Source organism: Micromys minutus (genome assembly GCF_963924665.1).
Source record: "Micromys minutus genome assembly, chromosome: 19".
Classification (NCBI taxonomy): domain Eukaryota; kingdom Metazoa; phylum Chordata; class Mammalia; order Rodentia; family Muridae; genus Micromys; species Micromys minutus.
In genome coordinates, this window is record NC_137954.1 from 44,123,172 (window position 1) to 44,195,260 (window position 72,089).

At 35.8% G+C, this 72,089-nt stretch overlaps 1 pseudogene across 1 annotated transcript; it reads right to left on the reverse strand.

The window, feature by feature from the left end:
- Window positions 1–42,641: 42,641 nt before the first annotated feature.
- LOC308433374 (V-type proton ATPase subunit E 1-like) lies at window positions 42,642–43,335 on the reverse strand (annotated as a pseudogene). The gene has a single exon. The product of its transcript is annotated as a V-type proton ATPase subunit E 1-like (transcript).
- Window positions 43,336–72,089: the final 28,754 nt, after the last annotated feature.

The window sequence follows — 72,089 nt, forward strand, 5'->3', positions numbered from 1 at the left end:
GCAGTACAATGACTTCTGAAGTCATATTGCTATGTCCAGGGATGAGTGCATTGCTGAATCCTCAGCAAAATGTTTTCTTGTTGTTTTTCTGCGGATGATAATTAACAGAGAGATCAAAACTAACAAACATTCAGAGTTAGGGGTTTTAGAGCAGTCAGCCCCAAATGGGATTTCTGTATCACATCCCTTCCTAAAGGCTCGGGGTTTTATGCATCTTTGTGGAAGAGAAGGTAGTAAGTAGAGAAAATTCCAGTGAAAGTACATTTTCACAGAGATTAAGACCCAATGCATGAGACATGCATCCAATCAAAACAAACAAACAAGCAAACAAACAAAAAAAAACTAATACTAGAAAGAAGACTGCATAATGATCATGCAACCCAGTACCTAGCCAAGAATCTATTTGCAATTGATAACTTCTGAGACAGAAAAAAAAATCAGTTTACTTCAATATACTAAGACTTGGTATAACAATAGGTTAATCATACCTCAGAGAAGAATGAGTGCTGAAACAGTTACCCAACATGAAACAGACTCTAAACTGTGTTTGTGTGTGTCTGGTGTGGTGTGTAGTATATGTTTGTGTGTGAGTATAGTTTATTTTTTGCTTTTGCTTGGTGTTGATTTGTCTTATTTTTTAAGAAAGATAAAGTATAGGAAGTTGAGTACATAGAGAGGGAGAAATGGGAAGAATTGGTAGAGAGAAAAGAAATAACCAAAATATATTTTATTGAGATTTGAAAAAGAATTTGTTAAAAATAGGGTAATAGAATACATGTGATAAGGAAGCACCGAGAAACCTATCTTGTAAAGAAAGAAAGGTGACTAGAGAGAGGTGGAAATTTGGGAAAGAGAAGGAGGATAGGGATTCTTTAGGGTAGCCTTATGCACATTTTTAAAATCCATACTACCTACATAAGAAAAAATAATGCAGAGTTGGATGCTACAGATATAAAATTTACTATTAACAAAAAGTTCAGATGTTGATAAGTCGAATTGTTAGAGGTAAACAACATACCCTGAGAAAAATAACAAAGATATAAAAATCCAAAACTATAAAGTACAAATAGTCAGGGTTAGTTTTTCCAAATCAATGTGTTATCCTTTTCAACCCTTACTTATGCAGTACTAGTGGTCTCAGTATGCCTGAGTCTGTCTTTTTTTTGTTTGTTTGTTTGTTTGTTTGCTTTGTTTTTATTGGTTAATTTAAAGTTGACATTTCAAGTGATGTCTATCCTCCTGGTTTCTGCTCTACAAACCCCAATCTCATCCCCATACCCTCTACCTCTAAAAGGGTGCTCCCCCAACCACACTCACTCCTACCTCACCGCTCTGACATTCCCTTACTCTGGGACATCAAGTCTCCAAAGGACCAAGCGCTTCTCCTCCCAGTGATGTCAGATAGGGCAATCCTTTATTACTTATGCAGCTGGACCTATGGGTCAATCCATGTGTAATCTTTGGTTGGTGGTTTAGTGCCTGGGAACTCTGGAGGAACCAGTTTGTTGATACTGTTGCTCTCCCTATAGGGTTGCAACCCCCTTTAGCTCCTTCAGTCCTAACTCTTCCATTGGAGTCTCAGGCTTCAGTCTAATAGTTGGCTGTGAGCATCTAGCAGAGCCTCTCAGGAGACAGCTATAGCAGTTTTCTGTCAAGCACTTTTTGGCATCAGCAATAGTGTCTGGGTTTGGTATCTGCAAATAGGATGGATCCCTAGGTGGGGCAGTCTCTGGATGATCTTTTCTTCAGTCTCTGCTCTAGTCATTGTCCCTGCATTTTCTCTAGATAAGAACAGTTCTGGGTTAAAATTTTTGAGGTTTTGTGGGTGGCCCTAGTTCTCAATTAGGAGCCCTGTCTATCCACTGGATATGATCTCTACAGGTTCTCTCTCCCCTTTGTTGGGTGTTTCAGCTAATGTCTTCCCTACTGGGACCTGGCAACCACTTACTTCCCTGACATCTGCAACTTTCTAGTGGCTATCCCCAGTTCTTCACACTCCACTGCTACACACCTCTGTTCAATTGCCTAACTAGTGTATTAATTGAAAATCATCTCAAAACCCTGGAGAAGGATCACAGATGATGCTATGGCTGGTATTGTACCCTATGAAGGCAGGCAGCTGAGCAACTTGGGTGATTGAACAATTTTTGTAAATTGGGAGAGGAAGGATAGTAGGAGCCAGAAGGGTCATAGCCACAGCAATAAAACCTACAGAACCAACTAATCTGGGCTTATAGGGATGTACAGAAACTGAACCACAAGCCAAAGCATATTTGTGCGATGGACCTTGGCCCTCTACACATAAAGAACAGATGTGCAGGTAGTTCTTGATGTGGGACCCATAACAGTTGAAAAAGAGCTATTTCTGAGTCTGATGCCTAATTTTTGATCCCTTTATTCTGACTGGACTGCCTTGTCTAGCCTTAATAGAAATCTATGTGCCTAGTCCTACTGCAATTTGATACTTCAAGGAGGTTGATAAAAATGGGAACCTTCTTTCCTATCAATAGGAAGTGAGGGAAATATGGAGGTAGAAGAAGAGACACAGGGGCATTGGGAGGAGTTGAGGAAAACGAAGCTGAGATCAGATTTGGATATAAAATAAAAAAATAGGTAATTCATTTAAAATGTAAAAGATATATATACAATTGAACAAAAATATTGATCAAATATGATAGAAAGTTCCAGAGGTGATCTAGAATTTCTACACATAAAACAGGCTACTCTTGACAGTTTGAATAATCATATTCCTCAAGAAATAAAAATTTAATAAAAAATCTGTAGCTAAAATTTTCTAGTAGTCATTATTATATGTTAAAACATATCTTTTCTTATAACAAATTAGAAGGGTAGCTGAGGGTTTTGATATTATCTAGGGGTTCAGAATCAAGTTAATTATTTCCATTACTTAAGGAATTAAAAATCAAGAGCAAATGATTACTTAGAATCCACTTTGGGAGTTCCATTGAAGGGGATCCCTTCCTGGGGTTCTAGTCTCATTAGTAAAAGACTCAAAGTAATGACTCAAAAAAGAAATGTGAGAAAAATTTATTGAAATTTAAAATAAAAATACTAGGGCGGGCAAACTTAATATCACAGGTCCACAGAGGAGAAGCATGGAAAGGACAAATAGGAAAGGGGGTCAGTGACATGGCAAGAGGGGATATGAGAGAACGAGAAGCTCACAGGATTTGGAACATTAAAAGCATCCTTAAGGTTAGGATAAGCTTTGAAAGAGAAAGAAGGAAGAGAAGAAGAGGACTTATTATGCCTCTCAGAGTCAGGCCTTAGGAAGGTTCGCGGGGACTTGGTAAGATAACAGAAACACAGGGTGGTTTATCAGGAGTTCACTGGGGAGCAAGAATTGTGGGAAGGAAAATGTCATCATCACTTATGAGTCAGCTTTCCTAAAGATTTCCTTTAGCCAAGTTTCTGACTTGTATAACTGAGTTAACCCTTACAGCAAGGAGTCAAAGTTGTGTCTACATAATTCTGAAGCATAATATATCACAACCTTTACTAACAACAGATTTATAATTTTTTGGGATATATTTGAACTTTTTTTTTGTTCTTTAAAATCTCATGTATGTATATAGTGAAAGATATTTATATTTCTCTCCATTATATGCAACCATTTTCTTTATACACTCTTAACAATTACCCCTCACACTCATGTTTTGGTTTTGATAAGTTATTATAATACAAACATATACATCTATCTATCTATCTATCTATCTATCTATATATATATAAATACATAAGTTCATAATTAAACATCATGTGTGTGTATGTGTTTGTGTGTCTGTGTATGTTTTATAAACTGCAAAGTCTCCTAAGATAGCAGTTCAAGATGCTTCATTTTGGTCCTGTTTTCTGTTGTGATAATAGCATACACATTTAACCTTTTCCTACCAGTAAAATACATGATGATTTTATTATTGCATTTACTATTACTCATGCTTTTATGATATCATGAGCTTAAGTGAACTTTTTTTTCCTTAGAGACATGCAAAAATTGTACAGATACTCAGCATGCTTCATCACATTAAAAAGAAGGAGCGCTTACTTCAGCAAATGTTATAGCAGCTACACTCCTCTTGAAAATGCAGCTAATTTTGTTCTCTATGTGATAAAATTTTATGATTATTATAATTGCTAAACTTTTTAGTTACATAAATAATATAAAGTACTTCTTTGCCTTTGATTTTTAAAAAATTCTGAACATTAGTTTACTTGGAATCATTATGTGTCATTATGAGAATATATATATATGTATATATATATATATATATATATATCCATATTAACATCTAAAATTAAAATGTCAAACTGCAAACTGCAAAGATTTCTATTTGTGAAAAGAATATAATGTAAGATATATTTATCATAATATGTGAAGTAAAATTTGAAATTAAAAGATCATAACAGCATCAAGCTATTAAATTAGACAGTTATTTTAATTATTGGTTAAGGTAATACTTAATTTTCTCTTGAAATATAAATAAAAATGTATTTAGTAGAATCAAATGGATGAGAACAATCATTTATAAAAATAGTTCAGGAAATGAATTACTAGCCACTAGCTACAAATACAAGCATGTAGGAAGCATCATACCTGCTTCTCTTAAGCTACTTTGTGAAATTTAATATTGTGAAAACTTCATTTACTACTTCATATATGGAAGCCAGTGTCACCATACATAGGGGGTAGGTTGACTTTGTTTTTTTATAGACCATATGGAATAAATTATTGATTAAATTAAAGATACTACAAAGTTATAATAGCTGATAATTTCCTGGATCTAGAGGCAAAGTTATTGCAGACAGAATTGTGCTTTCCCAAGTGGAAGATGCACAATAGTATTTCTAAAGATTTTGTAATAATTCAGAAAAAAATAAAAATCTACATATATAAAAATATATACATATATTATGTATATTATATATCAGTTGTGTTTCCTATTTGCAATAGAGATATACATGTCCTTATACTGCCATAAAAATTTGCTTCAAGAAGAACATTAAAAACTGAAAATAAAGTAAACCCAGGGGCATAGGCCTGGGGAGGTCATACCAGGACTTCTCAGAGCACAGAGAGTACAGTGATCGCTGGAAAAGGGGCCGTTTTAGCCCACATTGAGGGCCGGGTCTCTGTTATCAGAACTCATATCTGCCCAGGAAAGGCAGTGGTGGCAGATCAGCTACACAGGCTCTTTTTGAACCAGACCAACAGAGAACCTGGAGCACAGGTGAAGAAAAGGTCACACCAGTAGTTCTCAGATCACAGAGAGCATGGTGATCACTGGAAAAGGATTCTTTTTGGCCTAGAGATAGAGCAGGGTCTCTGCCAGTAGAACTCAGGTCATGTGGGCAAAAAACTGAGCTCCCAGGACAGCCTCACAAGACCTTCCACAACTGAGTCCACAAAGACAGAACTGAGTCCCTCCTTGCCCTCAAAGAGCCAAGCACACAGAAGAAATTTTCTTCCTAAGCTCATGGACCCTCAGATTCATGGAAGAGACATGTGCCAGTTAGTGACAATAAAATCACCTCTAATCACATATAACAAGAAGGCAAAGAAAAACAAAAGAACTTAAGCAATGGAAACCAAGACAACCTAGCAACATCAGAACATAGCTTTCCCACCACAGCAAGTAGTGGATCGTCAAACACACCAGAAAAACAAGACTGAGACTTGAATTCATACTTCATGATGATGATGGAGATCTTCAAGAAGCACATGAATAACTCCCTTAAACAATTACAGGAAAACTAAACTAAGAGAAATCACTGAAATAACTACAGGAAAACACAACCAAAATGGGGAAGGAAATGAGAACAAAAATAGAAACAATAAAGAAACCACAAAAAGAAACAACCCTGGAGGTAGAAAACATAATAAAGAAATCAGAAGTCACAGATGCAAGCATCAATAACAGACTACAAGAGATGGAAGAGAGGATCTCAGGGGTCAAAGACAACATAGAAAACATATACAAAGTAGTCAGAGAAGATGCAAAAACCAAAAAGCTCCTAACCTAAAATGTCCAGGAGATCAAAGACACAATGAAAAGACCAAAGCTAAGGGTAACAGGTGTATAGGAAGACAAAGAATGTCAACTAAAAGGCACAGTAAATATCTTCAACAAAAATCATAGGAGAAAACTTCTTTATCTTTAAGAACAAGATGATCACGAACATACAAGAAACCTACAGAACATGAAATAAATTGTACCTGAAAAGAAATTCTTCCCAACACATAATAGTAAAAACACTAAGTGTTCAAAACAAAGGAAAAATCCTAAAAGCTGTAAGGGAAAATGGTCATGTAACATATAAATTCAGACCAATCAGTATTACACCCAACTTCTCAACAGAGACTATGAAAGATAGAAGTTTCTGGACAGACATCATACAGACTCTAAGGGAACAAAACAGGCCAGCAAAGATAATATATTCAGCAAAACTCTCAATTACCATAAATTGAGAAACCAAGATATTCCAGGACAAAACCAAATTATATAATATCTGACCCCAAATACAGCCTACAAAGGATAATAGATGGAAAACCCAACATAAGGAGGGATACTACACCCTAGGAAAAGCAAAAAATAACTATGCAAGAAAACGGAAAGAAGAAAGGCACACAAATATAATTCTACTTCTAAAAACAAAAATAACAGGAAACATCAATCACTATTTCCTAATATCTGTTAAGATAAATGGACTTGTGTCCTTAATAAAAAGACATAACTATCAGACTGGAGATGTAAACAGGATCCAGCATTTTGCTGCATACAAAAAACTCATCTCAGAGACAAAGACAGATACTACCTCATAATAAAAGGCTGGAAAAAAAAACTTTCAAACAAATGGTCCCAAGAAACAAGTTGGAGAAGCCATTCTAATATTGAATAAAATAGATTTTTCAACCAATAGTTATCAAAAAAGGTAAGGACAAATACTTTTTCTCATAATAGGAAAAGTCTATCAAGATGAATTCTCAAACATGAGCATGTATGCTCCAAATAGAAGAGCACCTACATTCATAAAAGAAATCCTACTAATGTTCAAAGCATATATTGCACCACAAACAATAATAGTGGGAGAATTCAACACCCCACTCTCACCAATGAACAGATCATAGAAGCAAAAACTGAACAGAGACTCAGCAAAACTAGCAGAAGTTATGAAACAATTGGAATTAACAGATATCTACAGAAGATTTCATCCAGGAAAAAAAAGTATATACCTTCTTCTTAGCACCTCATTGCACATTTTCCAAAATTGATCATATAGTCAGTCACAAAACAGGTCTCAGCAGAATTAGGAAGATTGAAATACTTGTAGCCTCTCATCCTATCAGATCACAATGGACTAAGGCTGATCTTTAATAAAAACAAAGACAACAAAAAGCCCATATACACATGGAAGCTGAACAATGTTCTACTCAATGAAAACATGATCAAGGAAGAAGAAAAAAAGAATTAAGGATTGTCTAGAATTTAATGAAAATGAAAGCACAACATACCCATATTTATGGAATTCAATGAAAGCAGTACTAAGAGTAAAAACTCTGAGTGCCTCCATTAAAAAAAAAAAAAAAAAAAAAAAAAACTGGAGAGAGCATACACAAGCAGCTTGACAGACAACTGAAAGCTCTAGAACAAACAAACAAACAAAACCCAGATACACTCAAAAGGAGTAGACAGCAGGAAAAAATTCGAACTCAAAACAGAAATCAACCAATTAGAAACAAAAAAAACTGTACAAAGAATCAACAAAACCAAGAACTGCTTCTTTAAGAAAATTAGCAAGATAGATAAACACTTAGAAAAACTAACTAGAGAGCATAGAGAGAGTATCCAAATTAACAAAACCAGAAATGAAAGGGGAGACATAACAACAGAAACTGAAAATATTCAAGAAATCATCAGATCCTACACAAAAGCCTTTACTCATTAAAACTGAAAGTGGAGAAAATAGACAAATTTTTTGAAACATATCAGATACCAAAAAAAATTCAGATCAGATAAATCATCTAAACAATTCCATATCACCAAAAGAAATAGAAGAAGTCATCAAAAACCTCCCAAAAAATAAAGCACAGGATCAGATGGGCTAAGTGCGGCATTCTATCAGACATTCATAGATGACCTAATAACAATACTCTCCAAACTATTCTACAAAATAGAGACAGAGGGAACACTACCCACTTCATTTTCAAAACCAAAATTACTCTCACTCCTCAACCAAAGATACTACAAGGAAAGAGAACTTCAAACCAATCTCTCTCACAAATTTTTATGCAAAAATATTCAATAAAATTTTGCAAATCAAATCCAAAAACACTTCAAAATGATCATTCATAATTATCAAGTAGGCTTCATTCCTGTAGTGCAGGGATGGTTCAATAAACTGAAATCCATCAATGTAATTCACCGTATAAACAAACTCAAAGAAAAATACCAAATGATCACCTCACTAGTTGCTGAGAAAGCATTTGAAAAAATTCAATACCCAATCAAGTTAAAAGTTTTTGAAAGAGCAGAAAACCAATGCCCACACATAATATAGTAAAAGCAATATACAGTAAACAAGTAGCCAACATCAAACTACATAGTGAGGAATTTGAAGCAATCCCACTAAAATCAGGGACTAGATAAGGCTGCCCACTTTCTTCCTACCTATTTAATATAGTATTGGAAGTCTTGACCAGAGCAATTAGACAACAAAAGGAATTCATAAGAATACAAATCAGAAAGGAAGAAGTCAAAATATGAATATTTGCCAATGACATGATAGTATAATTAAGTGATCCCAAAAATTCCACCAGAGAACTTTAACAGCTGAAAAACAGCTTCAGCAAAGTGGCTGGATATAAAATTAATTCAAACAAATCAACTGCCTTACTCTACTCAAAGAATAAACAGGCCGAGAAAGAAGTTAGAGAATCAACTCCCTTTCACAGTAGTTACAAAGACTATAAAATACCTTGGAAGGACCCTAACCAAGCTAGTGAAGAGTCGGTATGAGAAGAACTTCAAGACTCTGAAGAAGAAAATTGATGATCTTGGAAGATGGAAAGATCTCCCATGGAAGGATCAACATTGTAAATTCGTCATCTTGTCAATAGCAATCTAAAGATTGAATGCAATCCCATCAAATTCCAACTCAAATCTTCATAGAGGTGGAAAGAGCAACTTGCAAATTCAGCTTGAATAACAAAAAACATAGGATTGCAAAATTAATACTTAAGAATAAAAGCACCTCTGGAGGAATCATCATCTCTGATCTCAAGCTATATCACAAAAAATTGTGTTAAAACTACATGGTATTGGTACAGAGATTGGCAGGTAGACCAATAAAACAGAAGGAAAGATCCAGAAATGAACTCTCACACATATGGTCACTGGATTTTTGAAAAAGTGGCTGAAAACATTCAATGGAATAATGACAGTCTCTTCAACAAATGATGTTGGTTCAACTGGCAGTTACAATGCAGAAGAATACAAATCGATCTTTTCTTATCATTTTGTACAAAGCTCAAGTACAAGTGAACCAAATATGTTCACATAAGACAAGGTACACTGAAACTATTAGAAGAGAAACTGGAGAAGAGCTTAGAACACATAGGCACAGGGGAAAAATTACTGAACAGAAAACCAATTGCTTATGTGCTAAGATCAGAATCGATAAATGGGTCTTCATGTGATTGCAAAGTTTTTGTAAAACTAGGGAAAGTGTTAAGAAAAAAATGGCAGCCAACAAACTGGGAAAGAATATTTACCTATCCCACATATGATAGAGGTCTAATATCCAATATATCCAAAAACTCAAGAAGTAAGACTCCAGAGAATCAAACAATCCTATTAAAAATGGGGTCCACAGCTAAACAAAGAATTTTAAACTGAGTAATTTTCAAGGCTGAGAAGCACCTAAGGAAATGCTCAACATCTCTAATCACTGGGAAAATTCAAATTAAAACAACCCTGATATTCCACCTCACACTAGTCAGAATGGTTAAGATCAAAAACTCATATGACAGCAGATGCTGAAGAGGATGCAGAGAAAGAGGAACACTTCTCCACTGTTGGTGGGGTTATAAGCCTGTACAACCCTCTGGAAGTCAGCCTGGCAATTCCTCAAACAATTGGACATACTACTACCTGAAGACCCAGTAATTCCACTTCTGGGCATATAATCCAAAGATACTTCAACATATGATAAGGACACATCCTCTACCATGTTCGTAGCAGCCTTACTTATGGTTTCCAGAAGCTGGTAAGAACCCAGATCTCCTTCTGTAGATGAATGGATATAGAAATTGTGGTATATTTACACAATGGAGTACCACTCAAATGGATGGAATTAGAGAATATTATTCTGAGTGAGGTAACCTAGTTACAAAAAAACAGATATAATATGCAGTCACTAATATTTAGATACTAGCCCCAGAAAGCTCTGATTATCCAAGAAACAACTAACAGACCACATGAAGCAATTAATTAATTAATTAATTAATTAATAAAGGCCAAAATGTGGAAGCCTCAGTCCTTCCTTTTAAAAAAGTGTATAGCACCCTATCAGAGTGGGGTGCACCTAGATCTTAAATCATTAATAATTCTAGAGCTAAGAATGCAGCTTTGTGGCAATCCTTACTGTTTAAAAATCATTGTGTTTAATTTTTACCCCCCATGAAAACTTTGACTATTTCCATGTTATGTTTTGTTTTATATGTATTTCATACTTATTTTAACTAGTAAATTTTCAATGCATAGTATCAAACCTTTTTTAAATATCAAGTACTGACAAAAATATATTAATATAGTTTTAATTCAAAATGCTTTTAAATCTGTACATTTTTCTTTTTTTAAATAAAGTTATTTAATTAAAAACCTGAAAATATTTTCTGTATTCATTCTTCTGTGGAAGGACATCTTGGTTCTTTTCAGCTTCTGGATATAATAAATTAGGTTACTACAGATGTAGTAAAGCATGAATTCTTGTTACATATTAGAGCAAATTTGGGTATATGTCCATGAGTTGTATAGCTCTGTCCTCAAATAGTATTATGTCCAATTTTCTGAGGAACCTTCAGACCGATTTGAAGAGTAGTTGTATCAGCTTTCAATCCCACAAAGAAAGAAAGAAAGAAAGAAAGAAAGAAAGAAAGAAAGAAAGAAAGAAAGAAAGAAAGAAAGAAAGAAGTGCTCCTCCTTCTCCACATTCTTGTCAGCATCAGATCTCACCAGAGATTTTGATCTTAGCAGTTCTGGTTGGTGGGAGATCTAATCTCAGGATTGTTTTGATTTGCATTTCCCTGATGATTAGGAATATTTAACATTTCTTTAGGTGTTTCTCAGCCATTTGATATTTCTTAGTTGATAATCCTGTTTACCTCTGTTCCCATTTTTAATAGGCTTATTTGATGCTCTAGAGTCTTACTTCTTGAATTCTTTGTATATATTAGATAATAGCCCACTATCAGATGTAGAATTGGTAAACATTTTTGCCTAATTTGCTGGTTGCCATTTTGTCCTATTGCCATGTCCTTTGTTTCACAGAAGCTTTGCAATTTTATGAGGTCCCATTTGTCTACTGTTGATCTTAGAGCATAAGCCATTGGTGTTCTATTCAGTAAAATTTCTCCCATGCCATGTGGTAAAGGTTCTTCCCCAGTTTTTTTAACATTAGTTTGAATGTGTCTGGTTTTATGTGGAAGTCTTTGATGCACGTGGACTTGAGCTTTGTATAGGGCAATAAGAATGGATCTATTTGCATTCTTCTTCAAGCTGACCACCAGTTGGACCAGCACCAATTGTTGAAAATGCTATATTTTTTCCATTGAGTGGTTTTAGCTCATTTATCAAATATCAAGTGACCATATGTTTATTTCTGAGTCTCTCATTCTATTCCATTGACCTACCTGGTTTTCTCTGTACCATTTAGATTTCTGTCATGATTGCTCTGCAATGCAGCTTGAGGTTAGGGATCATGATTCTCCTAGTAGTTCTTATATTGATGAGAGTAGGTTTTTTCTCCTGGTTTTTTTTTTTTATTATTATTATTCCAAATGAATTTGCAAATTTCTCTGTCTAACTCTATGAAGATTTGATTTGGAATTTTGATTCGTAGATTCTTTGATTCTGTAGATTACTTTAAGCAAGATGGCCAGTTTTACTTAAAAAGAAGAATGGATAGAAAAAAAATATGGTGTATTTACACAATAGAGTACTATTTAGCTATTAAAAACAATAACTTCATACATTTCTTAGGCATATGGGTGGAACTAGAAACTATCATTCTGAGTGAGGTAAACCATCACAAAAGTAGACACATGGTATACACTCACTGAGAAGTGGATTATCAACCCAAAAGCTCGGAATACCCAAGACACAATTCACAGACCATATGAGGCTTAAGAAGAAGGAAGACCAAACAGGGGAAGAATTACAAAGACAATATGGTGTCTTTCCACAGGAGTAAATTTCTATGTAAGACAATATTTTAAAAAGGCTTGAGTGAAGGGGGTTTTATACAGAATATTCAAAAATCTTGAAAAATATCCAGAACCTTAGTTTGCTCCTTGCCTTCCTTTATGTACTGTTATTTTCTTTTTCAAGTTTCTCTAGATTGTACGCATTGTTGATATTACAAGTTCACACAATACACAAAAATAAGATGATGTCCATAGACAGATGGTTACTACTCGTTTGCTACACTGGTCCCATTTGCTTGGAATACTTTAGTTGAACTATTCATTTTAAGCTGTTGCATATCTCTATAACTAAGATTAATTTCTTGTAGAAAACAGTCAGATGAATGATGTTTATTAATCTGTTCACCTAAGCTGTCTTTTTTAATTGAAAACTTTAGACTATTGATGTATAAAGTTATTACAAGGTATATGGATTCCAATATTTTTTTATATTTTTAGCTAATTTGTTTTCTTAGTTGTGGTTTATATTTCATTACATTATAGCATAACTTATTTTATTTCTAGAGTTTCTATTTTGTGCCTTATCTGTGAATTTGTTTTATATATCCTAAACTATCTCTATGGTTTTCTTCAGACATATGTTTGTTTTTTTTTCCCTTAGGTATCACTCAAATGTTCATTGTTACATACTTAGAGTTCAATAATATTTTCATTCATGTCCTTTAAAAAATTCTTAAATTATTTATAAAAGTTTGACTGTTCCTTTCAATCTTGAATTTTAAGGTTTTTCTAGGTGCTTCTCACTGGAGTAAGTTTGATGAGAGACATGATGTTTTAGCCATTCATGTTGATTTGGTTGTGGAATTTGACTTGGCATTTGACTTCTTACTTTGTATGTCTGATCTGACAATATATCATTTCTTATATTGGATCAGTTCAAGAGATTCATGACTTAAGTCAGAACAGGTAAAGCTAGAGGATAAGTTGCTTAATTGGTAGCTGAATGACTGGTTTTGAACCACTGATAAAATATTAGACCGCACAGGTAAAAGGGGTACAAAAATGATAAAGGCACAAGACTTTGGGTTTGACTAAGATTATAGGTATACAGATGGCAGTAGGTTGGAAAGGAACGTTGAAGGGAAGAAGTAGCTAACTGAGTTGAAAGAAATCTTTTCATAAATTCATGTAACTGCAGTTACTTATATCTTAGAGTCTGTTAAATACAATTTTATTTATATGAGAATTTCCTTCTAAATTTAAAGAAAAATTATCATCCATTTGGAGTCCATAAGTAAAAATCATTCTTTTTTGCTAATATATAGGTAGTAATAACAGAGGAGACATTTACAACCATTTCCCTAAAATAACATAGTTTCTAGGTGTATGTAAATAGTTATGCCCACATGAGTATAGTTTTACTCTTCATCAAAGAAACTTCTTTTTGCCAAAGTTGGAGTATGATAAAAATACATAATTCCAAAATGCAACTGATTCTGTGGACTGATGCCAGCTAATACATATATAGTACAACACCTCCACAGGGAAAATTATGGGAAGTGTAGTGGAAAAACTGAGAGAAAGCACTGAGAAAGATGCTTCCTGTAATATACTGTAACCCAGATAAAGTAGAGAAAATATAAACATGAAATTAAACAATATTCTTTGCATGATTGCTGAAGCAACCCTTTTATAATAATAATAGCAGATGACATACCAACATTGATGGGAAAACCTCACAAGACCACACTCCTAGCTACAGGCAGCTTAAACTGTGGCAACAAGAGAATCAGTGTTCTTGAGACATGCCCCTGTTAGTTTATTCAGACCCAAGTGCTCAAGTCTACACGAAAGTACACATGAGCAACAGTCAATAGTCTCTCATTAATGTTTACAGAAGAAGGACTTGGACATTAAGATATGGTAGAGGGTGATATAGGTTAAAAAAGAATATAGGTGACAGGGAGAGTCATAGAAATGATATAAGTACAGTACTTACAAGTGAAACTTTTAAAAATAAAATAAATAAAAATGAGATAATATGGTCATTTTGTAGACATAAAAAAAATGTGTTTAATGTCTACTCATGTATGACTATTGAAATTGTTTCTACTAAAACAATATCTGATATTAAGTTTCTAGCCATACAGTTGTTTTAAAAATTTTTAATATTTTGACACAATATAGCATATAAAGGTAACTTCAATAGATTATTTTGTATTTATTAGTGTTAGATAATATTCTAAATTTGATCCTTGAATTTTTATATGAATAATATCATTATATAATTCTCAAATGGTTACAAAAATGTGGAGTAATAGCCTATCCAAACTCTCAATTAAAAGAACAAATTATGATGTTCCTTTATAATTCATCAGGAATGAATTCATGGAAAAAATATAAACGAGAAAGTGTCAAGCAGAAACCTAGAGTATTGTACTTGCTAAGATATTATTGAGCAGTTCATGAGTTGAAGGCATAAAATTGGATACCTACTGTGCTTATTCTCACAGTGTTCAAATGTTCATGTGCTTTAAAATGTATGGTAAACAGTTTGAGTGTCTATAAGTTATCTTAATATAAACTACAATTATTGATTTATTTGATGGTGACCTAATCATTTTGTTATATGTTTTATGAACATGAATACACATACATTCACGTCATAAGCATATATATGTGTGTATATATATGTATATATATATATGTATACATACACTTACACATACAAAACCTTCTACACATACATTATACATACATACATATATATATATATATACAAAATTTTCTTGAAAATTTTTATAGCCAAGTTTGAGAGAAAATGCAAGGCCTAAGCATGTGGAAATCTGACAGTACAACATAATAAATCTGACAGTAAAAAGTCTTTATCCCTCAGAATTAGAGCAGCCACAAAGGGAGGGAATATTATATACATATAAGAAACCTAAAATCGCAATCACTGGAATTTTTTCACATTATTAATTAAGCATTATTTACTTTCAAATTAATAATGTATTTTAGTACTTGATTTATTATAACACATGGGTTGGCATTATATAGCAAAATCTCATTTTTGGGTTGATAAAATAAGATTAATAAAAAATACTAAGTAACAATTAGAAAGGTACTAATCTAGATATGCTAAAAAAATACCTAGAATATAAAAATGAAAGAGAAATAAAGCTTTGAAACACGTGTATATTTGATGATTTTATTTCTTTAAAACCAATATACATTAGATCATTGCATATCCACAAATTATCTTGATGATACACACAACAGCAATATGGGTCCTGCAGAACAGAATGGGGTAGTTTTTCATCAGGTCTATGAGTGATACTTTCCATCTTCCACCTTTCTCTAGTATTTCATAAGTATACACAAACATGTATTGTCTTATTAGTAGAGAAAATTGAAAATAACAAGAAAGCAAGCCCACTGGCCTCAAAGTTACTATACTCAAATAGCAGAGAAAAACTGGCTATTGTTTTTTTTTTTTTGTTTTGTTTTTTTGTTTTTTTTTTTGTTTTTTTTTTTTAAACTGGCAAGTATCTGATATAGATGCCTCCTCAGAGGCTCTGACACAGCCAGATTGACACAGAGGAAGATACTTGCAGTTAACCATCAGACTAAACATGAGGACACCGATAAAGGCGGTAGAGAAATAACTGAAGGAGCAGAAAGGATCTGCAACTCCATGGGAAGAACAAAATGATCAACTAAGCAAACCCACACTCTACAGCTCCCAGGGACAAAAACACCAACCAATCAGTTCACATGTGAGACCCATGGCACTAGGTACATATACAGCAGAGGATAGCGTTTTCTGAGATAAATAGTAGGAGGAGGCCTTTGGTCCAGCAAAGGCTCATTTTTATAGTGTTGGGGAATGCCAAGGTGCTGAGGTGGGAGAGAGTGGTTGGGAGAGAAAGTACCTTCATGGAGGAATGGGAAGGGTAGGGGAGGGGATTGTGGGAAAGAGATAACATCCGAAATGTAAATGAAGAGAATTTCAAATAAAATAGTTTTTGGGATCCAGGGACACAGGAATGGTGAGACTGCTCTGCTAATAGCCAGGACATAGAGAGGTCTGGGTGGAACGCCCAGAAAGCGCCACCCCCACCATGGGTTCAAGGGAACAGGAACCCTGCTTTAGGGACATGGTTTCCAACCGGAGGGCTCGTTCATGCAGAATAAGCAATCGTGACATCTGAAACCAGGAGGAACAGAGATCCAGGGACAGAGGCCAGATACATGGGAGAGACAGGAACCAATCACTGACAACAAGACCACTTATAATCACAGACAACAAGATGCAAGAGAAAAGCTATAGAACTTACCGCAGGGAAACCAAGACAACCTGGCAACACTAGAACCCAGCTCTCAAATCACAGCAAAGAGCAGAATGAAAAACACTCCATAAAAAATAAGACTCAGACATGAAATCATACGTCAAGATGATGATAGATTTCCTTAAGAAAAACGGGAGGAAAAGCATAAAGAAATAGAAGCTTTTAAAGAGAAAACAAAACAAAAAAAAAACAAAAAAAAAACAAAAAAAAAAAAAAAAAAAAAAAAAAACCACTCAAAGAAATCAAAGAACTAGAGGAAGACAGAACCAAACAGATGAAGGAAATGAAAAAGGAATTTAAAATGGAAATGGAAACAATAAAGAAAACACAAAAAGAGGCAACCCTAGAGGTAGAAAACCTAAAACAGAAATCAGGAGTCACAGATACAAGCATCTCCAACAGACTACAAGAGATGGAAGAGAGAATCTCAAGGGCTGAGGAAAACATTGAAAACATAGACAAAAAAGTCAGAGAAGATGCAAGTCAAAAAGCTCCTAACCAAAATGTCCAGGAGATCCAGGACACAATGAGACGACCAAACCTACAGATAATAGGAATAGAAGAGGGCAAAGAATATCAACTAAGAGGCACAGTAAATATCTTCAAAAAAAATCGTAGAAGAAAACTTCCTTACCCTTAAGAATGAGATGACGATGAGCATAAAAGAATCCTACAGAACTCTAAATAGAGTGGATTAGAAAAGAAATTCCTCCCAACACATAATAGTCAAAACGACAAATGTCCAAAGCAAAAAGAGAATACTAAAATAAGTAAGGGGGAAAGGTCATGTAACATATAAAGGCAGAGCAATCAGAATCACACCAAACTTCTCAACAGAGACTATGAAAGCTAGAAGATCCTGGACAGACATCATGCAGACCCTAAGATAGCAAAGGTGTCAGCCCAAGCTGCTATACCCAGCAAAACTCTCAATCACCATAGATGGAGAGATGAAGATATTTCAAGACAAATCTAAATTTACACAATATCTTACCACAAACCCAGCAGAACAAGGAATTATAAGTGGAAAACCCAATACAAGGAGGGAAACTACATCCTAGTAAAAACAAGAAAATACCTAAACAAGAAAATGAAAACAAGAAAGACACACAGGCACCTCTAAAAAGCAAAAAAAGCAGGAAACAGCAACCACTATTCCTTAGTATGTATTTACATAAATGGAATCAATTCCCCAATTAAAAGGTATAGGCTATCAGACTGGATATATAAAGAGAATCTAGCATTTTGCAGCACACAGGAAACTCATCTCAGAGACAAAGATAGACACTGTCTCAGAGTAAAAGGTTGGGAAACAAACTTCCAAGCCATCATTCCCAAGAAGCAAGCTGGAGTGGCAATTCTAATATTGAATAAAGTAGATTTTCAACCAATAGTTATCAAAAAAAATAAGGAAGGACACTTTTTATTCATTACAGGAAAAATCTGTAAGAAGGAACTCTCAATACTTACCATATATGATCCAAATACAAGAGCACCCATGTTCATTAAAAAAACCCTACTAAAGCTCAAAAAATACATCGCTCCCCACAAAATAATAGTGGAAGACCTCAACACCCAACTCTCACCAATAGACAGAACATGGAAAAAGAAACTGAAGAAGGACACAGTAAAACTAGCAGAGGTTATGAAACAATTGGAATTGATAGACATCTACAGAAAATATTATCCTAAAACAAAAGAATATACCTTCTTCTCAGCACCTCAGGGCACCTTCTCCAAAACTGACCATATAATTGGTTACAATACCAGCCACAATAGATATAAGAAGATTAAAATACTCCCATTAATCCTATCAGATCACCATGTTCTAATGTTGTTCTATAATAACATGAAAAACAACAAAAAGCCCATATAGACATGGAGACTAAACAATGCTCTATTAAACGATAGCATGGTTAAAAAAAAGAAATAAAGAAAGAAATTAAGGATTATTTAGAATTTAATGAAAATGAAAACACAACATACCCAAACCAATGGAATGCAATGAAAGCAGTATTGAGAGAAAACCTCATAGCTCTGAGTGCTTCCAAAAAGAAATGGAAGAGAGCATACATTAGTAACCTGACAGCACAATTGAAAGCTCTAGAGCAAAAGGAGGCAGATAAACCCAAGAAGAGTAGACAGGAAGAAATATTCAAATGGGAACAGAAATTGGCCAAATAGAAACAAAAAAACATTCAAATACTCAACAAAACCAAGAACAGGTTCTTTGAGAAAATTAACAAGATTGATAAACCCTTAGCCAGACTAACTAGAGGGCAAAGAGAGAGTATCCAAATTAACAAAATCAGGAAGGAAAGTGGAGACATAATAACTGAAACTGAGGATATTCAAAAAATCATCAGATCCTACTACAAAAGCCTGTACTCAACAAAGCTTGAAAATCTGGAGGAAATGGATGAATTTCTAGACAGATACCAGATAATAAAGTTATACAAGAACCTGGTAAACCCTCTAAATAATCACATAACATCCAAAGAAAGAGAAACACTCATATAATCCTCTCAAGCAAAAAATAAAAAATAAAAAAAAAATAAAAAATAAAAAATAAAAAAGCCAAGTTCCAGATGGGTTCAGTGCAGAATTTTATCAGACATTTATTAACGACATAATAACAACACTGTCCAAATTATTCTACAAAATAGAATCATATGGAACACTACCTAACTCATTTTTTGAGATCACAATAATTTTCGTTACTAAACCACACAAAGACCCTACAAGAAAAGAGAATTTCAGACCAATCTCACTTATGATGATTGATACAAAAATACTCAAGAAAATCTTTGCAAACCGAATTCAATAACACATCAAAGTGATCATTCACCATGATCAAGTAGGCTTCATCTCTCGGATGCAGGGATGGTTTAATATACTGAAATTCTTCAACATAATCCATCATATAATCAAACTCAAAGAATAAAACCACATTGTCATCTCACTAGATGCTGAGAATGCTTTTGACAAAATTCAACACCCTTCATGTAAAAAGTCTTAGAAAGAACAGAAATCCAAGGCCCATACCTAAACATAATAAAAGCAAAATACAGCAAACCCGTAGCCAACATCAAACATCTTTGTGAGAAACATGAAGCAATCCCACTAAAATCAGGACTAGACAAGTCTACCCAGTCTCTCCCTACCTATTGAAAATATTACTGAATGTCCTGGCCGGATCAATTAGACAGCAAAAGGAAATCAAAGGGATACAAACCAGAAAGGAAGAAGTAAAAACATCACTGTTCACAGATGACATGATAATGTACTTAAGTGACCCCAAAAATTGAACCAGAGAAATCCTACAGCTGAGAAACAAGTTCAGCAAAGTGACTGAGTACAAAATTAACTCAAAAAAATGAGTAGCCTTTTTTTACTCAAAAAACAAACATGTGGAGAAAGAGATTAGGGAAAAATTGCCCTTCACAATAGTCACAAAAAATATAAAATACCTTGGTGTGATTCAAACTAAGCAAGTGAAAGACCAGTATGACAAGAACTTCAAATCTCTAAAGAAGAAAATGGCAGAAGATATAAGAAAAGTAAAAGATATCCCATGCTTATGTATTAGAAGGACCAATATAGTAATATCGCCATTTTTCCAAAAGCAATCTACAGATTCAATGCAATCCCCATCAAAATTCCAACCCAATTTTTCATTGAGTTGGAAAGAGCAATGTGCAATTTCATCTGGAAGAACTAAGACCTAGAATAACGAAATCCATCCTCAACCACAAGACATCATCTTTTGGAATCACCATCCCTGACCTCAAGCTATATTCCAAGGCAATTGTGTTAAAAACTGCATGCTACTGATACAGAGATAGGCACATGGATCATTGGAATAGAATAGAAGTTCCAGAAATGAGCCATCACATATATGGTCACTTGTTTTTTGACAAAGGAGCTACAAACATTCAATGGGAAAAGGACAGCCTATTCAACAAATGGTGTTGGTTCAACTGGCATTCAGCATCCAGAAGAATGAAAATAAGACCCTTTCTTATCTCCTTGGACAAAGCTCAAGTGCAAGTGGATCAAATATTTCCACATTAATCCAGGTATCCTGAAATTATTAGAAGAGAAAGAAGGGAAATCCATAGAACACACAGGCACAGGAAAAAATTTCCTGAACAAGACACCAATGGGTCAGGCTCTAAGGTCAAATATCAACAAATGGAACTTAATGAGATTGAAAAGTTTATGTAAGGGTAAGGACATCGTCAAGAAAACAAAATGGCAGCCAACAGATTGGGAAAAGATCTTTACCAACACCACATCAGATAGAGGCCTAATATCCAAGGCATACAAAGGCCTCAAGAAGCTAGACGCCAGAGAATCAAACAACCCTATTACATATGGGGTACACACCTAACACAAAGTTCTCAGTTGAGGATTATTAAATGGCTGAGAAGCATCTTAGGTAGTTTTCAACATCCTTAGCCATCAGGGAAATGCAAATCAAAACAACCCTGAGATTCCAGCTCACACCAACCAGAATGACTAAGATCAAAATTTCACATGACAACAGAAGCTGGAGAGGTTGGGGAGAAAGAGGAACACTTCTCCACTGTTGGTGGTGTTGTAAACTGGTACAACCAAACTGGAATTCATTCTGGCAATTTCTCAGAAAATTGGACATAGTACTACCTGAATACCCAGTTGTGGAAAGCCGTGATAACACAAGATGGCGTTAACTTCCATTGCGGCAGCCTGGCCCCTCCCTGTAAAAAAACTTGGCGCATTCGCAAAGAGTGACACGAGCCATGTCACTGCCCATCCTGGGGCGACATGATCAGGCAACTGGCAGGCAGCCAATCACACAGCGACCTGCCACCATTGGGGGTATAAATTAGGGTGCTTTCTCCTGCCTGGGGTCTTCCTCTTCACGATACAATAAACTGTTGCAGAAGGATCCGGGTGTTCCATGTTCTTGCTGGTGAGATTGTAGCGCGGTACACCCAGTTATTCCACTTCTGGGCATATACCACAGAGAAGCTCCAACACACAACAAAGATACATGCACCACAATGTTCATAGCAGCCCTATTTATAATAGCCAGAACTTGGAAAGAACCCAGATGTCCTTCAGTAGATAATGAATGGATACAAATATTGTAGTACATTTACATTATGGCATACTACTCAGCTACCAGAAACAATGACTTTACCAAATTCTTAAGAAAATGGATGCATCTAGAGAATGTCATCCTGAGTGAGGTAATCCAGTCACAAAAGAACAGATATAATATGCAGTCACTGATAATTAGATACTAACACCCAGAAAGCTCTGAACACCCCAGAAACAACTCACAGAATATATGCAGTTCAAGAAAAAACAAAGGAAAAAAATTTGAAACCATTATGCTTAATCTTTACACACCAAGAAAACTATTTCCAGGTTACATCTTATTTTACATGTACTTTATGCTCTTTGTAACTATTAAGATTTCAATGCATACTATCAAACATTTAAAATAATCAAGTACTGACAAAAATGTATTCCTATACTTTTATGCAAAAGTGTTTAAAATATGTACATTTATCTTTGTTTCTTAAATTAAAGTTCTTCAATTTAAAAATAAATAAATAATTTTTGGAATAAAAGTAAATAATTCTTTTAATATTATAATAAATAATAAAATAAATTTGATAGTAAATTATATTTGGATAAGTGGCATGTGATATATTCCTAATCTCTTTGCTATGTGACATTAATAACTTAATAAAGGCTTTTATTGTCCCAATACAAGGAATAAAAACAGCTAGGCATAATGGCAAGTTTGATAGTCCCTAATGTAGCCATATATAATTCTATAAATTCCATTAATTAGAAGCCAATTTATAATTGTTTTTAATAATATTTTATAAAATTATATCATGTGCTGAGTGTATATTACTACAACTAGCCATGTTTTTTCAAGTGTAATCTTAATATTTAATAGCTTACAGTTGTCACAGAGAGGTGAGGTGTAGGCCCAGAGTCAGTCTACATAGTTGGGAAGGTGTGATCTACAAGTGGAAGTCAGGGAGTATATACTCTATTACTTGATGGGAGAATCATTACTATATTCATCATATATCCTCATCATAGATGCATATCCTGGGAAAAGAGCCAATAGGTCTATGCATTCTTAAATTCATGAATATGCTAAGATGCCCAGGATCCATACTCAGCCCATGTTTGACTAACATCAAAAACTATGGATGACTTTGATCTATATAATCCTTTGTAGACTAAGGCTGGAATTGCCAGAGACTTAGATTTAACATTTTTATATATCTTTCATCTATTATCCATACAAAATGTTGCTCTATGACTCAGCCTTTATTTTAATAAGAAATTTTAGTATGGTAACTTCAATGTGTTATTTTAAGTATTAATTAAATTAATTTTATGTATAATTATAGTTAATCATCTCTGTTTTGGTTTGTTTGTTGTTTGAAGGAGGGTTCCTCTGTGTACCCCCAGCTGCCTTGGAATTCATTCTATAGGTGAGTCTGGCCTCAATTCAGAGTTTTTCCTAACTTTGCCTCCTGAGTGCGGGGATTAATCATTGTAGTAATGTCCTAATTTGAGATAAAGTACAAGCATTAAGTATGTGGAAATCTGAAAGTGATTGAGACACCACTAACCAACATGTGCTTATATAATTATATGTTATATTAATGGTTTTTGCAACAATTGAATATTTTTCTACTTAATGTAAGTATATAGAAAAATCAATTCCAGTAAAAAAAATACATTGTATTTTATAGTTAAAAGTCTACCTCTCCAATTGGACTGTGAGACAATGTGACTGTTTAATGTTTAATGTTAGCACCAATATTTGACAGAGAATTTGAGTCCCATGGAAGTGACAGACGGCTCCTTGCTGAGAAGAAAGGCAACAGCTGCCATGCCACTGGGATCAATAATTTCAACAAAAGATGGCTAAGATCCCAATCTACAATTTGATGAAATTGGTGAAAGTCATATATATGTTGGCCTTGCTCTTCCAAATGGGTAGTTTATGCAAACTTATCTTGTGTTGCTCTGTTACATTTTAAAAACCCCACAAGCAAGTGGCAGAAGTCCAAGCTCTCTCAGTTAAAAATAATCTTCTCTCTAATTAATACTAAACTATTTCTTCCATTTAAATAAACAATTTAGTCCACAATTTAACAATGTTTTCCTCGGGGTCTTCTGGCGGTTCCTATGCTACAAACTCTGCAATAAACCTTTCTAATGGAGTTCAATAAAGCTGTGAGTGACTACACAGCAATGCCATCCATCAGTGATGCCTATACAAACTCACTGCGGTAAGGAAGTCAGTGGTGGGTGGGCCATATCTCACCCTGACCTCCTGTGGTTAGCAGTTAAGGGATGTTTGCTGTTACCCAGCCACTGAAGAAGCAAATTAAGTTACAGCTTTCATTTCTTTTCAATTATCAGAGCAATACAGATTTGTATAAAGTATTTTTTTTCAAAACCAGAGCCAGAAAGTATGCTTAGAATGAACCAATAAAATATAGATATTAAATCACTGCCACCTAAAAGCATAGCTTTTATTTTCATAAGCATCTCTGGATGAATGGGGCAACCAGAGGTTCTGTAGAACCACTGAAAGATGGTTCGCCAATTTCTTGGTTTAATTAATAATATGATCAATCACTTAAAGCTACCAACAGCAGGTGATGACTTACATAGTAACTGTGTTCACTTTATCAACATAAAATGTATGTCATTATAAATTACAAGAAAGATACTCCAAATTATAATATATTTCCAGCCAGCTAGGATGAGAATTCTAGGACAGTTTTTTTCTGTGCTTCTTGAAAAGGTACTGCTGCTGCTCCCATGAGACAGGCACACTACTTTCCCAAGCCCTGCCCATAGGCCTAAGGAAGGAGGTATTTGCATACTGCCATTAGGCAACTGCGTTTTACTAACTCTTTATTGTGACCCAGAAAACTTTTGAACAACCCTGAATTAAAGACCTACCCTCTGCTGACTGTAGGTCTCCCAATAGTTGGTGATGTACTGATTTTCCACCTACAATCTAAAATAAGAAGAGGATCTTGCAGCCCTGAATATTTGAGAGTTGTGGTCAGCTTGATAAATCTCACACTGCTTTACTCCAAGAAATTGTAAAGTGTCATTCTCTTTCTACTTATGATTCTAGCAGGAAAAATGTAAATAAATAGTAATAATAATAATAATAATAATAATAATAATAATAATAATAATAATAATAATAAAGTAAATAAATAGTAAAGTCATTACCATAATGGTGAGGAGTTTTGATGTCTTTGGCACTTTTATGTCTCATTTTATTTTGCAATGTATGCTCCTACAATTTAATGTACAACTTTGCACTAAGCAATTTTCTTATCTTAGTATTCAGGATAAAAAAATCCTCTGGGAAACATTTAATGCATATTGAAGACTCAGAACAGAGATACTTTGACAGTAAGGTTTATGTTAAGTCAGCTAACACTAGAAAGAGAATGCTCATGCCATGGGAAGTGTCTGGTCTAACCTAGTCTTTACACATTTCTGTATGGTATCCTGTCTGCTAAATATTGGCAATGGAAAAATAACCCCTATACTTTTGTTTCATTCTCACACTTTTCTCTGTTTTCACTGATATACTATCCTAAATCAGCCACATATTCTGGTTACTTTTATCTTTCTCTTTGTGAAAGAAATGCAGATATTAAGACTGGAAAAAAAACTAGAACAATTTAAGCTTATTAAAATGAGCTTATTGAAAGGGTTTTGTCAACACATTGAGTTGCACATTGAGAGAAGCCAAGGGATTTTAAATTACAGAAAGGCAAGATGCTAAATAGCAGGGGTAGATATAAATAGAAATAAACCAGAAGCAGAAAGAAGCTAGAAATTACCACTTTACTTTGCCCAATGAGGAACACAGTGCTGCATAGAAAATGAAATATTTTGTCCTATCTCCTTTCCTTTTCCATTTTCTGGTAATGCAGATGGTGAAGAGAATAAATTGGGTGAGAGGATGAAGCAAAGGAATGGAAAATGAAAACAGATAAAGATGGCCCAAATTCAAAACAGCACTGTCATTCTAGATTCTGAATGCAGGGAGTCACCATAAAATATGCATAATAGAATCTCATTGTTTTCAAGTGACAAAGAAAAAAAAAAAGACAATCGCATGTGGCAATGGAAGAGACAAAATAATAGTAGCTAATTCATTTTCTTGAGCAAATAGTATACTGAGATTTCAGGAGAAGGACAGAACATGATCAAAAAACATATCTACCTAAAATTATATGGTCTTAATTCCAAACAAATCTCCAGGAAATCTTTAAGAACAATTAATATTTAATTTGGTTTGTTTCTTTGTAAATGAAAATATTGAGATACTGGTTGACCATGATCAGACAATTTAGTGGACTCGTTTATTAATTATTTTTCCATTTATTTATTTATTCATTTTACACCTGGATCATTGTCCTCCTCCCAGGGTCCCTCCCTACCGTAGTCTCTTCCTGCATCCTCCCTCTTCATCTCCTCTGAGAGGGTGCCTTCCATGTATCCCCATGAAATTGCTTAGTTGCTCTAAATTTCCCACCCTTTTTATTGCTTCTATCTCTCTGTCTGTCTCTCTTTTTCTCTGCTTCCTTCCTTTTTTCTCCTTCCTTTCAATATGTGGATTTAGCTTGTCTGAAACTCATTATAAAGACAAGATAAGTCTCAAGTCCACAGACATCTGCTTTCTTTTGCTTCCCTGGTGCTGAGATTCAAAGCATACAATATCATACCTTGCCCTGAAAACGTTAAGACCAAAGCTAACAGCTGCATACCAGTCTGTTTGTCTGGGATATCTATGAAATATGTTTGAGTACATCTTTTGAAGAGTATCACAACAATTTTTGTTGGCATTCTATTTGATATTACCACAGACTGAGATGCAGAACCTTTTGCAAAGTACTTTTTTCTTTTTTTAACCTTACTTTTGTTTGCCATGCATTATATGAGAGAATTGTAATGAGAAATGTTAAGAGGACTGTTTTTTACTAATTGCATTTATTTATTTGTATGGGGCAAGGGAAAAATATGTGTTGGCATGCAAGAGAAAAGCAGAAGACAGCTTATTCCAATTGCTTCTTTCTTTCAAATAGGTCCCCAGAAGCAAACTTGGGTCCTCAGAATCACTAGGGTTTTCATGAATAAAGACATTTTGCTAACAACTTTATTTTTATTGATTCTGAATATATTCATTATACAGAATATTATGTAATACACACACAAACACAAACACGCGCGTGCACACACACACGCGCGCACACAAACACACACACACATACATACATATATATATATATATATATATATATATATATATATATATATATACATATATAGGCAATTCATAAGATAGAGTTAGAAGACTCACCAGTACAATGTTAACCTAAGATTTTGTGTGTTCTGTTGATAATATAGAAATGGAGACTATACAATAATAAACAGAATGGGCGATGCTAATGAATTACTGCTTTTATATAAAAGATGGAAGTTTCTTTTGCATAGGCAAGGTTTATATATTACACGTGAAACTGATACTTTAAAAACACATATTTATTACAGTGTAATTATGTTTATAATAATAAATTTGATAAGACTGTAGAGATTTTGTAATTTCATATGTCATATCCAGTTGACACTTCATAGGGTAACTACTACTTCACAGCAAAGGAACAGATTCATTTGAGGAACATCTGATAGAAAGATAAAAGAAAACCCTAGTCACATAACCACTCTCATGAAATAAAAAATTCTTCACTGTAGGCTGATTTATTTTTAAAAGATGTGGGAATTACCGACATAGATAAATCATATCAACTATGTTCTTTGTCACATAAATCAAATAAATAGGTGCCCGGTATACCTAGTTTCTGCACTGGGTCATCAACAGTCAGTCATTTTACATTGTGACATATTTATTACAGAGCTCCTCCATTCTTTGTGGTCAATCTGTGTTCTCATAACAATTTTCTGCTATGTACAATGTGTCTAAGATTAGAAAGTTGAAGCTAGTGGAAAGACCATGAGCTTTAAAGAAAGAACCACACTGCTGGAGCAAGATTGTTTTCTCCAAAGCTCAGTCTTCTTACAACCTCTCCCCTGATGCTTTTGCTGAGGGTCAGAGCAGCAACAACTCCATGCTTAAAACAATGGATACAAAATAATAGGCAGAAAATTCAGAAGACATAGCCCTTAAACTTTTGACAGAGAAACATATGGTGCAATGAGTCTTGAATCCAGTTTAGTTACTGATCTGGTCAGCAGTGTACATATGTGTCTTGTGTGGTGCAATCTTTGTAAACAAGCCAGACACTGATACTTTGAGCCTTACAAGTTTTTTTTTTTTTTTTTTTTTTTTTTTTTTTTTTTTTTTTTTTTTAATGTGGTGGTGGTTATCCTGTGATTTGAAAAATATCATGCTTCCTCTCAATTCAAGAGAAGCACACGTTGTCTCCTATCATAGCTCTTTCAAGGGTCCTGGGAAAAGGCCGTAGGTAGAAATTTGCTACTTTCGAGTAGAAAATAAGATCTCTGTGTTTTTACTCAAATGATTCTTCTATTATCATTGCAGAAGGACCAGTTAAACAATCAAATACTGGAAATCTATTGTGTCCAAGAAAATTAATTAATTACTCTGCATGTATTGTCTTCAAACATGTAAAATATGCATTATACATTAGAAATTTAACCTTTTAAAGGGGTTGGAGAGATGGCTTGATGGTTACGAGCCCTGACTGCTCTTCCTGAGGTCTTGAGTTTAATTCTCAGCAACCACATGGTGGCTCACAACCATCTGTAATGAAATCTGATGCCCTCTTCTGAAGACAGCTACAAGTGTACTCATAAAAATAAAATAAATAAATCTTAAAAGAATTTAACAGATTTCAGTATCTTCAAAGGCAAATATTTCTGAGTAAGCAAAATAATTTTATAACTATTATAGGTATCCTAATATCACAGATATTGGTATGTTAATTAATAAGAGCAGGAGATATCTGGGGAGAGAGAACCTCAATTTAAAAAGTGACTGCATCTTTCCACCCTGCAACTCTGGGGCGCAGAACAGAGCTCGGCCCATCTTCCATGCGGACCAGCAGCTCCTAAAGTTTTAAAGACTGATGAGTAGGAGATCTATGCAGTCAGGGCGCAAAGAGATCTCTGCGGAGTGAGCACAGAAAGCGCACCGTCCACCCTGCCTGATCCAGGGACCAGGAACACAACTTTGGAACTTCTGTTTCCACCCAGCAACTCTGGGGCGAATAACAGGGCTCCGCCCATCTGCCACCCTGACCAGCAGTTCCTAAAGTTTTAAAGACTGGTGAGTAGAAGACCTGAGCATTCAGGAAGCAGAGAGATCTCTGTGGATTGCACACGGAAAGCACACCCCCTGCCCTGCCTGATCCAGGGACCAGGAACACAACTTTGGAACATCTGTTTCCACCCAGCGACTCTGGGGTGCAGAACAGGGCTCGGCCCATCTGCCACCTGGACCAGTGGATATCCAGGCACAGACCAGATACAAGGGAAAGGCAAGAACATATAACTGACAACAAGATGACAAGAGGAAAGCGAAAGAATATATCACAAGGAAACCAATACAACCAGGCAACACCAGAACCCAGCTCTCCCATTACAGCAAACATTGGAATGCCAAACACTCCAGAAAAAGACTAGACCTGAAATCATACCTCAAGATGCGAATAGAGATACTTAAATAAGAACAGGAGGAAAAGCAAAAAGAATCAGAAGCTTTTAAAGAGGAAACAAGAAAAACACTCAAAGAACTCAAAGAACTAGGGGAAAACAGAACCAAAGAGATGAAGGAATGGAAGAGGGAATTTAAAATGGAAATTGACACAATAAAAAAACACTAAAAGAGATAACCCTAGAGGTAGAACACCTAAAAAAAAATATCAGGAGTCACAGAAGCAAGCATTTCAAATAGACTACAAGAGATGGAAGTGAGAATCTCAGGGGCAGAAGACAACATTGAAAACATAGACAAAACAATCAGAGAAGATGCAAAAAACAAAAAACCCTGAACCAAAATGTCCAGGAAATCCAGGACACAATGAGAAGACCAAACCTAAAGATAATAGTAATAAAGAGGGAGAAGAGTATCAACTAAGAGGCACAGTAAATATCTTCAACAAAATCGTAGAAGAAAACTTCCGTACCCTCAAGAACTTTAAACTTCTAAAGAAGAAAATTGAGGATGAACTCAGAAAATGGAAAGATCTCCCATGCTCATGGATTGGAAGAATCAACATTTTAAAAATGGCCATCTTACCAAAAGGAATTTACAGATTCAATGCAATCCCCATCAAAATTCCAACCCAATTCTTCATTGACATGGAAAGATCAATGTACAATTTCTTATGGAACAACAAAAGACCTAGAATAGCAAAATCCATCCTCAACAACAAGAAAACATCTGCGGGAATCACTATCCCTGACCTCAAGCTATATAACAAGGCAATTGTGCTGAAAACTGCATGGTACTGGTACAGAAATAGGCATTTGGATCAATGGAATAGAATAGAAGATCCAGAAATGAGCCCTCACGTATATGGTCACCTGATTTTTGACAAAGGAGCTGTAAACATTCAATGAAAAAAGGACAGCCTATTCAACAAATGATGTTGATCCAACTGGCACTCAGCATGCAAAAGAATGAAAATAGACCCTTTCTTATCTCCTTGGACAAAGCTCAAGTGTAAGTGGATCAAAGATCTTCACATTAAACCAGATACACTGAAACTATTAGATAATAAACTAGGGAAAACCTTAGAACACATAGGCACAGGAGAAAATTTTTTGAACAAAACACCAATGGCTCAAGCTCTAAGGTCAAAGATTAACAAATGGGACTTAATGAAATTGCAAAGTTTCTGTAAGACTAAAGACATTGTTAAGAAAACAAAACGGCAGCCAACAGAATGGAAAAAAATCTTTCCCAACTCCACATCTGATAAAGGCCTAATATTCAAGGTAAACAAAGAACTCAAAAAGCTAGACACCAGAGAATCAAAAAACTTATTAAAAAATGGGGTACAAAGCTAAACAAAATGTTCTCAGTTGAGGAATTTTGAATGGCTTTGAAACATCTGAGGAAGTGCTCAACATCTTTAGCCATCAGGGAAATGCAAATCAAAACAACCCTGAGATTCCACCTCACACCAGTCAGATTGGCCAAGGTCCAAAACTCAGATGACAACTGATGCTGGCGAGGTTGCAGAGAAAGAGGAACACTTCTCTACTGTTGGTGGGGTTGTAAACTAATACAACCACTCTGGAAATCACTCTGGCGATACCTCAGAAAATTGGACATAGTACTACCTGAAGACCCAGCTATTCCACTTCTGGGCATATACCCCAGAGACACTTTAATACACAATAAAGATATATGCACCACAATGTTCATAGCAGCTCTATTTATAATAGCCAGAAGCTGGAAAGAACCCAGATGTCCTTCAGTAGATAAATGGATACAAAAATTGTGGTATATTTACACAATGGAATACTACTCAGCCACCAGAAACAATGACTTAACCAAATTCTTAAGAAAATGACTGCATCTAGAGAATATCATTCTGAGTGAGATAACCCAGTCACAAAAGAGCAGACATAATATGCAGTCACTGATAGTGGGATGCTAAGCCCAGAGGCTCCCACTGCCCCAGAAACAACTCACAGACTGTATGAAGTCCAAGAAAAAAAGAAAAAAAAAAGTCATGCTCAATCCTTACCCACCAAGTACACATTGACAAATTCCGGGTTGCACCCTGTATTACATGTACTGTTTGCTCATTGTAAAAAAAAAAAAATAAAAATCTTTACACACCAAGAAAACTGTGAGTATTTCAAGTTTGCATCTTGTTTTACATGTATTTTATGCTCATTGTAAGTAATGCAATCTTGATCACACTATCAAACCTTTAAAAAAAAAAAAACAAGTACTGACAAAAATGTATTGTATAATTTCTGCAAAAAAATGCTTAAAATCTGTACATTTATCTTTGATTTTTAAAATAACATTGTTAAAAAAATAGAAAGTGACTGTATCAGATTGGCCTGTAGGAAAGACTGTGTAACTCTCTTTGATTGGTTATTGATGTGGGTACGCCCATTACACTATTGGTGGTATCACCCCTTTGTAGTTCTGGGCTGTATAAAAAAGAAAACTAAGCAAATTACAGGGAGCAAGACAGTGAACTCTGCTCCTCAATGGCCTCTGCACTGGTTCCTCCTTCAGGTTCCTACCTTGAGCTCCTGTACTGACTTCCCTCTCCGATAGACAACATGAAAGTGTAAGCCAAGGTATCTATGTATTTCAAAGTTTCTTTTGGTCAGAATGCTTTGTCCCAGTAGCAGACAGCAAACCAGGACAGCAAGAAGTGAACTTATTGCTACAAATACATTCTGCCACAACTGTATACTTTATACCTCCAAGAACTATATACTAACATCATTTTTAAAAAGTAGAGGTCAGACATAGGTCAGAATTTGGGAGAAAATTGTATAGATCATGATACTTACTTTAAGGAACATGTAGGTTAAGAACAAAACCACTGACAAATATGAATGCCTTATTGGAAGTCAATATTTGACTCCAGTGTTCATGTAAATCACTGAGTAATCCCTTAAGGGGCACAGTGAAATATGCTTATCTTCTAAAATTTTCATTACTCCTCACCAAAATGAAAGGTCAGACAAGCACTGTCACTGAAAAGAAAATGACTTTGCCATGGAATTTAGATTGCAAATAGGATAAAAATGAGTCTGGGCCAGATGCCTCTTTACTTGCTGCTTATTCATGAAGATCTTTTATTAAATTAAGTAATTCACTTTCATTGCACATTATGTGAGAACAGCTATTTAGTTTTACCTTCTTAGAATTTCTCCTGAAATACTGTTCTCTTTTAGGCTTTACGTATTGTAATTATGATAGACACATTTATATATCAAGCATATAACACAATTGGTGGTTTTATTATAAATATATATAAATTAATATAATAACATTTGATAAAGGTTTATGTGCATATATTTGTGTGTTCTTACAGTTTCTGTCACCTTTTAGCAATAGTGTTATAATTTGTTCATGTTGAAAATTATTTTCTATTTTATTATTTCTTTGTGGGAGGTTATTTTTTTCTTAAAATGTTATACGTTAACTAGTTAAGCTATATTCTCACATGTCCCTTTTTAAGCTAGATTTTTTTAAAAATTAAATTTATTAAGTAAGTCCGGATTTTCTTTCAATGTTACAAAGATTTATAAATTCTTCTTTTAAATTTTTCTATTTTATTTTTAATATTATAATTTAATATCAATGTTTCTCCCTTCCTTTACTTTCCCTAAATCCTCCTATATATACTTACCATTTTCAAAAGTACATCCACAATGAAATGCCAAAAATTAAATGAGAGATTTTATTTTATGAGTTCCAGGTGACAAAGCAAACATGACTTGGAAAACTGCTAGTGACAAATATGATGATACCAAAACAATTTGTGCAATAGAGAGGTGATTTAGCAAATGTAATTTGGTGCTGAAGTTTTGTTTTGTGTTGATTTATAACCAAAAGGAGAGCACTGTTAATAGGATGATTCAGTGAAATATATTTCACTATTCAACATCTAACCTCCTAATAAATATGGACTACTGAATAGTGCCACAAAGAATATACAAATCTTTCTACTCCTGCAGACAAATACCTCTATTGATTCGAAGTTCCTCACTAGTTACTGTTTGGTAAATCCTTTGGTCTCTTCTTTCACCTGGAAACTATCTTAGCAAACATATTTTTTATCTTTCATTAAAGAACTTGGAGTTGTATTTCTGCATTCAACCATTAAATGATGCAGTATAATTTAAAAGTAGAGAATTATGTTATTTGATTTTAACTTCCTGACATGTTTAGTGAGATATTTAGCTCGAAAGATCTGCCAAGTAGGTCTCATATAGAAACAAAGATCAGAAATGTGAAGGAAGCAAGAGACTCATATTCATGACAAATGTATGGTGTCTGTAAACTATCAATTATCATAAAGGATTTTTTCAATCTATGGTGTTATGTTTATCAATAAAAATTGAACCTCTTTCTCCACTGATCACAAAATTGATATATTTCCATTTATCATGAATGTGTGTGTGTGTGTGTGTGTGTGTGTGTGTGTGTAACCTTTTTAATTATAGATAATGGAAAAATGATAAATGACACCAACATTCAAAAGCTGGCACATGAGCTTCAGCTCTCAGATCTGGGGTGGCATTCCATTGTTAATAAAATAGCAGCTCCCTGGGCCAACAATGTTTGTAGCATTATCTCAGACTGAATTCCTGAAGTCTAAGCCTAAAGTCTTTATTCCATATTTCATCAACTTCCCATGACGATTATATGGCACTAAAATCAGTATATATTTATACTTAATGAGTAAAATATACCGGCGTACACATGTTTAAAATTTATAGCTTGTTTAAAATGCTGCAGCCATTTAAGGTATGTCAGATCAAGAATTTTTTTATCAAAGAGAATCTCTAAAAAATTGTAATGTTACTTTATTTGACTTAAGTACTTTGCTTTTCTCTTCAGTTTTACTCACCTTTCTATACACAAGTGCCTGGTTGCATTTTATGTAGGACTCTGTTCTTTTAAATTAAATGTGCATTCACTACAATCCCTTAAGCATTATCATCACTTTCTTAGAAAAGAGAAATAGTATAGATCCAGGATTTTGTCTGAATTATGTTCCATTTGCAGTCACTCTTATAGCTTATTGCAACCTTGTCACGGGCATAATAAGACATATTATTCATATTTATTCATATATTATAATGGGTTACTGAAAAGAAATGACTTTCTACCAAAATGGAGACATTCAGCCAAATGAAGTTCAGGCCTTCTGGGACTAGCAATTCAATGAGTGTTGGAAAGCTTTATCTGACAGCACATCCTTTTATCAATTACAGAATTCTTAATGATCAGCCTAGCAGTTCTGTGACTGACGAAGAGGCTATGACATTGGAAAAACAGAGCTTTCAGCTAGATAAGGATACTACGCAGCACTCCTGCCCTTTGAGTTGACACATTCATATACTTTTCTTGTCATGTATATAATTACCTATACAAGAGAGGAGGAATGAAGAGAGGTGATGGGGCTCAGAGGACAAAGAGGATTAACCTGCATGGCATCAAGTACAGAGCAAGATGGTGTTCTCTCATAAACACGAAAGTCAAAACCATGGCCAGAGAAGGTCATTTGCTTCATGTAGAATAAATCACAATAGAAATGTAATTTTCTTAATCTCCCGTATGATTTCCTTCCTTGAATTTTCTCTTCTATTGTCTCATTTCATGACTTCTATAATAGTGGTTTTAATATGCTTGCTCCTCAATCTAGAACTGGCTCTGCTTCAAATCACTTATTGTAGGTAATTAGCTTTAGTGTCTCTTAGTCTGTATTGTCTCAGTTGACTCTGAGACAGAGGCAGAGGATTTTTTTATGAGTTTCTGTCTTTGTTCAGAATATAAAAGAGTCAGGACAAAAATCAATGTCTGGTGAGAAGTATATGTGTTAGTCTGTTCATAATTTCAAGGTACTAATTGCTCTGCTTCCTTTTCTTGATTAAAAAAACACAAATCCTACTGCACATACTCTGTTTAATTAAAAATAATGAGTGAAGACAGACTGAAATTAAAACGAGAAAGGACTTCCACATCACTTAATTACTAAATACCAAACCAGATGTGAAACAATTGAAAAAAATAGAGAGAGAATAAAATAAGCATACACAGAACTTAGAACATTTGAAACTATTTCATTGGCTTTGCCTCCTCAATACCAAATGAAGTAATGGTAATAGTAATTACATACAGCATCTTTTTCCCTTTTGCAAATGAATACTTCTGAGGGAGAGGGGAGGGGACATATGGGCACGGAAATTTAAAATTAGTGAATCAAATGAACTCACATGAGAATTCTAACATGTTTTTGATTTAATTTAATATGCCCTTCCCTGAAAAATGCAAAGGATTGGAAATGTGTTTGAAAAATTCAGAGGATTTTCATTGGCAATTGAATAGAGACCATCCCACATGGTATAGAACTCAATGGACATTTCCAAAGTATTATGACAAAAATCACAATGTGGTTCAGGCTAAACAGGGAAGAATTCTTAGAGATAACTCAATCTATTATGTCTTTCTAGAATAACATAAAAGTGATAGAGGAACGGAGAAAATAAAACTATTAGTTGGATATTTAGTGAATTATTCAAAAAATTTGAAAATCATGAGGCCTGGTAAGAGAGGAGTGCTGGGATTTAAAATTGAGAAATGCATATTTATCTAAGACTACTTGTCAACCAACTGCTACTCAAAAAAATCCTCAATATTTGTTCCTTCATACTTTTTCTTTTGCTGAATAGTAAGGTGGTATCAACTTTTAGGGATAAACAACTGATGAAGTATACCGAAATGTTTAGAGTTTGGAAGTTTACAAATTGAATTCCAGAATTCCTACTTCATATGACTACAAGGTCTTCCATGTTCAGTGAAGAGGACTTCAGTTTAATAAACGTATAGGATACATGAAGTTTCTAATTCAGTATGCTTAAGGTCCTCATAAGAGACAGATGCAATAGGGATAAACAACCCTGAAAAAGATTCTGTGGAGATTAGTGGGGACACTATCATCTATAACCAATCACTGAGGCCTCCAGAGAAAATTCTGGCAATGCTTTGATCCTCAACATCTAGTTTCCTGGAACCATAATAAACTCTGCTGTTATATGCACTATGTCAACTCTAGCATATTTTTGCATTCTTACACAAAACCCTACATGTTTTGGACATGATAGTTCTTATGCCTTTAATTCGCCTCAGTTTGGATTCATTATGATTCTTCCCTATATTTGCTTTGTAGCAATTAGGACCTATTCAGGCTTGGGCTTGCTACATTATACTTCATATGAAGATCATAGAGTGGCTGGGTCATTCTTGTCAATCCACTCTTCAATTATGTTAGAGTTAACATGAGAGAGCTTTCCTAGTCACTCTGTCAGAGTCTGTAACTTTCTTGGACATAACTAACATTTAACAGATACTCATTGAAGGAATGAAAAGTATTACATGAGAATCAAGAAAAAGTCAACTCAAAGGTAGAATAAAGAGTGTTCACTGAAAAGTCAAAGCAGGTGCATGTTGAAAAGATGTAGTATCTTTCAGTCACTGTATTAGTGCAAAGATGAAAGGAAGAACTATGAGAACTAGAAGAGAAAAGGTCAGAATATGATAAAAGAGTATAAAAATACATCATTTAACCAACGTTAATAATGATCCTATATATAACTATTGTAAATTTCATCTCACTTTTGAAATTTAGAAAAACAAAACAAAAAAAGTAGACACAAAGTAAAACACTACAAGTAAGGATTTGAAAGAAATAAAAATACTTTCCATATGTGAAAATGTCATAATTCCTTTGAATTTGTATAAGGAATTGCCTCTCAATAGTATAGAACCTAATGTGAACATAAACTCAATAAAATATTTGTGTAAAGAAATTGTTCAGTGACCTTAGCGAGAGGAAAAGGGACCCAGTCATCTAGTATTGTTAGACCTTCCCCATGTAGTAAAGGAGTGTAATACTTATCTGCTTTTAAATGCTTAGCTTATATTATTTAAGTTCCAGCTCTGACCACTTAATGTTGTGGTAAATATAAAAGAGTGATAACTTTTTAACCTGTGCTAGTCCTGGCTGTGTAGGGCCACATGGCACTGCTGGGTATCTCTATCAGAGTGGCTCCATGCTGCCTCTGAAAACTCAAGAGCAGTTCACTCCACCCATCCCTGCTGCTTCTGTCCCTAGCTAGCCTCACTTTACAGGAGGACTCACTTTCCTCCACTACCCTGGAAAAACATGACTCCACAATCAATAACTTATCAAACAGGTTGATTTGTTATATTCTCAATCCACAAACCCTCCAAACTATAAGTTTACAACCAGTGGACAATGATATATACAGCCCACCTACATAAGAGAGGTAGACCCATTGAAACCTTTAGAAAGAATTATAACAACATTATCCATCTAGAAATGTGCCTTGAGAAACATCCACAGCTGTTTCCATGTTGTCTTCTCCTCCCGAGTATTCATCCCCCTTTCTCCTCCTCTTCCACTTTCCTAGACTTTTCCGAACCTACCTTTCCTTCTCATCCAATGATAGGCTCGACCCACTTTGTCATATAATGACATCATCCTACAACTTAATTCTTCCTCTCACTCCCCTTTATTTTCTATTAATTAGTTGTACAAAGCATTGTTTTATAAAAGCATTCTCTGATGAATTTAAATTATATTCACACTTGTATTATGTTCCCAGCCCCTCTTTCCCATTCTCATTGTTCATTCCTAGAAATGGTCTTGTACATTTTTTTTGCTTTTGTTTAGTTTTGTGTTTTTTATTCTCAGATACCACATATGAGAGAAACATATGCCTTTTTGTTTCTGAGTCTAGCTTATTTCAGCTAACATAATGACTATCAGTTTCCATTATTTACCTGCAAAACCCCACAATTTTGCCATTCTTTATGACTTAATAAAAACATATTTTCTTTATTCATTCATCCCCTATGCACTTAGACTGATTCTATACCTTGGCTGTTGCAATTGTACTGCAGCAAATATGGAGACATGCAAATGATAGCACGTTCCTTTTGTTATGCTTCAGATATAAAAAAAGATGTGGTATGACAGGATCATATGTATGAAAAGAAAGTTCTTGAAAAAGCCAAGTGTTTATTCTACTTCCTGCAGAGTTGCTGATGGGGTAGAATATCCATGTCTGTGGAGTATTGGAATGTTGTACCTTGAGAACAGAATGATGTTTGTCTACATAATATTTATTACTAGATATTTATAAATCTACCTGTCATAACAGACTTTTGATGCATTAACAAAGAAAAGCTAGTTTCTTAAAACCTCAGAGCTATAAGCATTCTATGATAGAACATGAAACTTAAGAGATTTCTATGCTATCGAATATCTCCACAAATATATTTGGAAAGATTCTTAACTAATTACTTTCTTTGTTCTTTGATGTTTAAAAGATGATATAACCATACCATTGTGGCACATATTATTCAGATCAACACTCTGGGTCCCAATTCATTATCATGGAAACATAGCTCAGAATTAACTATTTATTTTTTTTGTTTTTTTTTGGAGCCAGTGCTGTGTTTGAGTGAATATAGAGAAATTCCTTTCTGTGTTTCTTTGATTGTTTCTACTATTTTAAGGAACTCTCTCTCTACACACACACACACACACACACACACACACACACACACACACACATACACATTTCAACAATGCTTGTTAAAGTGACATGACTAACTTACAATCACATTGATTATAGGTAATGGCTCATTTTTCTTGCATCCTTAAAAACATTAGCCTTTTTACTTCTTTGTATTTTTATAAAACCGTTCTAACTAGGGAAGAGAAGTAAAATGAAATTTTGAAGTATTAATTCACAGTTATGCAGTTTGTAATAGAATTGACTCTGCATTTCTTCTTTTAATAAGTTATCTAATCAAAGATTTAGTCCATTTATATTTGGATTACACTGTATGGTTGATGTTCATTTAGTTCTTCATGTGCTCTGAGTATTAATCCTCATTCAGGGGAGAAGCTAGCAAATTTTTATCTTTGTGTGTGTGTGTGTGTGTATGTGTGTGTGTGCTGACTCTTTATTGTTTTTACTGCTTTATTCTTGGCAGTCCAGAAGCTGTTTGGTTTGATTTGTGACACTCATCCACTTTTTGCTTTATTTCTAAATATTTTAGATGTCTGTATATGAATATCAAAATATTCTCTCTATATATTTTCTTTGACTAGTTTCAAATACTCACGTCTTACATTATAGTATTCTTTCGTTATTTCTAGAGAGATAAGACTAAAAGGGCAGTTATCTATAAGTCATATTTAATTTTCTTAGCACGTTGTATTGAAGAGTATCTCCTCAAACTTATTTTGCTTTGTGTTTCTGTACTGGGCTCAGGCAGTTGGTACTATAATATTTCTTGAGGAGGGATGAGGTCTACACTTATCACTAGACATAAGGTCAAATGTTTAAATTTTCATAAGTAATTAAGCTGCTTCAGTAAACTGGTAGTGGCATACATACTTTGGTACTAGCAAACAGCACTCTGTTTGAACTTAAGAACTGCTCAATCAGAAAGGAACTATAGTTGTTACTGGAAAATGACCCAACTATGCTCACTCAGCTATGGATCTTGCAGAGCATACATGCTGTAACATTAGATGGGATTTTTTTTGCTAATAAAATTGAGATAGATACAACAGAGGGCAAAAAAATATATTTAATGAAAAGAAAAATTTCAAATGTTGTCTTTTAATATCATTTGATGATATTTATTGACTTTTAATTCCTAGAACATAGTAGTATGTTCAGTTCTTAGTTTCAAAAGCTTTCCTCCAATAGTCACAAAGATGTCAGATATAAGGGTGGGCAAGCATGAACTAGGTGGATAAAGGAAACTCAATTTGGAATGTGGCTTTGGACCTACAACATTCTGCCTTTCTAAAATCTTTAAAGTTGTTTTCAGTGAATGAGCCTTGTAGAACATTCAGGAAAAAACATTTGCTTTAGGAACTTTGTTTATAGAATGTTCATTTCTACATTAGAGTCACAACAGATTTCACCTGAAATACATTGCTTATTCCATTATTATCTCCTTATCTTTTACCCCACCCCAATTTGTGGAGCAATCTGACTTCTACTCCCTGCGCTTCACTTGCTTGTGTGTTCACTCTCAAAGCTCAAGGACAGTGGGTTCTGGCTCATTAAATAATGTATCAAATAACTGTGCTCAGTGACTTCCTTTCCCAGCTCCAGTATTTCCTGCTTTTCTTCTCAGACTCTCTGATTCTCTCTAGTGTTTGTTAGGGTGCCATCTTATCACTCAGCTCTTTAGTGAAGTGTATCTCTATAATACTTAGCTTCTCCTTCCTCATGACTGACCAGAATCTTCTAAAACCTGGATTCCTATTACTTATTACTATCTCTGAAAAGTATTGTACTGGACAGACACTTAAGTTTCTAGACACATACAAAAAGCTTTCTGGTTTCCTCTGATTGGAACAATTTTGAAACAAAACATCAAAAATAATGTGTGTAAAATGTTATGGGGACATAACTTTTAAAATAATTTTGTTAATCATGTCCAAGAGGGATTATTGCATGCCTCAATGAAGCAGTGTTTAGCTTCCTAAAACCAGTGTAAACCGTTTTCAGTACTGTTTACATCATATTTCACTCAGAAGACCTGTGGCTGTCCTCTGAGAAGTTCTACCAGCAGCTCACGGAGACAGAGGCAGATACTCACACCCAAGCATTAGACTGAGGTCAGTGACCATTATGAAAGAGTTAGAGGAAGGATCAAAGGCACTGAAGGATGGTAACCTCACAGAAAGACAAATAGTGTCAACTAACCCGGATCCCTGGCAGCTCCCAGAGATTTAGCAACTATAAAGCATACAGAGCATCCATGGGGTGGACCAATGCTTCTGGCACAGAGGAAGCTGAAGTCGGCCTTGTCTGGCCTCAGTGGGAGAGAATATGCCTAATTCTGAAGTGACTTGATGCTCCATGAAAAGGGGATTCCTGGGGAGGAGGGGACTATGTTAGAAGCAGAGGAGAGGGCATGAGGTGACAAACTCTGGGAGGAGAGGAAATTAGGAGAGGCAACATTTAGAACGTAGATAAATAAAATAATTAATTAATAATAAAAATTGGAGTAAAATATGGTCTTGATTTTTAATATATTAAAAAAATTCTGTCTTTCATTGTATTTTAAGTAGGTTGTTATATACAATCAAATTCCTAAATCCAGAAATACATATCAGTCATGTAAATCCCCATGGTTTACAATAATTCAGCACTTTCATTTTTGATAATTATGTAAAGTTCTTAACTATTTTATTTTATACTAGGAAATACAAAAATTACATGCAATATAATTAAAATAGTAATATATAATTTATATATAGCATGATAAACATTATATATATATATATATATATATAAATATGTCAGTATTTTTGTAAGTTTGTAAAATTAAATTTCTTCCCAAATTCTAGTTTATTCTAATAGGGAGATTAATACTTAGAGTACTAAATTTTATGTATGTACATGTACAATATATAATATTTATTTTTAATATGTGCATAAAAATTATGTATATTAATTTGCATAGTATATATGCAGTTATATAATTTCTGTATCTACATCAACGTCTATCTTTTTTTCCACGTAAGCCTTTTGTTTTAATAAAAATGTGGCTTAGATTATAAATCACATTTACAGATAAGGAAGACTAGACCTAGATAGTAACAGTGAAGCTAGTGTTGCTGGAGGAATGTGTGCCCCACATGCAGCTTGAACACAAAGACCAGGGGTCAGCATCACAACTCCCTCTAGACTAGAGCAGAAGCAGGAAAAAAATGGGTCCTTGCTGAGGGCTGCGCAGCACATCTGACCCCACCCATCCCACTGCAAACGGATTCACAGCTGTGGCGTCAGATGAGCTGGGGCTGGGGTCTTGCTCACACCAAGTGGCCCCGCTGTTGACACTGAGCCAAGGACCATTGCTGTAAAGGGTGTCCACTGGTTACCAGTATTAGAACAGAAAGAGGAAGACACACAGGTAATCTGTTTCTTCAGGAGTACAGCCGTGGGTGAACTGCATCTCATTAGGCTCAGTCCAGAAACTTCCTATTGGCATTTGCACCAAACAAGGCTCAGTAGACTTCTGGCATCATCTGCTAGCTTATTAGGTCCAGTCGGCTTTCCAGAGTGTAGGAAACCTTTATCTTGTGATCCCCATTATAGATTTCAACTCCACCAGCTATGTCCTCAGGCAGGTAGGCCTCGTGGTCAATTTGGACGTCAACATCTTTTTTTTTTTTTTTTTTGGTGGCAATTTTATACATAGGGGTTGTTTTTTATACTGTAGCCTTAACCTAAGGAAAAATCTTTTTTTTTTTTTGTAGCACACAATCATTTGCGGTTTTAACAGCTGGTACAAGCCCTGGGGGACCAGCCCATCCAGCAGCACTTGGTACCTGGTCGTATCTTTTACCACCTTGCTGGGTCTCTGTCTTGCCTCATTTAGCACATCAGTGATGAGGTCATATCTTTCTCTGAGGACTTTGAGCCTTGCCTGATTCATCAAGATAGACATTTAGATTTTCTCCTGCTGTTCAGTCTGTTTTTCTTTCTTCTCGTAGTATTCCATAATCTTCAATCTCTAGGTTTGCACAAGACAACCTTTCTCAATGGCGGACTCTTCTGCCTTTCCATCTATTCTTCTGCTTTCTCATCGGCTTCTTGTTCGATGAAAGCCATCATGTGCTTAATCGGCTTCTGTACATCCGCATCGCTGAGCGCCATGCCGAAGGCAAAGCTCGGACAGGGGAAGCTTCGAATCTGAGCTTAGTGTCGGAGGAGCAAACCCTACATGAAAACCCAGGAAGCTTCAGCTTCCTTTTCCATCCATGTCTATCTTGACAAATGAAGAACTTCAGGAACTTGTAATGGAATTCCGTTTCCATAGGCATTTTCTCAGGTAAAGATACTTGTTATCCTAATAGGATCAAATAATCTTTCTTTATTATATAATTGTTTCCTATTGCAATAATTGCATTTTTTAGCAAAGCATATATTTTGCCCAGGATCTCCTACTAGTAATGATGGACTTGTTTTTTTATTTTTTTTTTATTTTTTTTTTATAAATAACAGTAGTTGAAGAAATATTTCTTACAGAGCTCTTTAACTTCAAAGACCTTCAGTTGGAGAGGAGGTCTAATGAAATGCCAATGATTTCTCAAATATTCCTTAGCAGTAGTGAAGGAAATATCATCTCAATAAAACTATTGAACAGTTTAGTCTGGGTTTACTATGAAAGCTATAACTGAAATTTAATCAATGACATGACTAACACATTTTAAATACCTGAATATATCTGATTAGGTAAAGTAATGCTTATTAACTGGTTTCAGGATGAAATCAGGAAAATAATAACATAAAACTTCAAGATCATCTGATGTCTACCAAAAGCAAAGTATCTAATAAGTTGGCCATGGTGGCTCACATCTATAAGGCCAGCGCTTAATTGGCTGGACGTAGGTTTCTTGGCAGCGGAAGCTACATACTTGGTTCTACAGTGTTGTATGAAGAGTATGAATAAGTGAAAACTATATCAACAAGAGAGGTACAGACTATTTTATTGACATGTCAATGCATTGAGTAAGAAATGGTTTCATTGTAAGTCTACTAGAATTGTGCCATTTATAAATAGACATGTTTCTCAGGCCAACATCCTAAAGACAAATAGTTTTATAGATGAATTTTTAAAAAGGTATTTCTAAAATTCTCAAAAAAATGAATTCTGTTTTATTGACATCAAGAGCAGAGACATCTTCTCAAGGAATATCCCCCCCCCCAAAAAAAAAACTATGCAGTGAGAATGAAGAGAAGATGTAATGTTTTGTAGTGCTGCTATATAAACAAATAGACCAATTCTTTATGATGGTCCTAAAATGATTAACTTTTTACCATGTAATCACGTATTCTGAAAGTGGAGGGGAAGGGAGAATGGGAGTGGAAGGAAAGGAAATAACATTTAAAATGTAAATACAGAGAATATACAATAAAATTAAATTAGAAAAGAAAGAAAAGAGATATAAGTTCTGAGGAATAAGAGAGACTGAATGTTTTCCTTATCTTCCCTTTTCATTCATTCTATTTCCCCCTTTTTCTTAAAGACCTTTATTAGGAAACCATTTTCATCTTTTTAATGGGATATTTTATGTATTTACATTTCAAATGTTATCACCTTTCCTGGCTCCCCCCTCTCCCATCCTCCCTCCCCTTCCTTCTATGAGGATGCTCCTCCTCCCACTCCCACCTCACCACTCTGGCATTCCCCTACACTGTGGAAAATAGTCTTCAGAAGACCAAGAGCTTTTTCTCCTATTGAAGCTAGACAATGCCATCCTCTGCTATATATGCAGCTGTAGCCATGGGTCCCTCCATGTGAACTATTTGGATGGTGGTTTAGTTCCTGGGAGCTCTGGGGTGTCTAGTTGGTTGATATTGTTCTTCTTTCTATGGTTTGGAATCCCCTTCAACTCCTTCAGTCTTTCCTCTAACTCCTCCATTGGAGTTCCATGCTCAGTAGATGATTATCTGCAAGCATCCTCATCTGTATCAGTAAGGCTCTGGCAGAGCCTCTCGGGAGGTATCTATATCAGGCTCCTGTCAGCAAGCACTTCTTGGCACCAGCAATAGTGAATTGAGTTTGGTAGCTGCATATGGTATGGATCCCCAGGTGGGTCAGTCTCTGGGTGGTCTTTCCTTCAGTCTCTGCTCCACACTTTGTCACTGTATTTCCTCCAATGAGTATTTTGTTCAACTTTCTAAGAAGGACTGAAGCATCCATATTTTGGTCTTCCTTCTTCTTCTGATTTTTCAACTTAGAAATGAATGCTAAAAAATCACTGTTCAAAGTTTGCCTTTTCTCCCTGCCTTTTCTTCATGCCTTCAACTAGCATTCTGAAAATTAGCCCCTCAGTACCTGCTGAGATAGAACAAAGGCTACATTGCTTAATCCCCTCTCCCCTGCTGTTAGGTTACTGGTATTAATCTGGTTTTCAGCACTCAGTAATTAAGAAGAAAAATTTTAGGACTTTTTGGAAGTTATCATCAGCATTTCAGTATAGTTAGAGAGCTAGGATGTTCAGAGAGCATTGGTCTTTACAGCCACACTAGAGTTCTAGTACACAGTAATCTCTTTTTAACCTGCTCCAGGCCGGGAGGCCACTGATATTTCTCCCTTTCTCTAGGGCTATTCAGCTGCTGGTTCCAGCTCATCCAGGCAGTGTTGGGTATAGATTCTGGTTTATAAAGTTAACTATTGATTAGACGAGTTATTAGTTGGCCATCCCACAGTTCTTGTCTCCTTTGTCCCAGCACATCTTGCAGCAGGATATATTGTAGGTCACAGATTTTTGTGGCTGGACTGGTGTCTCAGTCTCACCACTTGAGGCCTTGCCTGGTTCCAGGAGACCACATATAAACACAGACAACAAGATAGCAAGAGGAAAGTAAAATAACGTAACCCAGAGAAACCAGGACAATCGGGCAACACCAGAACCCAGTTCTCCCATCACAGCAAACAGTAGAATGCCAAACACTCCATAAAAAGAAGACTCAGAACAAAAATCATACCTCAGATGATGATAGAGATCCTTCAACAAAAATGAGAGGAAAAGCATAAAGAATTGGAAACTTTTAAAGAAGAAACAAAAAAAAAAAAAAAAAAAAAAACTCAAAGAACTCAAAGAACTAGAGAAAAACACTATCAAAGAGGTGAAGGAATAGAAGAAGAAATTTCAAACAGAAATGGACACAATAAAGAAAACACTAAAAGAGACAGCCCTAAAGGTAGAAAATCTAAAAAAGAAATCAGGAGTCACAGATGCAAGCATTTCCAACAGACTACAAGAGATGGGAGAGAGAATCTCAGTGACTGAAGACAACATTGGAAATATAGACAAAACAATCAGAGAAGATGCAAAAACCAAAAGCTCCTAACTCAAAATGTCCAGGAGATCCATCACACAATAAGAAGACCAAACTAAGGATAATAAGAATAGAAGAGGGCAAAGAATATCAACTAAGAGGCACAGTAAATATCTTCAACAAATTGTAGAAGAAAACTTCCCTACCCTTAAGAATGAGATGACCATGAGCATAAAAAAACCTACAAAACAACAAATAGGTTGGACCAGAAAAGAAAAGGAAAGAATGCTAAAAGCAGTAAGGGAAGAAGGTCATGTAACATATAAAGGCAGACCAATCAGAATCACACACAATTTCTCAACAGAGACTATTTAAGGTAGAAGATCCTGGACAGACATCATGCAGAACTAAGAAAGCACAAGTTTCAGCCCAAGCCCAGGACCAGGTAAACCATCTAAATAATCCCATAACACCTAAAGAAATAGAAGCACTCATCAAAAGCCTCCCAACCAAATAAAGCCCAGGTCTAGATGGGTTCAGTGCAGATTTATATCAGACATTTATTGATGACCTAATACCAATAGTCTCAAATTTATTCCACAAAATAGAAACAGAAGGAACACTACCTAACTCTTTTTTTTTTTTTTTTTTTTTTTTTTTTTTTTTTTTTGAGGCTACAATAATCCTCGTTCCTAAACCACACAAAGACCCAGAAGGAAAGAGAATTTCAGACTTATCTCACTTATGAACATCGATGCAAAAATACTCACCAAAATCCTTGCAAAACGAAACTAAGAACACATCAAAATGATCATTCACCATGATCAAGTAGGCTTTATCCCTAGGACGCAGGGATGGTTTAATATATGGAAATCCACCAATGTAATCCACCATATAAAAAACTCAAAGAAAAAAACCACATGGTCATCTCACTAGATGCTGAGAAAGCATTTGACAAAATTCAACACCCCTTCATGTTAAAAGTCTTAGAAAGAACAGGAATCTAAGGCCCATACCTAAACATAATAAAAGCAATATATAGCAAACCAACAGCCAACATCAAACTTAACGGTGGGAAACTTGAAGCAATCCCACTAAAATCAGGGACTCTACAAAGCTGCCCACTCTCCCTCTACCTAGTCAACATAGTACTGGAAGTCCTGGCTGGAGCAATTAGACAGAAAAAAGAAATCAAAGGGATAAAATTTGAAAGGAAGAAGTAAAAACATCACTATTTGCAGATGACATGATAGTGTACTTAAGTGACCCCAAAAATTCTACCAGAGAACTCCTACAGCTAAAAACAAGTTCAGCAAAGTGCATGGATATAAAATTAACTCAAACAAATCAGTAGTCTTCCTCTACTCAAAGAAAAAAACATGTAGAGAAAGAAATTAGGAAATAGATACCCTTCACAATAGTCACAAAAAATATAAAATACATTGTTGTGATATTAAGTACGCAAGTGAAGGTCCTGTATGACAAGAACTACAAACCTCTAAAGAACAAAATCGAGGAAGATCTCAGAAACTGGGAAGATCTCCCATTATCATGGATTGGAAAAATAAACATTATAAAAATGGCCATCCTATCAAAAGCAATCTACAGATTCAATGCAATCCCCATCAATATACAAACTCCATTCTTAATAGAGATGGAAAGAGCAATGTGCAATTTCATCTGCAATAACAAAAGTCTTAGAATAGTGAAATCCATCCTCAACAACAAGAAAACATCTCCAATAATCACAATCCCTGACCTCAAGCTATATTACAAGGCAATTGTGCTAAAAACTGCATGGTACTGGTTCAGAGATAGGCATGTGGATCAATGGAATGGAAGTGAAGATCCAGAAATGAGCACTCACATATATGGTCACTTGATTTTTGACAAAGGAGCTGTAAACTTTCAATGGAAAAAGTACAGCCTATTCAACAAATGGTGTTGGTCCACCTCTCACTCAGCATGTACAAGAAAGAAAATAGACCCTTTCTTATCTCCTATACAAAGCTCAAGTGCAAGTGGATCAAAGATCTCCACATTAAAAAAGGCACACTGAAACTATTAGATGAGAAAGTAGGTTAATCCTTAGAACACATAGGCACAAGAGAAAATTTCCTGAACAGAACACCAATGGCTCGTGCCCTAGGGTCAAAGATTGACAAATGGGATGTAATTAGATTGCAAAGTTCCTTTAACGCTAAAGACACTGTCAAGAAAACAAAACTTCAACCAACAAATTGGGAAAAGATCTTTACCAACCCCACATCAGATAGTGTCCTAATATCCAAGGTATATGAAGAACTGAAAAATCTAGACAGTTGAATTTCATACTTGTTTTTCATGAACATAATCTTGTTTAATTTCTTCCTTTATCTACCCTTCTCTCACTTCTGTCTCTGCTTAAAAATCTTCCAGTATGCAGCTAACAAATGTAATCATTATAGATGCCCATCAACTAGATAATTGATAATAAAGATGAGTTTTATTTTTTCTTTAAATAATATGTCATATTATTCAGCACTAAAAAACATGAAATTATGAAAATTGTCAGTAAAATGAACCACATAGTCTATCTTCCCAGTTGTGCAGAAAATTGTGCATGAAAAGCAGACTCTGGTCTCAGAAGGTCCAAAACAGACTGCTGGGACTCAGACAAGGGAGTGCTATAACACTGCCAATAGATTAGAGAACCATTTTCTCCTGAGTGCTTCAGATCAGCTAGTGCATTGCCTGGAGGTTGTCACCAGCTCCCAAATGTGCTGGCTGAATGTCCAACAGCCCTGCGGCATATGCATACAAACAATGACTCTAGTAAACATCCTGGTAGAACAGACCTAGAGAAGCAGTCGACAAAAGGAGGAAGGTATTTTATAATGTACAAAGCTCATTGCAGAAAATAAAGGCAGCATATGAAACATTTAACTTACAACATTTTCAGGAAGTATCAAATAAAATGATCCTTACTCAGAGTCCTGCCCTGGACAGATTCTTTAGAAACTTTTTGTAAACTTATATCTCTGTCTTCTTCTTCTTTATTGACTTAAAGATCACTTTATTGGAATGGATTCATGAATAGAACCATCATGCAGGTAGAATAAGGTAGTCAAACAAGCACAATAGAGATAAAGAAGTTGATAGTAAAAGTTTAAAACCCTATGTGAAGCGCTATGGCTTCAGAACGCTACTGTGATAGGAAGTTCACTAGGTACAGAGATTTCGTGATTGGGCATGCATGTGCTTGAGTGACTATCTTAACATGTCTTTCTTTGATTGGCATTTTGCACATTCATTCTTCCTGAAGAAGGGAAAGAATCTTTCAGCCTACAAAACTCAACAGGAAGATAGAAGTCTAAGGAACAGTATCCACAAAGGACTGCTCCTTTAAATCCTGTACCAATCACATTCTCCATTCATAGAAATAAATGATCAAGAAGTGAGAATTCTGATGAATGGACATACTGTTAAACTGATTCTTAATGACTTTTCATTATGACAACAGGCCATTGTATCTGTCATCCCTCAACAGAGAAGCCTTCTTCTGCAATAGATAATGATGAATTAGAAGATGTTCTAAACTTTGTAGGTGCGGTGAATAAGACACTGTGGTGTGTGCAGCTTTAAATGAGACATATATATCACAGCACTTTTTCCAAGGTTGAGGAATCATTACAGAAGATAGGATGAAAAGAATGTAATATCTGTAGGAAGTGGAGATAGTATTTTTGAACACATCAGGGCAGTAGTAGTAGTAGTAGTAGTAGTAGTAGTAGTAGTAGTAGTAGTAGTAGTAGTAGTAGTAGTATATTAATTTATAGCAAGAGACAGCATGAACAAAACTTGTGAAACAAGACTTGTCAAGGCAGACACAATTTCCATGTGGAAATAGGAGATGGGCATCAAGTCCCTCTACTAAAGACAAATCAGCTATTGATAGCTGATAGGAGAGGAAAAATCCATTCCCTTTAAAAGCTCACACTGTATTTGCTACCCTCCTGAAAAAGCTACATAATTTGTGGAGTATATAAACAGCACAACTTGAATTTCATGGTAATAAAAAACTAGAAATTAAGATATAAGTCTAAAAGTAGTAAAACTTTATAATTTCCTCTGACAACCCCATACAATATCATGTGGGAGAGATATTAATACCTGCCTGATGCAAACTCGGGAAGAACCCTAGAATATTCTTGCTACTAACTCTAGAAATGTGTTAGCCTCTTACTTCTATCTTTCTACGCCACATAGGTGTCCTTCAGTGTGTATTTGGATCAGCTGAAAAATCTCAGATGCTATTCTCAGAAACACCATCAAACTCCTTTGAGGCCAGGTCTCTGACTGGTCCAGAGTGCAGTAACAAGCCAGACTAGCTGTCAGTGAGGCTCAGGAGCTTACCAATCTCCACCTTCTCAGTGTTGTTGTAAGCACTGGGCACCAGACCTGCCAAAGTTTTTGTGCCCTCTGAGGATGGAACTTAGGTTCTTATTCTTGTGAAGTTAGAACTTTGCACACTGAATAATCTACCCAGCCTCATCGTTTTATTCTCCTCTCCATTCATATATTTAAAGGGTTTTGCATTTTATCTAAAACCTTATCGATCTGGAGTTTTAATATGAACATAATATAAGGAAATAATAAGTGTCAACTTTCTCAATTCTAGGGGTTTTTATAAAGATTTCCAGTATGGGTGCATAGGAGTGAGATAAAAGCATCAATATAATAGAAGCCTTGGCTTCAAGGCTGAGATGAACATTTTGTGACCTGCCACTTTTATGGGTATAATTTTCCTAAACTGGGTTTACTTAAGGTGAGTAGTTGAGAACATAACTAAATGGAACCTTTGCGACTTGAAAATGTGAATCAATGGACACTTACTATTAGAAGCTTCAGGGAATAAGGAAAAAATAATGAGTCTAATTCACATCTGACCTGCATCTGCTCCGTGTAATAAAAGTAATTGATCTCTACTCTGCATGGACATAATTATCTTACTTCACATTCCTCTCAAAAGCTTTTCATCAACATGTATTGGTAACTTAGAGAAAATTGATCACTCATAACAACTTAACCAAATTGCATGTTAGTTATAATTGAGACCTACAATTAGACGAGTCAAGAAAAGGCATTTCATTTTAAAACTCTCTTGAAAAATCTAAAGTATACCTGTTTGTTATGCTCACTGAAATCTGAAGTTAAACTAATCACCCTTTAACTATGTTTTCACATAACTGCAAGACTGTCCTGGAGAATTGCAACTCCAAATATGGGCAAATTGAGAGTTGGGAAGAAGAGCCAACAGCAAGAGACTTAGAGACAAAGTTTTAAAGTGGTGGATAGTGAAACAAATTAGAGTAAAGATCCCTGCAGAGTGATTCAGGATCTATTTATGCTTTGTAACTTGTAATTAAAGACCCTGAAACTGCTACTGGGCATCATGGTACATTGAGAAACTCCAAATTCTTGGTGCTGTGCACAAAACATCTATTTGTGTCTTATATAGAAACTTCATAGAAAGATTATGCAATAATGTAAGGTTTAGAAAACATATGTATGAATAACACACAGAAAGGACAGAGGTGACTTTCAGAATACCTGAGAGAATTGAAAAGAAATGGGAGGCCAGAGTGACAAAAGAAAATTGTCTTGGGATGTTAATGTGATTTTAAAAGAAGTATGTCAAATTTTAAGATCTAACTGTAGCATCTATCCTATGAAGAAAAACATAGCAAAAACCAGTTAAAATAGACATATTAGAGCACCAAAGTTAAGTTAACTATACATTGAGTACACATATTCAGCATGTACTAAAAATTATGAAATGTGATAAAAACGTAGAAGATAAATTTATTATCAACCATTTAAGATGTGAAAATTAAGTAGCTAAAAATGTTTAGCCTAGTATATCAGCATTCATCCATTCAGTCAATAAACACATGTCTTGTATCAAAAGCATGGTAAAGAAGACAAGAAAAAAAGATTCCATAATTCCCTTAGGTTCAAAACTAGAAATAAAAGTACTTCATAAAATATATTAACATTCCCATAAAATGAGATTATTGTAAAAGGTAGAAGAGAGAAGGATTAGGGTTAGGGTTAGTCGAGGTAGTCAGAAAATGTCATTTGTGAGAAAATAATAATAGACAATGTGATAAAAAGATTAATTTTGTTAAGAAGCAGAAATAGCAAAAAAGAAGAATGTATTTGTAAAACCTAAATTGATTTAAATTACATGGCTGAGCAGGAACATGGTGGAGACCTTTCCATCCAATGAAGCAAACTAGATAGTAACAAAATGTACATTTATAACACAGTGAAAAGAAACATATACTTATGTCATAATGAAGGATATCTGTAATAAAAGTTGAGATTACAGAGGGAGGTTTAATACATGTATTTACCTAAGAACAGACTAAGGTCTGTAGACTTTGAGAAGTTACTAAAGCAAATAACTAAGAGACACTCAGAGAGAAAAAAAAAGTGCAGGAACTGAAATATTGAAGATAATTTATGTTTCATGATTAAAATCAGAGACAATAGACAAAAATGGAGGAACAGGGAGTGAAAAAATTATAAAGGAAGCATATGCAAGAGTCAGTGTTAGTTAAGTGGACAGTACAATGATGTAAACAATAGGAATGAAATAAGTGAACTATGTATCTATAACACTCTCTCTCTGTATATATATATATGTATATATATATATATATACACACACACACACACACACACATATATATATATTCACACACACACACACACACACACACACACACACACATATGTTGTTAATGAATTGGATGCATGACATAGGTGATGTCATAATGCACACTCAGCAATTTTCATTGCAATATAATAAATATTGATGACATAATTTTCTGGGGATAAAAATGTTGAGAAGTGTAGAGAGATGAAATGAGTTGGACAGATCTTTGGTACATGACAGCAGTTATTACTTGGGTGATGGTTATTTCTCACCCCAGAAGACCTGAAGTTATTTGAATAAACATAATATGTTTTCAAATTTTTGAGGAAAGACAAAAGAGTCTGTCCTTGACCTTCTGTCTATACCAGCATTTTTGTCCATGAAAAAATACAGGATTGCTTGAAAAGGTGTCCGTGAAAAGTTACATCTCTTCTTAAGTATTTACTGAATATTAAATAATTCAGAACACGTAACCACACCATAATTAAAACTCAAATTGTATGTTCTCCTTCATAACTATAAGATGCTGCACAGTACTGTGAATGTGAATCGTAGGTGTCAGCGTGGATGGAACTGGAATGAATCAGCAGGCACACCTCCTAGTGGGTTGGTGAGAGTATTTTCTGGAAAAAATAACTAAAGTTAGAAAAGTTCCTTCCTTAGTAGGAAGTACTTTCTACTGCATCACAGGTGCTGCTTTGACTCTTTGCTGGTGATTATCTCTACTCTATCAGCATTATTCTTCAGTAACATCAGATCCCAGAATCTGCAGACTTTCAAAGTTGGCTGAACCCGTAGGTGCCAGGACTCCTCTGTGCCTTCGAGCATACCAGATCAGAATTAGAGACAGCCAGACTCATTGACTGAACAGCTGCCAGGTACTTGGCATCTCCAGTATACAGACAGCCCCTTTTCTACTACCTAGTCTGTATTGTGTAAGCCAGTCCAATGACTCTTTTAAATATATCTAATCTGTACTTTCTTTTTAAAGAACCTGACTACTATAAATACTATCTCAAGTTGTTCTGCATTTTCAATTTCAAGTATAATATTTAAGGAGAATTTCCCTATTCTGATATGGAACATTTCCTAAAATGAATTAATTCAGTATTTACAACTCGAATGTTAAACATTTGATCAATCAGTATTTTCTTGAATGAGTTTAAGTTTAATGTCAACCTTATTAACAAACACAACACGTCAGCAACTTTCAGTGTGCTTTGCTCTCTTCTTTAGGCAATACCTGTATTTTAATCCTATGGCAAAGTTCTACATCACTCCTTATTCCTTTTTCTAGAAAGAGAAGGGTGGGCCTATGTGCATGATGAAGGGAATACTGATCAGTGTTGGTACAATAATAGCCCAGCAGTTAAGAGCCCTTGCTGCTTTCACAGATGGCCAAACTTCAGTTCTAAGTAACCTTGACAGGCTGCTCACAATCACCCATAACTCCATTTCATGGGGATCTAACACTCTATTATAAGACCCGAGGGAACATGGAAACAAGTACGCACACACATACACATAAATAAAAATAACATAAACTTTAAATAGCTAGATATAAAATATGAGGCAGAGATTTCAATCAGCTTTGACATTAAGGTCATTTAAATTAGGGCTGAGGCTCATCAAGTGGCATATTTTAATTCCATGGAGACATGCTTCAATAGCATGACATCTCCCAGTCAGTGGTGCCTCGCATGCTCTATGGCAGAAAGTACAAAGCCTTCAGATATAAAATGATCTTTAGGGAGTATATAATTGCAAATCTTAGCATAAGGAAAGGAAATGTGAGGTAACCAACACCAAGTACTTGAGATAGTCTCATGAGTTTCCCTACAAATCAAATCCTGATTAACCTGTAAGGAAATAGCTGCAAAGGTTAAATTTAGAAAAACAAAAACTTGGTTTGTAATTGCAAAATAAGGAAATGAAACGAAGTAAACATAATCGTTACTATTTTTTTTTTTTTTTTTTTTTTGGTTAATACCACAGAAAATAGAGTCAGATAAAGCAGAAAAATAATTCTAATTTAATGTAAAGCCAAGACTTTCTAATATTTCTCCCCATAACCCAATCTGAATAGCAACTATTTTTTGGTATTTCTTGTATGGTTTGTATCTAACCACATGGTAAACTTGTTTGGATACTCCAACCATTATTCTGATAAAGGTCACAGGCAATTAGAAGAACCATGTTCTACTTATGGAAGTATGCCTGCTGATGATATCACTAAGTTCTCTTTTGTGGACAAAGTTCTACATTTACCTGACACTCCATTTCCTGTTCCCTTGTCATAGATTTAATGTATTCCAGTGAGTGAGCATTTAAAACTCCATAATTTTACTTTGTTCTCAAAGTATGTTTTATAGTTACTGATAAAATTAAAAGAACTAATCCAAGACAGTGGTGTCCTATATTCTTTCTTTTAACTATGTTGACTCATGGGCTAATTGGTTTAAATTAATCACATGTAATTATATTGCAAGAATGGTATAATGTTTCTTCAATGAAACTTAGAACAGGGTACAAAGTCACACACACCTGCAACATCACTATTTTGGATGGTGAGACAGAATTGTCAGAAGTTAGAAGCCAGCATTGACAAAGCAGTGAGTTGGTTACTAGGCAACCTGGGATACATAGTAAGAAGAATGATACTGTGTCAAAAACAACTTGAACTACATGACTTTAAAAAAAAAAGATAGCAATACATGAATCCTCTTTCAAATGTCATACTATCAATTCTAATAGTTGGATATTATACAAAAATTAGGACACATAATTAATTCTTGGAATTCCCATATCCCCATAAGTAGATAAAAATAACTTTAGAAAAATTTTAAACCCTTGTTACATAAAAATATTTTTCTTATTGCTGTAAATTTAGAGGTTGTCTAAGTTAGGGTTACTATTGTTGTGAAGAGACACCATGAGCAGATCAACTCTTATAAAAGTAAAGATTTATTTAGGAAGGGTTTACAGTTTAGAGGTTTTGTCCTTTATCATCAGGGAAGCCTGGCAGCATACAAGCAGACATGGTGCTAGAGAGGTAGCTGGGAGTTCTACACCCAGATCCGCAGGCAGCAAGAAGAGCATAAGACATTAAGTTTGTCTGGATCATCTTAATCATCAAAGCCCACCCCCAGTGTCACTTTCCCTAACAAAATCACACCTACTCCAACAAAGCCATCCCTCCAATACTGTCCCTCTTAGGGACCTATGGAGCTACTGTTATTCAAGCCATCACATTCTACTCCCTGTCTTGCATAAAACTATAGCCATAACATAACACAAAATGAATTCAGTGGAACTTAAAAGGCCCTTGTAATAGTAACTTTTATTCACCTGATGTCATTGTCATCTCAGAGGCTTACTACTGAAAAAGCTTATACTTTTCTCTTCTCTTTGAACTCTGGCTGAATGGTGTCAGCATTTGTTCCGGTTCAGACTTCTCTCCAAACTGACAGATTCACCATGGCTTCTCTCAGCTCCTGAGTTGCTCTGTTTGTCCTCAACCTATTCTGGAGATTGCTCTTACCTTCTGGGCCCTTCTTATTCGCTTGATTCTCCTCTCTTTGCTGACCTGCACTGAATTATCTGAACTCAGGAAAGAATTCACCTGCACTACATTGTACACACTACACTGGCTCCCAACACAGTGACTGAGCTGAGTTAACTCATGCTCTCTCCCTGAGATGTTCTCTTTTTATTAGATAATCTCTGCACTTACTTTTGAAAGGTTATGTGTCACGCGCCCACGCTTCCCGCCGCTAGGAACAGGCATGCAACAAACAAACAGCTTCTTCTGCGGATAACCTTTATTGTACAGCACTTTGAGCAGGGGCTTCTTGAGCAGGAAACTTCTCTCTGAGCCGGGGACTCCCTACCGGGTTCTACTGTCTAGGCGACCTCTCACGAGCAGTCCCCCACGAGCAATCTCTCTGTCCAGTCTCTGTCCACGTGGGACCTCCCGCAATCTCTTTTACCTAGTCTCTCTCCACGTGGGATCTCCCACAACCTCTCCTATCGGGCTTCTCTCCACGTGGTATCTCTCTGCCATCCCTCTACGTGGGGTCTCTCGCAATCTCTCCACTCTCTTCCTCTCCACGTCTTCCTCTTCTCCTCACATGGGGGAGAAAATGCACTGCTATATATGCCTAAGAGACTTGTGTCACTACCTGATTGGTGCATCCTCCTGTTGCTCAATCACGTGCCCCAAGAGCGGGCTATGACGTATGTGGCGCATGCGCATTAAGTCTCTTGGCTGGGCAACAGCTCTGTTTGCTGAGTTCTTGGCGGATAGCCGGCGCCATGTTTGGGTGCGGCACAAACGGCTCCCTACAGTTATGCCCTTCCCCCACCCCACTCTCATACCCCCTTCCCCTCCACTTGTCACCACAAAGGTGCACTCACTCCTGATCACTCTCTCTACCCCATTGCCTTGGCATTCCCCTATATTGGGAAAGCATGCCCTCTCTGAACCAAAAGCTTCTTCTCTCACTGATGCCAAACATTGCTATCTTCTGCTACATATACAACTGGAGCCATAGGTCTCTCCATGTGTGCTCAGTGGTTGGTAGTTTAGTCCATGGGAGTTGTGGAGGGTTTTGGTTGGTTGATAATGTTGTTCTTACCATGATGTTGTAATCCCTTCCAGCTCCTTCAGTCATTTCTTTGGCACCTTCAGTGGGATCCCCATATTCAGTCCAATGGGTAGCTGCAATAATGCTCAGCTGTATCTGTATGACTCTGGTAGAGCCCTGGAGGAGGCATTCCTATCTGGTTCCTGCCAATAAGTACTTCTAGGAATCAGCAAGAGTGCTTGGGTTTGATGGCTGCATATGGGGTGGATCCCAAGGTGAGGTAGCCTATGAATGATCTTTTTATCAATGCCTGCTCCTCTATTTTACCTTATATTTCCTCCTGTTGAAAGACCCCTCGTCCGCCTTAGCTGCAGTAACGCCATTTTGTGCAAGGCTTAAATTAGACAGAGATAGAAAAATACTAAACTGAGAGTCAGCCAAGAAATAGCACAGTCCTTGCCAAACAAGATATCTGTAGTTGACCACCTGGACTGGGGTAAAGACACAATATTTTGCCATACATACTGAGACAAGGATGAAAAACAACACCCTGTCCCAGAGGAGGGGCCAAGGCTGCCCTTTCCAAAAACTTGGGGCTTGTCCCCAGTTCATCCTGGTTTCATTTAAATTAACCAATTAAAACCAAGTTGCTATGCTTCTGCTTCTGTACCTTGCTTCTGCCCCCAAGCCCTATAAAAAGGGGACTGCCCCTTTGTCCAGCGCGCAAGTCCTCTGAGAGACTGTGTGCCCACAGGTACCTGTGTAAATAAACCTCTTGCTACTTGCATCCGAAGTGAGTGGTCTCGCTGCTCCTTGGGAGGGGTCTCTTCAGACGGAAGATACCCTCCGGGGGTCTTTCACTGTGAGTGTTTTGTTCTCCATTCTATAAAAGACTAAGGCATCCACATATTGGCCTTCCTTCTTTTTGAACTTCATAAGGTCTGTGAATTGTTTTTTGGGTATTCAGAGCTTTCAGGGGCTAGTGTCCACTTATCAGTGAGTACATACAAAGAGTGTTCTTTTGTGACTGGTTTACCTCACTCAGGATGATTGTCTCTAGTCCCATCTATTTGCCTAGGAATTTCATGAAGTCATTGTTTCCAACAGCTGAATGATAATCCATTGTGCAATGTACCACAATTTCTTTAGCCAATACTCTGCTGAAAAACATCTGGGTTTTTTTTTCAGCTTGTGACTATTATAAATAAGGATGCTATGAACATAAGAGAGCATGTGTCCTTGTTATAGGTTGTAGTGTCTTTGCGGTATATGCCCAGGAATGAAATAACCGAATCTACAGGTAGTACTATGTCCAATTTTCTGAGAAATGCCAGACTTATTTTCAAAGTGGTTGAAATAGCTTACAACCCACCAAGAGTTAAGGAGTGTTTCTCTTCACACCCCGGCCAGTACCTCTTGCAATCTAAGTTTTTGATCTTAGTTATTCTGACTGGTGTGAAGTGAAATATCAGGGTTATTTTAATTTGCATTTCCCTGCTAACTAGGGATGTTGACTATTTCTTTTTTTTTTAACTTTATTTTAAAAAACAAAGATAAAAAAAAAATTTAAACATTTTTGCATAAATGTATACAAATACAATTGTGTCAGTGCTTGGCTTTTTTTTTTCTTTTTTTAAGGTTTGATACTCTGCATTAAGGTCTTATTAGTTACAATGAGCAAAAAGTACATGTAAAACAGGATGTAACCCAGAATTAGTCAAAATTTTCTTGGTGTGTAAGGATTGAGCATGACTTTTTTTTTTTTGTTTGTTTGTTTTTTTTTTTTTTTGTTTTGTTTTGTTTTATTCTTGAACTTCATTCTTGAACTTCACACAGTATGTGAGTTCTTTCTGGGGCAGTCCGAGCCTCTGGGGATAGCATCCCACCATCAGTGACTGCATATTAGGTCTGTTCTTTTGTGACTGGGTTATCTCACTCAGGATGATATTCTCTAGATGCAACCATTTTCTTAAGAATTTGGTTAAGTCATTGTTTCTGATGGCTGAGTAGTACTCCATTGTGTAAATGTACCACAATTTTTGTATCCATTCATCTACTGAAGGACATCTGGGTTCTTTCCAGCTTCTGGCTATTATAAATAGAGCTGCTATGAACATTGTGGTGCATGTATCTTTGTTATATATTGGAGTGTCTCTGGGGTATATGCCCAGAAGTGGAATTACTGGATCTTCAGGTAGTACTATGTCCAGGTTTCTGAGGAATCACCAGACTGATTTCCAGAGTTGTTATATCAGTTCAAAACCCCACCAACAGTGGAGAAGTGTTCCTCTTTCTCCACAACCTCGCCAGCATCTGCTGTCATCTGAGTTTTGGATCTTGGCCAATCTGACTGGTGTGAGGTGGAATCTCAGGGTTGTTTTGATTTGCATTTCCCTGATGGCTAAGGATGTTGAGCATTTCCTCAGATGTTTCTCAGCCATTCCATATTCCTCAAATGAGAACATTTTGTTTAGCTCTGTACCCCGTTTTTAATAGGGTGGTTTGATTCTCTGGTGTCTAGATTTTTGAGTTCTTTGTATACCTTAGATATTAGGCCTCTATCTGATGTGGTGTTGGTAAAGATCTTTTCCCGTTCTGTTGGCTGTCATTTTGTTTTCTTGACAATGTCCTTAGCCTTACAGAAACTTTGCAATCTCATTAAGTCCCATTTGTTAATCTTTGACCTTAGAGCATGAGCCATTAGTGTTTTGTTCAGAAAATTTCCTCCTGTGCCTATGTGTTCTAAGATTTTCCCTAATTTCTCATCTAATAGTTTCAGTGTATCTGGTTTAATGTGGAGACCTTTGATCCACTTATACTTGAGCTTTGTACAAGGAGATAAGAAAGGGTCTATTTTTATTCTTTTGCATGCTGAGTGCCAGTTGAACCTGCACCATTTGTTTAATAGGCTGTTCTTTTTCCATTGAATGTTTACAGCTCCTTTGTCAAAAATCAGGTGACTATATACATGAGGGTGCAATTCTGGATCTTCTTTTCTCTTACATTGATCCACATGCCAATTTCTGTACCAGTACCATGCAGTTTTCAGCACAATTGCCTTGTAATATAGCTTGAGGTCAGAGATAGTGATTCCCACAGATTTTTTTTTTTTTTCAGGCAGGCAGTGAATTCTGATGGTAGTGACTCAGTTCTTTCTCCTTGGTTCAAGTGAAAGAGTGCTTATGAGGTTTTTCTGTATGCTAAGCCATCTGTGAGTAGGTCCTATGTCCTGAGTCCTGATTGTGGTGACCCAGCTCTCTTGTTCTGTTTTTAAATAGCTTTGCTCCTAAAACTTAAGTATATCTCATCTCTGACTCATTCTCTCAGATCTTATATGATTTTTGTCACATTGTCAATTAGATGCTTGGGATTAAAGGCATCTACTAAAGGATTCTATCCAGAGGGATTAAAGGAGTATGCGAAGAACCTGACTGCACTGCAGCAGGATAACACAGGAGGAGCATAGGGGACATAAATAGTGAATACAAGTCCTAATCAAGACTGCTTTCAGCATGGCAAAGTCCAAACTCTGCATTTTCATGACTCATACCAAAGGACTCTTCAGAATCCCGACTCTCTTCAGAAATATTGACTGCAACTTTCTTTTTCTTTTTTTTCGTCAGGCTCAGTCCACCTCTTATTATCAGCTTTCTTCAACAGGTATCTCATGGCTCTGGCATTTTCAATATTTTGAGGTCTCCACACAGCCCAGTCATCACCTTCCTAGCTATAATAGCATTTTTAATTCTCCCTGCAGGGACACCCTCACAATTCAGAGGCCTTTCTTAGGAATAGAGGGAGATTTCATAACCCACGTCTTGTATCTTTTACTCTAAAGCCAAAACTACATAGCTGAAACTGCTGATCTCTATTTGCTGGAGCTTGAATATAATCACCTTGTTCAATTACATATTCACTATAGTTCTGTTTTCAATTTTTTTATTGCCTAAACCTAGCTTTCTGGCACTCTCTCAGTAGAGCAGGCTAGCTTTGAACTGAGGAAGACTTATACTTAGTTTTTCTTTAATTCCAGGCTTACTTTTTGGATAATCCCATTTTATAAATTGGTAGTACATCTGGGTTGGTCTTTTTCTGGGGTCTTTATGTCCCCTTATTCAATTTAGCATCAGGCTTTTCTGTAATCAGTTTATACTTCTTGGTAACTCTTTTCTCCTCCAATATTTCCTTTTGTATTTTCTGTGCCTTAGCTTTCAACTCTTTTTATTGCAGATCTGCATTAGACAGGATATTAATAGCCACACAACATAGTCAATGCTAGGTTATTCTTGAAATTTCCTCTGCTAATGTTTTTAATCCATATTTTCTCAAATTATTTTCAGGTAGATTGTTAGGGTAAGTGTAGAAAGCAGCAGAGTTCTTCCTCAAATATCACATGAACAGTCTTTAGGCCTTTATTAATAATGTCTTTTCTGAATCCTCTTGAGTCAGGCACTAACAGCTTAAATCACCCTGAGACCCACACCATTCATGCTCCTACTATTTTGGCCAACTAAGCTCTGCTGTAAGCATTCAGCTGGTTTTGTAATTCATAGCCTCAATATTCACCTTTCTCCAAACAAAAACATGGTTCAACATTCCAGTTCCTAATACCAACTGCTGCATTATAATTTATATCACTACAAAGATACAGATACCATGACCATAACAGTACTTCTAAAGCAAAACAGTTCATCGTGGGTGGCTTAAAGTTGAGAGGTATAGTTCATTATCTTCAGTTGGGAAGGATGGTGATGGTGGCATGCAGAAAAACATGGTTCTGGAGAAATAGCTGAGAGCTCTATGTCCAGGTCAGCAGGCAACAGAAAGAGAGAGGGAGATAATGGACTTGGACTGAGTATCTGAGAGTTCAACATTCACACCCAGTGATGAACTTCCTCCCACAAACCACACCTACTCCTTTATGGCCATACTTCCTAATAGTGTCACTCCCATGAGCCTATGGAGGTCATTTTCATTCAAACTACCTTAGAGATATTTAGTTACTTGAGTTTTAAACTTTCAAGTTAAGTTTAAAGCCACTATGATATATAGTCAGATAGGCACCAATATACAGTAACATACGGTGCCTTATCATGTAGTGTTACAAAAAAGATGCCTATAAACTTGTGCTGACATATTTTAAATTGTACAGTATGTTTTTGAAAATTATAATAAAATGGGAAAGACTTATTCCTGATACATTCACACATACTCATTTTGCAAGGCAACATGTACTTGGAAAGCTGATGGAAGATTTAAAAAAAAAATGTTCACAAATGGTCACACAACTGCACATTAGATGGAGAAAGGTACATGGATGATGTAGATGATTTTGCCTTCCTATGAATTGCACTCGTATGTGAAGCTCTAAGTGTGTATTTAAATGCTAAGTTAACAAAAATAAACCTATTGTGTATTATTCCAGGTAGCATCTATCTATAGTACTTAGTGCACTGAGCCATCCTTCTATGGTTTGCAAATTCAAGAAAAACTATTAAGTTGTTTTTATTAGAATGATGACAGACATATTCAAAAGAATAGACAAAAGAAGTTGCATCACATACCATTATACTCAAACATTCACAGATTAAAAAAACATAATAGGAATACTTACAAAATTTATCTTCAGAAGCTTCTTATAAATAAAAATAGACTGACTTCTGTTTGAGAACATGAAAGACTTCCAATTATGAGCTGTTTTTCATTCAAAAAGACAATACTCTACTATCTGTCTGCTTTATTTTTTGCACTCTGTTAAATTTAACTGAGTATAGCCAGAAGCTGTCTCTTTACATATTCTAATTTTGGACAAAAATCTTCCTCTCTGTTCAGTACAAACTTTAATTCGTTCTTACAGTAAGTAGCCTAGTTCTCAGCTAATGACAGTAAGCGACTACAATTATTCTCACTCAGTTGATTGATTAAACCTGGTTAAGTGGGATGACTGACAAATCGTGCCCAGTGTAGCTGCCTTTGATTACCAAATCATTATCACTATACAACTTCTAAAAATGCTACCAAGTCTGGAATCATCTAGCTATTCTGCCTCCTGGGCTATCTTGTTCTCCGAACATTCTTGCTCAATTTTATACAACTCTGTGATAGTCTGAATAAAAAATGTCAGCCATAGGCTAAGGGTTTTCAACACTTTTCCCCAAGTTGATGACACTGCTTAGGAAGTTTGCACAGCCTTGTTGAAGATCTACATTTTTGAGGTGGGTTTGAGGAATCCATAGCCTTGTCTTACATCTAATGTATTCTTTCCACTTCACGATAACAGTTAAAGATGTAATACTTCAGCTTCCCTTTCTGAACAGGTGTTTTCACATTTTTGACATTCTTGCCTCTCTGTCTGAAACATAAGTCCCAATAAACTCTTTCTTTTTGTGCAAGACGTTATGGCCATTTAATTGGGGTTTTTTACAGGTTGAAAGGTTTAGTTCCTTATCATCATGACAGGAAGCAGGGCTCTGTGCGGGTAGACATGGTGCTGGTGAAGGAGCTGAGAGATCTACATCTGCATCAGCAGGCAGCAAGAAGAGTGAGAGAGCCACTGAACCTGACTTGAGCATTTAAAACCTCAAAGCCCACTCACATCCTTTGACACAAACTATGTCTACTTTAACAAGGACACAGTTCCCAGTAATGTCAATCAATCATGACCAAGCAATTCAAACATATTCACCTATGGTGTTCATTCCTATTCAAACCACCACACTTCTAGAGGTAGCTTTTAGTTATGGTGTTATGTCAGAGCCTCGGAAAATACATAATACAGTCTCATTTTGTTTTCTCCAAAAGTTATAGTCCTTAGTGGAACAACAACATGAAAAGAGTAGTCCCTGGCCAAGATATGTTGCTCTATCAGGCAGAGCTGAACACATTAAGAAGTAGAGAGGGAAACCTATAAAGATGCTCAAACAATTTGAAATAAAAATACCTTATATATTGGAATGAGAGTCAGGTTTATGAAATGCAAAACCGGCTTTTGCTGTCCCCCATACCAATCTAAATATTGTTTTATTTTATCTTTGGGAATCTGCATAGCTATAGGTGGGGATGTAAGAAATATCTATCTCTTGCATGCTTAAGGCTGGTGATTATACACAGTAATAATAAAATAATAGAGTTATAGTAAAAATTATAAAAGAATTACTCTTCAATTCAACACAGTGATAATTTTTACACTCTTGTGAATTTCTTTTTATGACAATACATATGCAATAGAAGAATTCAATAAAAGAAAAAAAAGTGATTTGGGAGAGTTTGCAGTCTTTAAAACACTCTATGCAGCATATTTTAAACAAACATTTATTGTAACTTTGACATAAGTAATAAGTAGCTTCACTTCTTCTCAAGAGAAGAACAGTGGCAAATCTCTTCTTTTTTAATATGAGGTTTTAAGAGAGTAGTAAGAGAGAAAGGCAATGCTAAAATTTCCGAGATTAGCTCACTTTTTATATTAAGAATAGATTAATATGTACCTACTTATAGATACATGTAATATGGTGTTAATAAAGTCTGTTTTGGAACTCCTGGCTTTTTGTTTCTCATACCCAGACAAATAAGACTAAGGGGTTAATGAGTTTCTATTTTTGAAATATTACCCATACTACAATTACCATACTATACCATGTAACACTGTACTGAACTACACCATACTACATACTACATTATACTATACTTTACTGTGCTATGATATACTATGTTTCACCACGTTGGACTGTACTATGCTATACAATTATATATTTTAAGCGCATAGTTCACCTAATCATATGAGATGTAGCACAAAACAAAACAAGCTATGTAAGGAGCTTAGACTCTTCATGATGAAATTCAGCACTGAGAGAAAACAAAAGCAGTGGACTAAGCCACTTAAACTATTGACCATTGAACATGGTGCCTATACCATTCACCCTCAAAGTCACAAAAAGGGGCTAGATAAAACCATCTTAGCAACAAGACATAGAAACTCACATGCAACATTATCTTACACCTCAGTACTGAGTGTATAAACAGAACGAGCAGGAGGAATCTGGATGTGATAATGTAGGTGAACAGACTTGAATAAACTTGCGTCATTACCAGCTTTGATTGTCAACCCTTCCTCCACAGACTATGAGGTCTCTGTTCCTGCCAGATGCTCTTGTGAGCCACTGTACCAACAGTGTTATGTAGGGGACTGTTTTCTAACATCTTTCTGTCAACATAGCAAGCAAGGTTTTCTTTATATTACCACAGAAGCAAAGCAGACAATCCATGCCCTAGTGGGATCTACTCTCGATTCATCCTCCAACACTACCTTTTCCCTGTAAGATAAGGCATATTTCTGAGACCAAAATAGACCACAGTGTTTTGATACTTGGCTACAACCCAAAAGAATGTCAGCTTCACATGCATAGGGCTGCTTTTTGTTGATATTACCCAGTCTTAGACAAATGTCTAGTCAGAAAATCAATACTGGCATGGAGGTATAGTAGAAAGGAGCACATCAGAAAGCTAAGAAATAAAATCTTCAACTGCAAACACAAGAAAGAGCAAGATGGAAGTGAATAAGTAAGTCCTCAAGAACGACACCCACTGTGATATTTTCCCTGACCAAAACTGCAGCCCCTAAATTTCCTACAACAGAACCAACAAACAGGGACTAGGTGATCAAATACATGAGACGTTGGAGAAATTTCTCATTCAAACCATCACAATGGCCTTGAACCACAAGTGTATATAAAACAAGTATCCTTTGACAGTATAGACTTCTTTCTTTCCCTAGTGCTCTGCTATGTGCTCACGTGTCCTCTTCTTATATAGTTGGTTACCATGGATATAGAAACCTAATTTTCTGCAGAGTAAGGCACAGCTCAATTGTGCCTTGATTACTTTGAGGTACTTCTGTGGTGAATGCTATCAAACAACTTTTAAGTTTAGGAAAAATTAATGATTGGGTTTCCATCTAGTGCTGAAACAATGACATGACACAAAAGCAGACTTTAAATAAGCTGGGATTTTTTAATTGAACATATTTTATTTATTAACATTTCACCTGTTGTCTCTTTATCCTGTTTCCCCTTCACTAATGCCCTATATCATCCCATTCCTCCTGCTACAATAAGGGTGCTCCCTCACTCACACACACACTCACCCCTCCTACCATACCACCCTGACATTCCCCTACATTGGGACATTGAGTCTTGGCAGGACCAAAGGATTTTCCTCCTATTGATGCCCAAAAGGCCAACCTCTGCTACATATGCAGCTGGTGCCATGGATTAGTCCATGTGTACCCTTTGGATAGTGATTTAGTCGCTGGGAGCTCTGCTTAATTTTTATTGTTTTTATGAGGTCGCAAATTTCTTCAGCTCCTTTGATCCTTTCTCAGTTTAATTGTTGGTCGTGAACTTCCACCTCTGAATTAGTCATGATCTGTCAAAGTATCTCATGATACAACTGTATCAGGCTCCTGTCAGCATTTATTTCTTGGCATCAAAAATATTGTCTTGGATGGTGGTTGTATATGGGCTGGATCTCCAGATGGTGCAGCCTCTGGATGGCCTTTTCGTAATTTTCTACATCAAATTTTGTCTCCCTATTTCCTTCTGTGAATATTTTTGTTTCCCTTTCTAAGAAGGACTGAAACATGTACACTTTGGTCTTCCTTCTTCTTGAGCTTCATGTGGTTTGGAAATTGTATCTTGGGTAATTAGAGGCTTTAGCATATTATTCAGTTATTAGTGAGTGCATACCACATGTTTTCTTATTGTGTGTGTGTGTATGTGTGTGTGTGTGTGTGTGTGTGTGTGTGTGTTTGATTTGGTCACCTCACTCAGGATTATATTTTCTAGGTCCATATATTTGTCTACGAATTTCAAGATGTCATTGTTTTTAATAGCTGAGTAGTAATCCATTGTGAAAATGTACCACATTTTTTATATTTATTCCTTTGTTGAAGGACATCTGAGTTCTTTCCAGCTTCTGGATATCATAAATAAGGGTGCTATAAACATAGCGGATTATGTGTCTTTGTCCTATGTTGGAGCATATTTGGGATACATGCCCAGGACTGGTATAACTGAGTCTTCAAGTATGAATAAGTCCAATTTTCTGAGGAACCTCCACACTAATTTCCAGCATGGTTGCACCAGCTTGCAATCCTACCAACAATGAAGGGATTTTTTTTCATATACTCACTACTATCTTCTGTCATGTGAGTTTTTTTATCTTAGCTATTCTGATTGGTGTGAGGTAGAATCTCAGGGTTGTTTTGCCTTGCATTTTCCTGACAACTAAGAATGTTAAACATTTCTTTAGGTACTTCTCAGCCATTAGGTATTCCTCAGTTGAAAATTATCTGTTTAGCTTTGTATCCCATTTATTAAAAATGGTTCATTTGATTCTCTGGAGTTTAACTTCTTGAATTCTTTGTATATATTGGATATTAGCCTTCAAATGGATGTCGGATTGACAAAGACTTTTTTCCCAGTCTATTGATTGTTGTTTGTCTAATGACAGTGTGCTTTGACTTATAAAAGATTTGCAATTTATGAGGTCTCACTTGCTGATTCTTGATCTAAGAGCATAAGCCATTTGTGTTTTGTTCAGGAAAATTTTCTGTAGGTAGCCGTTTGTGCTGCACCCAAACATGGTGCCGGCTTCCCGCCGAGAACTCAGCAAACAGAGCTCTTGCCCAGCCAAGAGACTTAATGCGCATGCACCACATAAGTCACAGCCCACTCTTGGGGCACGTGATTGAGCTACAGGAGGATGCACCAATCAGGTAGCAACACGAGTCTCCTAGGCATATATAGCAGTGCATTTTCTCCCCCACGTGAGAAGAACAGGAAGACAGTGGGGAGATTGCGGGAGACCCCACGTGGAGGGATGGCGGAGAGGTGCCACGTGGAGAGAGACTCGGTAAAATAGATTGCGGGAGGTCCCGCGTGGACAGAGACTGGACAGAAAGATTGCTCGTGGGGGACTGTGCGTGAGAGGTCATCTAGACAGTAGAACTCGGTAGGGAGTCCCCGGCCCAGAGAGAAGTTTCCTGCTCAAGAAGCCCCTGCTCAAAGTGCTGTTCAATAAAGGTTATCCACAGAAGAAGCTGTTTGTTTTGTTGCACGCCTGTTCCTAGCGGCGGGAAGCGTGGGCGCGTGACAATTTTTCCCATGTCTATGTGGTCAAGGGTCTTTCCCACTTTCTTTTCTATTAGTTTTCATGTATATGGTTTTACGCGGAGGTCTTTGAAATACTTGGACTTGAGTTTTGTACAGGGAAATAAGAATGGATCTATTATATTTGCTTTCTTCTACATGCTGACTGCCAGTTGAAACAGCACCATTTTTTGAAAATGCTATCTTTTTTCCACTGGATGGTTTTAACTAATTTATCAAAGACCATAGGTGTATGGGTTCATTCCTGGGTTTTTAAATCTATTCCATTGATCTACCTGCCTATCTCTGTATCAAGATAATATAGGTTTTATCACTATTTCTCTGTAATACAGCTTGAGATCTGGGATGGTGATTTCCCCAGAAGTTCTTTTATTGTAAAAGATGTTTTCAATATACTGGTTTTATTGTCATTTCAAATGAATTTGAAAATTGCTCTTTCCAACTCTGTGAACAACTGAGTTGGAATTTTGATGGGGATTGCATTGAATCTACAGATTTATTTTGGTAAGAGGGCCATGTTTACTAAGTTAACCTTCCAATCCATGAGCATGGGAGATCTTTCCTTCTGAGATCTTCTTCAAATTCTTTCTTTGTAGACTTGATGATCTTGTCATATGGATCTTTCCCTTGCTCAGTTAGAGACACATCAATGTATTTTATATTATTTGACACTATTGTGAAGGGTGTTATTTTCCCTAATTGTTTTTATCAGCCTTGAGAAAAAGAAGGCTACTAATTAGTTTGAGCTAATTTTATATCTAGCCACTTTGCTGAAATTTTTATAAGGTTTAGAAATTCTCTGGTGGAATTTTTGGCATCACTTAAGTATGCTATCATTTCATCTGCAAATAGTGATATTTTAAATTCTGCCTTTCCAACTTGTATTCCTTTGACCTTTTTTGCTGTCTAATTGTTCTGTTTAGTACTTTGATTGCTATATTGTGTAAGTATGGAGACAGTGAGTATCCATGTCTAGTCCCTGATTTTAGTGGAGTTGCTTCAAGTTTCTCTCTATTTAGTTTGATGTTGGTTACTGGTTTTCTGTATAGTTTTTTTTTTTTTTTTTTGTTACTATTTTTAGGTATGGGCCTTGAGTTCCTGAACTTTCCAACACTTTCCTCATGATGAGGTATGCTTTCTAAGATGATCATGTGGGATTTTTACTTTGAGTTTGTTTATATAGTTGATTTTGCAAATGGATTTTCCAATATTGAACCATTTCCAAATCCCTCAGAGATAATATCCAAATTTACAACTCAGAAATGAAAAGGGAAACATAACAACAGAAACTGAGGAAATTCAGTGTCATCAGATCTTACTACAAAAGGATATACTGAACAAGACTGAAAAATTGGAATGAAATGCACAATTTTCTAGACAATTACCAGGTGCTAAAGTTAAATCAAGATAAGATAAATCATATAAACAGTCCTATAGCCCCTAAAGTAGTAGAAGTAGTCATTAAAAGTCTCCCAAACAGACAAACAAAAATCCAGGGAAAGCTGGGATACTGAGAATCCATCTGGAGGAGAAGTCTCATAAGTGGCTTTATTATTGGAGAAAGCAAATTGCCATCTTAGAATATGTGGAAAATAAACCCATGCACTACTGCTGATGCTAAAAAGTGCTTGCTAGCAGGAGCCTGACAGAAGTACCTCATTAGACACTCTGCCAGAGCCATACTGATACAAATGAGGATGCTTGCAGCTAACCATTGGACTGTGAACATAGGGACCCAAATTAAAGATCTAGAGAAAAGACTGAAGGAGCTGAAAGGGTGTGCAACTGGATGGGAAGAACAACATTATTAATCAACTAAACCTTCTACAGCTCACATAGACTAAAACACCAACCATTAAGTTCTGAGTACACATGGAGAAACACATGGCTCCAGTTTCATATGTGGCAGAGGATGACATTGTCTGGCATCAGTGGGAAGAGAGGTCTTTGGTCCAGTAAAGATTCATTTTCCCAGTGTAGGGGAATGCCAAGATGCTGACGTGTGAGAGGCTGGTTGGGAGAGGGATCACCTTCATGGAGGTAAGGAGAGGGGGTGGGAGAGGAAGGTGGTGAAAAGAGGATAACATTTAAAATGTAAATGCAAAGAATATCCAATTAAAAAAGGAAAAATGTGTGGAAGAAGCACAGAGTAAGCTTGTTTGCAAAGAGGAGATCAGAGACACATCTCTGCCATGAATATGTGATATCGAATACCAACACCAAAAGGTGATTAGAAACTTAAAATGTTAGCCAATCCTCAAATTTGGCAGTGGAACCTAATCAACAATAACTTATATAGAAAAATTGCACATAGACAATTTAAAATATATATCTTAAGATAATCCATGAAGTTTGAAAAAGACAAATCATTCAATAGTCATGTGCTAAAAAGGAAAATGTATGAAATTTGTTCTTTAGACTATTTCATACACTTTTTTTTAACTGAACAGGATATTCTCTAGCTCACTATGGTTCATTTATGAGTAATAAAAATATTGTTCTAATGATGTAATATTGGAAAACCTGCTATGTAGAAAGAAATATTTAGATATGAACAATAATGGAAAGTTTAATGTCATTTTTCAACAATGATTTGATCATTCATTCCACACTATGTATTTACGCATATGTAATATACTGGACTTTACAAATACATAAAATTAGTACCCTTCAATTAAAAATAAAACTTCTGAAAAAAAATTTCTACAAATAAATCTATGACCTTAAAAAGTAATACAGATTTTCTTTACAATGGTGATATTAAGATGCATTCTCGTGCATTAATGCTATTCTAACTCATAGAAAGAAGAGAATGATAGAATAAAAAATGTGTAAGAAGAGAAGGTAGGAGAGTAGAAATATTTCTTATGTTATCCAGGAAAAAACTGTGAAAGTTTTATGGAAAGCTGAAGTCAATTTAACCTAATAAAACTTAAACAATGGAATAAAATCTAGTTTTCAAAGGAATCAGCATTTATAGATAAAATAAAGAACAGTGAATGTGTATTGAGAATATTCCAGATGGCATTTGCAAGGCCATGGAAATGTCACCCTGACTTCTTGAGCTGCCTTTTGTCATTTCTGCAACAAATAATAAAATGAACATGAAGCAACCTGCAATGTGTTTGTAAATTCAAATAATATCCCAAATGCAAACACCCTTGTGGT